General features: G+C 40.6%; 1 protein-coding gene across 2 annotated transcripts; it reads left to right on the plus strand.

Annotated features, from left to right (window-relative positions):
* Nucleotides 1-4193: 4193 nt before the first annotated feature.
* LOC124805359 (cuticle protein 19.8-like) lies at nt 4194-46954 on the plus strand. Of its 2 annotated transcripts, none has more exons than XM_047265901.1 (2): nt 4194-4211; nt 46650-46954. In XM_047265901.1, exons 1-2 carry the CDS (start codon nt 4200-4202, stop codon nt 46881-46883), a joined length of 246 nt encoding a protein of 81 aa, XP_047121857.1. In that variant the 5' UTR covers nt 4194-4199; the 3' UTR covers nt 46884-46954. The 2 variants fall into 2 exon arrangements, with proteins under 2 accessions (XP_047121857.1, XP_047121856.1); XM_047265900.1 differs by lacking the exon at nt 4194-4211 and adding an exon at nt 41500-41528.
* Nucleotides 46955-72089: the final 25135 nt, after the last annotated feature.

Here is a 72089-nt window from a genome sequence, read left to right on the forward strand (position 1 = left end):
GACATCGATGTACTGTGGAGACCTCACGCCCCACGTGTTGAGCTATTCGGCGGTACGTCCACCCGGCCTCCCGCATGCCCACTATACGCCCTCGCTCAAAGTCCGTCAACTGCACATACGGTTCACGTCCACGCTGTCACGGCATGCTACCAGTGTTAAAGACTGCGATGGAGCTCCGTATGCCACGGCAAACTGGTTGACACTGACGGCGGCGGTGCACAAATGCTGCGCAGCTAGCGCCATTCGACGGCCATCACCGTGGTTCCTGGTGTGTCCGCTGTGCCGTGCGTGTGATCATTGCTTGTACAGCCCTCTCGCAGTGTCCGGAGCAAGTATGGTGGGTCTGACACACCGGTGTCAATGTGTTCTTTTTTCCATTTCCAGGAGTGTATATCTCATTGGACGACCGAATAGCGACTTCGGGAGTCTCAGATAGCATTCCTATGACGTGGAACTCTTGATCGAACGAATAGCAACGATGAGTATGACACGGATAACGGACTGGATGACTTCCAAGAGAGATTTAAATCTTTTAACATTGAGTTTTGCCAGATTTACCGTATTTAATTTTTTAAAGTCATATGTCTCCTGACATATCTAAAGTACTGCAATTCATTTACTTATTGGCTATGCATGAAAACAAAAAACTCGCATTCAGAAAGGAACTGTTCTACACACGTCTTTGGGCACAGCGAGTATGATAAAAATTGTTACCATATACCCTGCCTGACCAACAAACTAACGTACACAGGAGACACGATTGGATCACAAGGTGTCGTCTCACAAGTACCCACCATCGGCGGAAGGTAAGCGACTAGAATTATAATCCTCCACTAGACGTAGACGACAATCACAGTGGATTTGCGTTTTCCGTGCATAGTGTTGTTATCAGTCCTGGCAGTGTAAATAAGCGGCGTGAACGGCGTCAGATGTTCAGTGATCACACCGAAGGACAGATAGATGAAGCCTACTGACGTGAGACAGCATTACCAGCACCTGACAGAGTTAGAAAGGAGACCCATTCTGGTCTCCATTTGGTATACAGATTTGTGGGGCAGTCGGAGATGACAGTGACCTGATGCCGAACTGCGTGGGAAAGTGAAGGCAGGCGTATCCGTTGTCAAGATTCCAGTGGACCATTCCTGACCGTCACTATGGGCGATTTACGTATTGTAGACCAAGTACATTGTAAGCGCTGCACAACTGCGCCTGCAGAGAGACTTGAAGTAACGGACTCCCTCAATATTATGTGTCATCCTGCAACATTCCGACTGCTAAGGTCGCAGGTTCGAATCCTGCCTCGGGCATGGATGTGTGTGATGTCCTTAGGTTAGTTAGGTTTAAGTAGTTCTAAGTTCTAGGGGACTGATGACCACAGCAGTTGAGTCCCATAGTGCTCAGAGCCGTTTGAACCATTTTTTGCAACATTGTGCGGAGACAAACAGCAGCCGGCCTAGACACTTTCCGCCCGTGTGTAACCTGCCACCAGTACCACAATACCGACGGCCGAGTTTGGACTGGAGTCGTGAGTGGGACGCATGGATTGCTGAATAATGACGTCGAATTGTGTTCAGTGATGAATCGCAGTTCTGCTCCGCCCTGGCAGACACAGTATTTCATACGTAGTGTGGCGTCCGTTGGGATTCGTTACGTCACATTCAAAGGAAATAACACACACACACATACACACACTATATATATATATATATATATATATATATATATATATATATATATATATATATATATATATTTTTAATGTATCAGCATGATTCTTTCTCTCAGGAATATTGTCTTTTCTTATCACTTTTACTTACGTGCATAAGTAAATATAAAACAGGTTCTTGAAGGGCCTCAGTTATTCATGTACCAACTTTAGATTTTGAACGTGATGACTAAAATATAGTTGCCGTTTACTGAATTGAACGTAATTTTGTTAATTTCTCTTTATTGACCGCAAAGCAAGGCTTGAGAGAATTTCGATTGTTGCCGTGGAGAGGCCAAGATAAAACTTACTGAACTCATGGAATCTGTATAGTTTAAAAACATGAACTTTAACGTAAATTATCTGTTGCTATTTACAAAGTTTCTTATAACGAAATCTCTCGCATTTACTGTTACTGTAAACACCGAAAAATAAATTAATACTTCGGCGCGTAATGGCCGACTAGAGGCTGCATCGGAAGATGAGCTTCTCGCAGCGCAAATTACTGAAAAAATGCTTATTAAAAATAACTAACCACTGCGAGCATTTGAGGTGACAACTATTACAAAGATATTCATTTTGTAATTATAACAAGTTTATTTAAGCAGAAATACGAATAACTTACATAAAATATATGTAGCCGCTCAATGGTTGCCTTCCGTATAGCGAAACAAAACAGTGTGTGTACCACAAAACACATCCTTCCTCCTAGGACGTACAATCGCGTCTGTCGATCCTTTTTTATTTTCATAGACATTAAATACAGATGCTATCGCTGCATATCAGTTGTTTCAAGAACATTAACTATATCTTTTACACTAATTACATTCATAAAATACGTAAACTACGATTTACAACCGCTAAAAATGTCAAATTAATGTGACGTACCGTCGCAGTAGGACACCCTCAACTGGAGTGGCATGATAATTAATTTTAAAAAATCCGGTTCAGTTGTACTGAACGTAATACTAAAATGAAGCGAATATGTCTAAATTAATAATCATACACCGCATGACTTGCTGATGACCGTAGTCGATGAGTACTGTAGCGATCTGGGAAGGAGTCTCAACAGTCTAATATTTCCAGTGTTTACTTCTCGCGTCATGGTGTGGGGAGCCTTCAGGTATGACTTATAGTCACATCTAGTAGTGACTGAGGGAACTCTGACGCCACATTGGAACAGATATCCTGCGTCCTCGTGTGTTACTTCTCATGCTTCAGTATCATAGCTTCGTGTTTCAACAGGACAATCCTTGTCCACTCGGGGCACACATTCGTGTAAACTGAGTGATGCTGAGGTACCCGTGGACAGCAAGGTCTCCAGATCGGTCAGTGATAGCACATAAATGAGACCAACTCGGACGTCAACCCCGCCGCTGTACACATATCCAGTGTATCAAGGATCACTTACAACAGTTGTGAGCCAGTTTACCTCAAGAGTGATACATCGACCTTATTCCATTCTTCACGATAATATCGGTGCATCCATCCTGGTCGGACGTCGTCCAACGCCATACAGGTATTTGGTCAGGTAGCCAAGTTCTTTGTAAATTTGACTCTGTTTCGGTTCAAATGGCTCTGAGCACTATGGGACTTAACATCTGAGGTCATCAGTCCCCTAGAACGAAGAACTACTTAAATTTAACTAACGTAAGGACGTCACACACATCCATGCCTGAGACAGGATTCGAACCTGCGACCGTAGCGGCAGCACGTTTCCAGACTGAAGCACCTAGAACCGCTCGGCCACTCCGGCCGGCTGACTGTTTCCTAACCACTAAAATAATTTAACATATCCTGTTACCAATGAAGTTCCCGTTCATTTCCTCCTTCCGTTTTGGGTGCTTGACTTTTTGCCGGGTAGTGTATGTCCTGGATTGGGTGTTCTATGTATGAAATTGAAAGGGGATCGTAAGAACTTAGTGCTAAGTACAAGTGGAAGTTGAGCTTTGAATGTGGAGAGTGTACTGTGCTTAGGTAGCTCAGTCTGTAGAGCAATTGCCCGCGAAAGACAAAGGTCATAGCTGGAAGTCCCTACCCGGCACACAATTCTAATCAGCCAGTAAGTTTGAAAATATCACGTACTCCGCGGCAGAGTGAAAATTCAAACGGGAAACAAGTTGCAAATCGATTACAATCACCACAATCAATCTCACGGAGGAAAGTAAGTGAGAATAGACCGTGTATTGAATCATATTCACAGTGCAAACCTTATGAGAACAGCTTTGGACAGAAGGTACCTGATAGTAACCTTAAGTATCCATCGCCATTCACCATACAACGGCTTGCGTAGTGTAGATGCAGATAGGCCAGGTGTTGCCTCTTATGCAATTGGCAGCCAAGCTCCTGGCCTCGCCACGGGCCATCGGTCGGTCGCTTCGCCTTCTGCGTCACTGAACGTGCGTTGGATACTTTCCGAGCTTACGCGCTTTGTATATAAAGGCGAGGCAGCAGGTTGCTTCTTCAGGTTACCAGAAGGTATCAAGCTAGCAACATGTACAAGCAGGTAAGCATCTACAGCATGAAGTCTCTCGATGAATCTTCGTGCTGTATCCAGGCTAGGACAGCTGCAATGCTTGGAGTTGTTTCAACTGTTCATACCCTTGACGAAAGAGATATTTTGGAAGATATAGTGTTCAAGCGATGTGTTTCTCGGAGGACATAGTGTGTTTCTTGACTCGCGGTACACGCCTCTCTTGTAACATCCCCCAATACACTTCATTGAATATTTCTGGGACGCTCTTACGCATTCCTACTTCTCCGTTAACCCTTACTGATATCTGACCTAGACCGATGAACTACATTTGAGAACTGATTCAATAATAGTGACGTAGGTGAGCATTTCTTGTGTGTATTCCTTCAATACAACCGATTCCTCACGGCAAGATTTGATTCTTGACGTTCTCCCAGGGCACTGTATGTTAGATGAGGTTTCGGGATTGTCTTCATCGTATATTAATGCTTCCTTGCACATTAAAGCTGTGTTCCGTACCGAGACTCGAGGCCTTTGCCTTGCACAGGGAAGTGCTCTACAATGCAAGCTACATCTACACGACTCACTATTCGTCCTCAACGTTTTACTTCCGCCAGTTTGTCCTTTCCTACTTAGCAAACTTCACACATCCGTGAGATTTGTCAGGACTAGAAGAAAGGATACTGCGGAGACATTGTTTATCTATAACATAGGGAACGCTTCCAAAATGAAATTTTCATTCTGCAGCTGGGTGTGCGGTGATATAAATCTTTCTGGTAGATTACGAGATAGTTCCGCCAAAAATAACTCATTTTGGAAACTCTGATAAATTTGTTTCCAATTGCAGTGAAAGATCGCAGATTACCTACTCAAACGATATCGCATCTTTCCGTGTATTTACAACGTAGCATTACACTTATATCTGTCTAGAATCACCTGGATTGTATTCACCAAGCTCTGATCATCTGCAAGTCCCACAGTATTTCGAGAAATGTTGTATTTGAATTCAGAAATATGAATGAGAATGACTAAATGAGAGAAGGACAAGGAGCTTCGAAGTTGAAACAGTATTTATAGTTCAAAAACTGTGTGACAGCCAATGGAAAACTTAACAATTTATCAATATCCTATCTCCGACTCATCACTCAGGAACCCCTCTGAAAGTTCCGCAGATGAAGTACTAAGCAGATTGTATAACTCGGGCAGCTCCTTGACGGAAGTCCTACTTGCTTGTCACTTCAAATATAGTTGGCCATATGTTCCCTCACGTGCACATTCGACAGAGAACTCTTTCACTTCTTATGTTAACCGGTCCCGCAGTTTTCAGCATCCTTCTGTAGTGCCACGTCACTGACACTCGGTTTGTTATTCTGATTCCCCATAACCAATGATTCACATCCGAGCAGGTTTAGAAATTTCGTTGTCAAATTGTCTATATCTGATTATCGAAAATTTCTTTGCATTTAGATGTTCGTTTCTTTCTTTACATTAACCTTATTCTTATGCTCTCCTTGCTTCGTCTGTCAGGCATTATCCTGTTATCTTGAAGAGAGGAAACGTAATAATGCTAGTCCAACAAGTTTTCAGGAGAATATCTGTGATGTTTAAATGCTAGGGCGCGTCCAGTGTCCGCTGGAAAAGAGAGGTGTTTCGTGCTAGCTAAGAAGATATGTGAATACTCATGGATAGAGACTTAGCTGTACTTTGTGAACAAACGACAACAAAACAGATTGCTTAAGCGTATGGTGTTCGTTCTTTCGGACATGTCCTCATCACACTGAAATAGTCGTGGCGCATAGGTTATTATTATATATTCCAGACCGTATGGATGTCATACTTCTTGTGTTGTTTGTAATAAACAAGTGACTTAACGTTACCCTACAATATAAACAGGTAATTAAATACTGAGAAAGCAGTGGTTACGTCAGCCTCCTTTTTTGCACGTCACAGGTGATCGTCGCCCTGGCCGTGGTGGCCGCCTGCCTGGCCGCCCCCGGCCCCAAGCCGGCCCCCGGCTTGCTGGCCAGCTACGTGGCCGCCGCCCCCGTCGCCTACACCGCCCCAGCCGTCGCCGCCCCCGCAGTCGCCGCCCCCGTCGCCTACACCGCAGCAGCGGCTCCTCTGGCCTACGCTGCACCATACACTGCTGCCTACAGCTACGGATCTGTCGTCCTTGGATAAGCACCAAACGGCTCTGAAATGCTACAATGACTGTTACATCCGACTGAAAAACCGCCAATAAACCTTCATTAATTAACACGATATGTTTAGTGTATTCTAGAATGTGAACATGAAATCCTCCCTTTCCTCACAATTATATCCGTTTCCGTTTTTTTTTTTTTTTTTTTCTCATTAATTTTTCCCAAGCGCTTATATTTCACAAGTTTTATCAACGATAGATCAATATCGCTATCATGTACAGTTTAATCAACCAATTCACGCAGTAGTCTGTTATTTGACATGTGCTTTACGCCACTGCAGGGTTCGCAAATGACTGCTTCGTGCGGCACTGCTATGGTAAAAATATTTACAATGTTCACCACAACAGAAAGGAGACTGCTCACGTTATCTCAACTTCCATGTATTAGCCTAGTGGTTGCTAACCTATCCCGACAATTACCCTTGAACGCAATCAGAATACAGCTAGTAACCTTTTCTGACTTATCATCTACATTAACACCTAATTAAACTCTGCTATGGAAAACAATATTATTTGAATACTTAATTTTAAAAGACGAAAGGTAAATGATATGTAGTGCCTGTAGGTATTTTATTAAACCAAAAACCACCAGTTAACGAGTCAACAAGGTAGATGAGGCACTGCTTATTTCCAGCAACATTTTTCCTTATAGAATGTTGAAGCAAGAAGACAAATTCACACTTGCAAGATGTCAGTTCCAGCAACGGATCCAGAGCGAAATTTTCGACCATGTTTCTGATAGTATGCAGTTACGATTTTCTCAGTCTACAGCTTTTAAACATTCGCACGTACAGTGTGTTTGTCGCTCACTCCACCCCGCTGCAGAAACAGGGCTAACTATTTCCATTGAGGTTAGACACTTGTTACGAATCGTGCTTCCAATGCACCACCCCTCTCCTTATGGACACACTCTGCATCCATAGTTAAAATGAAGCATGTCGAAGTGTGGCCACTATACTTATTGTTTGAAAACAACTTGATTGCTGATCTCCTTATATATGAACTGGCAGAAATTTGGTGACTTCAGGCTGTCAATGCTTTGTGCCTGACCACAACCAATGATAATGATGATGATGATGATGATGATGATAATAATAATAATAATAATAATAACCACAGCGACTGCATAGAAGCGATGGAAAAAACAGATGCCTATAAATATCTAGGATACAGACGAAAAATAGGAATAGATAAAACAAATATTAAAGAAGAACTAAAAGAAAAATATAGACGGAGACTAACAAAAATACTGAAAACAGAATTGACAGCAAGAAACAAGACAAAAGCTATAAATACTTATGCTATATCAATATTGACCTACTCATTTGGAGTAGTGAAATGGAGTAACACAGACCTAGAAGCACTCAATACACTTACACGATCACAATGCCACAAATATATAATACAGCACTTACATTCAGCAACTGAAAGATTCACATTAAGCAGAAAGGAAGGAGGAAGGGGATTTATCGACATAAAAAACCTACATTATAGACAGGTAGACAATTTAAGAAAATTCTTTCTACAACGAGCAGAAACTAGCAAAATACACAAAGCAATCACTCATATAAATACATCGGCTACACCACTGCAATTTCATAACCACTTATACAACCCTTTAGATCACATAACATCAACAGATACGAAGAAAGTAAATTGGAAAAAGAAACCACTACATGGCAAACACCCATATCATCTAACACAGCCACACATCGATCAAGACGCATCCAACACATGGCTAAGAAAAGGCAATATATACAGTGAGACGGAAGGATTCATGATTGCAATACAGGATCAAACAATAAACACCAGATATTACAGCAAGCATATTATTAAAGATCCCAATACCACAACAGATAAATGCATACTTTGCAAACAACAAATAGAAACAGTAGATCACATCACAAGTGGATGTACAATACTAGCAAATACAGAATACCCCAGAAGACATGACAATGTAACAAAAATAATACATCAACAGCTTGCCTTACAACATAAACTTATGAAACAACATGTTCCCACATACAAGTATGCACCACAAAATGTACTGGAGAACGATGAATACAAATTGTACTGGATCAGAACCATTATAACAGATAAAACAACACCACATAACAAACCTGACATCATACTCACCAATAAAAAGAAGAAATTAACACAAATAATCGAAATATCCATACCCAATACAAAAAATATACAAAAGAAAACAGGAGAAAAAATTGAAAAATACATCCAACTGGCTGAGGAAGTCAAGGACATGTGGCATCAGGATAAAGTTGACATTATACCAATTATACTATCAACTACAGGAGTCATACCACACAATATCCACCAGTACATCAATGCAATACAGCTACATCCAAACTTATATATACAACTACAGAAATCTGTAATTATTGACAGTTGTTCAATTACCCGAAAGTTCCTAAATGCAATGTAACGTATACTGTACAGTTAAACGGAAGTCACGCTTGATCAAGGTCCGCGTCACCTTCCATTTTTAACCAGACATAACGTCTGAGACAAGAAAGAAATAATAATAATAATGCGGGGTGCGACAAACTGAACTATTATAACAGTTACGTAGTTACTATTGTGTTCTGCTAACAATTAGTTTACGTATCTGTTGCGAAGTACAGTGAAATAACGTCATTATAATGGTTCCTTGTGTCTAAATGTTGTAAAGAAAGGTGGTTATATTCACAGCATGTTTTGGGACACATTCTTGCATGTAATCCAAAGTTGAATAGAAGATTTGCACTTTCATTTATTAGCAGCCATTTTGACATAATTGCCTCGAGGATGGTGTCGCTTGCAAACGAACGATGTGCAACGACCACCACATCGAAGAGAGCTTAGAAAATTTTTCTTTTTTCTAAGCAGTTTTGGTTTATAGAACAGTCTGAGAATATAATACGTTGTTAGTTGTTACATTTTTAACTAGCATGGAAGCAGCTTATGTTGCTACTGCTACCCCAGGCGAAAAGCGCAATACGCCGAAATCGCGATCATGTCATAGAAAAAAAAATTAAAATTGCTCCAGACGGCAAATATTGTCCTAATCCGTTTTATTTGTTTTTATAATTCGTCATTTCCTGGCGATATGTAACTTTCAGACAGCCAAGGCAATGGAAAATTTCGTGTTACATCTCAATAGCTACCCTCAGGTACTTGAATTTATGATTGATAAGCAGTGAGGGGAAAAGAGAATTACTGTGTGAAAAAATCTTAATTCCTTTATCAGAAGATGTACATCTGAAATATTCAAAAAGATGCACTCTTGTAGCACTGTAATTTTCACTGTAAATTAACTACTATGGTGCACATTGTAGTACACATCAGTTGGAAGCGTAAACACTGAAGACTAAACGGCTCACAGCAGCTTATGGAAAGCAACTCCAAAGGAAGCGGGCATACAAAAAAATAAAAAACAAGAAAAAAACAATAGTTATGACGAGCGCATGTTGTAAGTTCCAGCGACTGCTGAATGAAGCACCATGCTCAAAGTTCTTTCTTTTTCCTTTCATTCGGTACCAGAGGAATGGAGTAATCAGGCTGGAAACCACATTGCAAAAAACTCTTAAGTAAGGATTGTAACCATTTTGGGACATTCGACGTAATGACGTGTACAAAATTAAGTGTTCTGCATTCTTGTAGAAAATTTTACAGTGTTGAAAACTATATGGTAAATAAGCAATAAAATTCCTTTCTATTAAATACAAGCATTAAGGGGCAGAAAAGGAAACGCATCAATTTTTATTTCATTTTTTAACTAACACAGGCATTTGCTATTCTATAGAAGTGGCACACACCTCAAGTGCAGTTTCAGTTGTATTTCATGATACCAATGATTATCATCTTCATAAATCAGCTACTGTACTTCACATCCTATGTGTAATCTGTTGTCGGCCGGAGTGGCCGTGCGGTTCTAGGCGCTGCAGTCTGGAACCGAGCGACCGCTACGGTCGCAGGTTTTAATCCTGCCTCGGGCATGGATGTGTGTGATGTCCTTAGGTTAGTTAGGTTTAATTAGTTCTAAGTTCTAGGCGACTGATGACCTCAGAAGTTAAGTCGCATAGTGCTCAGAGCCATTTGTAATCTGTTCGTTTCATGTATTCTGTTTCTATATTTAAGTCCGCCTGCGTGGCCGGTCTGTATGTTCTCTGGTCTCACAGTTTTGCTGCTATCACTCAAGAATCCGAACTTTTGTGTATGCGTCCTAGTGTATTACTAAACTGTTTATGCTTTCGAAGTATCAACTTACCTTCGGGTTTTCTCATATTCATTGATTGTAATGTCGACCAACGATCGAATAATGTGAATACGCAACGACATATCACAAGTCACCTCAATGCACTAATAATTTTATTGATTTTTCTCCCCTGTAGAGTTATACAGGTAGTCTCATTAGATATTCAACCGAATTTCTGCATCAACAACCATTTTGACACAAATCATCAACAGTATCTTATGTTTTAGGATTACCGGCTCACTCATCAGTCCCTTTGTACTCACATTCTTAACGTTGGTCTAATGTTTAAGAAATCTCCCAGTCACAAAGAACTGCACTCTTCTCGTCTCGGGGAAGGTGATCTCGCTCTGCGAACGGCTAGAGTCTACCGAATGTAACGATCCCTACATTGATCAGACCACACGAACAATAGGTGAAAGTTTCGTGGTACATGACTGGCACACTCACCTTTCACGGCGTAATAATTTCGCGGATGTCCTCCATGGTTCGCACGATCACGTGACAAAACGACAGGCTGAGTTTCTCATGAGCGGTGCTTTCTAAATCCGTGCTGATTTGTGGATGGAAGCTTTTCCGTCACAACGAAATTTATTGTATTCGAACTCACAATGTGTTCAAGAAATCTGGACCAAAACGATGTTAAGATCTTCTTTTCCGTAAGAAGATGGGAAATCTACGAGTTGTACCGGTCATAGCCGTTTTGAAAGAAGTGTTTATTGCACTAATTGTTGAAGAAAATTGCTATCTCTGATGAAGGCAAAAGTCTTGTATTATTCAGGAACTTCGTACGTTCCATTCAGTGGCTGCAAGAACCCCGCCTTCGTAAGTCTGCTTGTGGAGAGATTTGATCAGATCTCCTTCGCAATCAGTTTGTCGCTATTTGCGTCCGTCAAGCTGATCAGGAAAATGTTTAGTCACCCAACAATGTACCTAATGGATTTTATCTTCATATCTACATTGTTTTCTTCAATGGCAACTGTTAGGGACAAATGTATTGGGCACTCCCTGCCACCAGTTGTGGTGAACTACTTAATGGAGCATTTCCAAAAGAAAGTTCTGAAAACACTTCACCTTGGGGGTGAAAGAAAATGACCAACTTTTAGTACTGGACGTCCTGGTAATGCGGATGTCACAATGCGACAAAATACGTTAAGGAAAGCAACCAACAGTGATTTCAACCTGCAGGTCTCCAATTGCCATCATTTCACAATCTGAGGGTGTTCCAGTTCACTGGTCCATAGGACTTGCGCAACATACGGCAAAAAAAGCCCACCAATGGATCTCAACCACATCAAACTCGAAAAAAAAAATCTATGTGGTGACAGATAAATAAGACGTGGCTTCGGGCAGAATGTACGAGACTGGCAAACAGAACACAATGAGAAAAATAAGACAGTGCTCTATCAATCGTAAGCCACCGAAGTATCAAATGAATTCGGTAAAATTCTACGTCGCCGTGACATTAAATGCGTTTCCCATCCCGCTGACGACGTGAACTGCAGTTGCTCAGTAATAGTTATGAATGCTGGTGCGCGTAATTTAGGATACTATGAAGCTACGACGGCATAGCTTCAGCTGCAAAGCCTCCCGTCTTTTCACTAATCTACCTTCACCCTTCGCTTCTTTGAGATTGTGGAAGTCACTAGAATTATTGGTAATGTGTAATTCACTTTACCTATGGAGAGTACATACAGGGTGTTACAAATAGGTATGGCCAAACTTTCAGAAAACATTCATCACACACAAATAAAGAAAATATGTTATGTGGACATGTGTCCGGAAACGCTTACTTTTCGTGTTAGAGCTCATTTTATTACTTCTCTTCAAATCACATTAATCATGGAATGGAGACACACAGCAACAGAACGTACCAGCGTGACTTCAAACACTTTGTTACAGGAAATGTTCAAAATGTCCTTCGTTAGCGAGGATACATGCATCCACCCTCCGTCGCATGGAATTCCTGATGCGCTGATGCAGCCCTGGAGAATGGCGTATTGTATCACAGCCGTCCACAATACGAGCACGAAGAGTCTCTACATTTGGTACCGGGGTTGCGTAGACAAGAGCTTTCAAATGCCCCCATAAATGAAATTAAAGAAGGTTGAGGTAAGGAGAGCGTGGAGGCCATGGAATTGATCCGCCTCTTCCAATCCATCGGTCACCGAATCTGTTGTTGAGAAGCGTACGAACACTTCGACTGAAATGTGCAGGAGCTCCTTCGTGCATGAACCACGTGTTGTGTCGTACTTGTAAAGGCACATATTCTAGCAGCACAGGTAGAGTATCCCGTATGAAATCATGATAACGTGCTCCATTGAGCGTAGGTGGAAGGTTGTACAGTACATACTGACGAAACTAAAATGAGCTCTAACATGGGAATTAAGCGTTTCCGGACACATGTCCACAAAATATCTTTTCTTTATTTGTGTGTGAGGAATGTTTCCTGAAAGTTTGACAGTACCTTTTTGTAACACCCTGTATAAAAGTTGCAGGACGGTGGGTGGTGGCGGGGGGCGGGTGAAGGAGGGGGGGGGGGGGGGGAAATTCAACGCAATATCCCAGACTGCAGTTATACTGCATGGGAGTGAATATTAATACCAATGATATAGTAAACGGTCGCCAGCAATATATAGTCTTATTTCATCTTTGCAAACGTTCAGGTCACTCATGGCTTATGTGCAAACACCCTCAATTGTGGGACCTCCCTGTTGTAACACCCCAAGAAACCCGAAAACCCAAATGAGGATGTCATGATAATTTGAAGTAGGTAACAGTGTTATCCTGACAGGTACGGCAACTTTGAGAATAATGTAACACCCTAAAGTTTTGATGAACACCAATGCCAATAATTACTTAGTATGTCATAATATAGAGGTAGAAAGAAAGAAAGGTTATTTTTAATTAGCTATCAAACATCTCAGTGATAACTGCAAATAAATACAACGAAAGTTAAGTCCAAAGTAATATGTCAGTCAGAGATAACATTTTTTGTGAAAGAGAGTTGTAAACGCGGCAAAAAGGATATTCGATGCGTCTACAATGCTCGATCATGGAAATGTTAGTCACTTGCTAGTTTGCTTGCTATCAAGTCGCGAGAGAACACCGTTTGTTATAGTATTACAAACGGAACGCTACGAGATTGTTTCTATTAAAACAAAGTACTATTGTTTGATAAAGAGGCCAGGACTTTGTTCTCAGTTATTCTGACTTGAGAACTTGAACTGAAGTGAATTCTGATAGTGTACGACGAGTTAATGAACCTCAGTTATTGGAGATATTATCGTTGGACTCAACCTTCATCAAAGTGAACAGTTAGAACGAAGAATGGACGTAGTATCGAAGACTGCAGTACCTGATTAGCCTTGAGTAGGAAACATTAATACGACCACACGAAGATAATATAAATACGCAGATTGTAAAAGTTTACGTAAATGTCACGATCAACGAACTGAAAAGAATCGTAATTGATCTGATTCATCGGTGTGCGTGTGGTGTGATGGTTATAAACTAACTGCTATCAAATAACAATAAAAATTGATCGTCAGTAATGGAAATCTCACTTGTTGGCTCCATCTTTAATGGAACTGTGTGATAGCTGATGATCAAAATTAATTAACTGTGAAAATTTTAACTGAAAAGTGACTTGATGAACACTGAGCATTGAAAGGAGTGTTTTGCCGTCATAATACTACGACGCACGAAACCAAGATAGCATTATAGATTATCTCTGAATCTCCGTCATGCCGTAGTGAACAATTCTGCCTAGGAACATAACAACTGCTGATTCCGAACCACAAATGAATTTTTCCTCGCTTCAGGTGATAAATGATTCACTCAATACTGCAATAACTAACTAACCGGGCATATCAAATCATCATAAAACCATAACAGACAATTAAATTCAGCAGTTCGCATCGCTGAGAAGACTGCGCTGACTCGCAAACGGACTTTCATACATTACGCGAGGAACAATTTTCTTTAGAGGTTTCCAGGTGCTGTTCCACGTTACCCGACTCGGACAGCCATCACTGCCCTTCGCGTCTCGATTCCACCGACCGAGCTGTAGCAGTAGCGGCTCAACAACAACAGCGACAACAAAAGGGGAGAGAAATACCATCCAAATGCAATTCCCTACAATATACAATCAAAACACCATAAATAATTAATAATTCTCCTGAAAAGGTAAACATATGCCGAATATTACACGTATCATGGGCAAATAACTGATTTATTTACGAATTAACACTAAAAAAGTCTTTGCTAATACAGAAGACGCATTAATTAATTTCAAGTTCTTGTTCTGGCTTAGAAAACAATATATCTCACAACAGCAGCAAATATATTTTGAAAATTAAGTGTATAGTATGTTACGAGGGTTAGCAGCATTAGCTACTTTTGATCACTGCACAAGTAAAAAAATGTGTTTGAACTACAATTTGTGTAACAGTTTGGAAAGTGAGGGTCTATTCTGTTCTTGTAAAACTGAGTTATAGTTCACATTAGTATCCAGTTCGCTTTAAAATCAATTTTCACTTACTTGAGGTTCACATTTGGCTATCTTCCAGCCTAAAAATACATTAATTATTTAACATGGACTCCTAAGGCTCGTTTACGCTGGGGCAACATCTTGCAGCATTGTGGCATGCTAGGGAAATGTGGCATGCGTCATCTTGTAGTCTGCACCAAAAGGCAACACCTTGCGGCCTATGTTGCATGCGGCAGGTTAATTTATATTAAAGCGACAGAATTTCTGTGACACTGAGTCGGTCTTGCAGGAGAATGGGTGACAAAGCGATTGCGGCGGTGCTTACTTGGTCATCGCTCATGCAGCTAACAATGGAAATGAAAATAAACGGAAAAGTAAACGATAGTGGAAGAGAAGAATATTTATAGAAGACCCAAGAACGAGTATACTGGGATATCTAGCAGCAGATGATGGTGCATTATTTCGTAATTTTTGGATAAGTCCAGTGACGACTTCAGTTAATTACTGCAGTTAACTACACCTATTATTCTAAAGAAAGATACCAATTGCCACGACAGTATTTCACCAAGAATTCGACTGGCCATCGCATTGCGATTTTTAGCCACTGGGCACTCGTACAAGTCACTAATGTACTTATTAAAAGTATCATATTCTGCTATTTCCTTCATAATTCCAGAAGTATTTAAAGCTATTTCATCAGTGTTGAAGAATTACACTCAATACTCACTTTACTTAAATTATTTTTCATTTTCATTTTTAAGTAAGTTATAATCGAAACTAAATAACTGGTATAAAATATATCGATTATTTTTTAAATTGCAAAAACTGATGGAGTTCTTCCGATGTACCTGGTACGTGAATGAATTCTTCACTCTCACCAGTATCATTGTCAGTTAACTTCTAGACAGCTTATTTCTACACTGTTTTCCGGTACGACAACCGGTAATGACGTGATGTTGGGAGTTCACTTCTCATACTCCCCCCAACGCTCCTTTGAATATCACAGTTCCAGTGATGTGCTTCACGTATGTTTGTGTTGCCGGGGAAATTTTCTCATTTCATTGGCGATGAACTCTCCACACACACTCCACTCATTCTGTTGTTAACAGTTTTTAAAATCGGGTGAGCTTCCTCAACCTGAGCATCTCTCTCCATTTCCTGAGCTGTTCTCTTTTGTGTTTAGTAATTTTCTTTCTTTGTGTTTCCCCATGAGACGTAATTGGTGTCAGAGGCACATTGTCTCCAGATGGCTGACTTGCATCTCCATCTTTTGTATCTGTGTCCTCTGTGTCGTCATTCTGAAAAAAGTATGAAAAGTAATGACAATGATTTACTTTTCAGATTCCAAAGGATAGCGAAGAATGTTGCTAAAAATTATTCGAAGTTGAACTTCATTCACTGCGTAGGGGCCACACATGGCAAACATGTGCAAATTATGTGTCCTGCCAATACTGAAAGTGAATATATTAACTACTAAAAAGATTTAGCATTGTCCTTAGGCGATTGCAGACGCTTATTACTGCTTTCAATGTATACAATTTGGCTGACAGGGCCGCATATCAGATGGAGGCGTTTTTAAGAACACTTCGTTTCATAAAGCGTTAACGGGAAACAAATTAAACATTCCTCCCCAGAATCTCTTCCAGGAAGACATCATTTGACACCATATGTTTTAGTAGCGGACGTGGCATATCCATTGATCCCACTTATAATGAAACCAAATGCTGGGCAGTTACCAAGGTCGGAGGAAAGAATATTAATTACCAACTTTTTTAAAACTACAGTTTACATCTACCGATTACATACTCATTCGAAAGCATTTGGTAGAAGGTACTACATGTAGTCTATTCATCACAGCAATTAAAAAAAATGGGGCTTTCTAAGAACACAATAAAATTTCCTATTTTACAAATATACTTATTGAAAATTTTGTTGCCGTGGTTGATTGACTGATTGATTAATTGAGAGGGGTTATGGGACCAATTTGTTGACATGGTTTAGTATATTACAGTACTCAATTAATAAATATGAATAGTTGTTGAAATCGAGATACTTACAGTTCAGCTGTCCATTCTAAGATGAATTTCAATGATTCATATGCGAACCATTTTCTTTCCGTATTATCCGCTGAGCCACTTTTTTCATTCGTCACACGCATGTGTTCGCGAGAAAATGCACTCCTCAGGTTTTTAATCTTCTTCCTCATAGCATTCTCATCGATTTCATATTTTGAAGCGAGATTTCGTGTCTCTTTTCACTACATTTTTTTTAATAATTACTTTCACATGCGTTCCACAAAACCTCAGTTTGTCAGAAGTCCTCTATGAATGCTTCTTGTTGGACCACTCCATGTTTTCGAATTTACCGCTGTCGCACAGAAAATGTCGCACACGAACCCACTCAGCTCGGGGGTTAGCTGCGGCACATTGCGACATGACGCACGGGGTTGTCTATGCCGCATGAATCATACGACAACGTGCGTCTTGTAGCATGCGGCACTGTTGCATGCCACAATTTTGCAAGATGTTGCCCCAGCGTAAACGAAGCTTTAGAGGTTCTGTAGCAAAGACTTTGTTATGTATAATAACATTTGCTCATTTAACTCCTCACGGAAAGCTGAGAAAGTGAAACATTAGTACGAGGATACTACATTATTTGGTGTTCATTTCTCATCACAAAATTTTATTACGCCGTACCTGATTATTATTCCACGAGAGAAGTCAATAGCGTTATCTGCTTTAAACGTTTTAATCAGCTTTGGAGAAAGTTGGATATTCTTAGAACTTAAGTTCACTTACGTTGGTAAAGCTGCATACCAAAACCGTTTCACTTTATGGATGTAGTTATTATCTTGAAGTGTGGCTTAACAAATCTTCACGGCCTCCTATCGACTTAATGTTAAACACGAAGAATATTTGCCACCTCTGGCACAGAGAGGTCACGGTTTCAGCATCATTCCGTCGTTGCGATGCACCTGGTAGCTATTCTGCTTACCCACCGTTTTTAAACATTATCCTCTCACAATCTTGTCTTTTAGTGGCAAATGTTTGTCGCAATAACTCCACATAAGTTGGCTAGCACCGTCTTACTTCACTTCACATTAATTCACAATATGCACTTAAACTTGAGCTCACCACACACTGTCTTGTAAACTATCGCTCGCCACATACTCTCTTAAGTATTTCAAAACTTCAGGCGCCCCAAAATTCAGTCTCAAATTTATATTTTCCCTTTATTGTTTTTGGATGTCTTGTCAGAAGTATGTAAACAGGGTATTATTATATTTACATAATTAGAGTCTTACTTAAACTCTTTCTGTCTGTCTGTCTCTCTCTCTAGCATTACACATTATGATACAATTAATACTGTTTTTGCAAACTGTTCTTCAATAACACACCACGAAATTTATTGAATACATTTGACACGAATATACAATATCTCAACTACATATATTTGATAAATACCATTCTTTCTTGTTACTCCCTAATATACAATGCCACCTAGTCGTGGTTGGCGGTAAATAACTTCTTCATTCTATTCAGCATAAAAGCACAATTCTAGGCATTAGTGGAGGTGTTCCCTTTACTCACGCACGTCTACATGTTGCGAGGTGCAGGGTACAGATGGCGCGATAGTGAATTTGCATAGCTTAATGCGGTTTAGACCCCTGAAAATGAGATGGGTGACTCGTTTTATTGAAAGCTAAGACACTGACTTGAGGCTAGCAATAATACGACAAATTACTGAGAGGCGCTTCATGTGTTAAAAATTGTCTACCAAATGTAATGAGGACAGACACTGCTTCATGTGACTGTAAGATGCGCCGCTGCGCCGCCCCCTCCCTCCCTATCCCCCCCTCTTCCCCCCCCCCCCCCCCGCAGGAGCTTCGGGTCCTCCCTCGGGCATGGGCGTGTGTATTCTTCTTTCCACAAATTAGTTTAAGTAGAGTGTAGATCTATGGAGTGATGACGTCAGAAGTTCGGCCCCTTAGGAATTCACAAACATTTGAACACATGGTTGTAAGACCATATGCGAGAGAGAGATTAAGTATCGCCTGGTGACGTTGCGGGCACGTGACAAGGTAAGGAATGTATGTAAACGGGGTAAAGACGAATGGGGAATCATTCTAGCGGCGATATCTGCTGCAAACGGGGAAATCTACCCAAATAAGCGACTGCCATGGCCCGACGTCTGGAATCGAACGCTTCGGTAACGGAGAAATTCGTCGGCTATTGGTGTGATACCATCCTCATAATGAATGGAAATTCCTCAAGGACGTTGAAACAGAGCAGGCGACAGGTTTTTGGTCGTCTACGACTCTTCACAGTACATGGAGGTAGAGCACTTGTCCAGTATGTAGAGTAGGATTGTCGACTATGTGGCAGATTAGAGGACAGAGTACAGTGCAGTTATCGATATGTCACGGACGGCATCACTCAATGTGGTAGTGGTAAGTTCCTGTGGGACCTAACTGCTTAGGCCATCGGTCCCTAGGCTTACACACTACTTCATGTAACTTAAACTAACTTACGCTAAGGACACCACACACACCCATGCCCGAGGGAGGACTCGAACTTCCGACGGAGGGAGCTGCGCGAACGTGGCAAGACGCCCAAGACCGCGCGGCTACCCCGCGTGGCGGCATCACTCAATACAGATTGTTTAACACGGGAGTCTGCTTCATAAGACCCCTATGCTCTACCATATTAGCCGAATGATAACGTCAGTTACCATTACAGAAGGCACACAAACACGGGGATTTGAACATGGATCAATGAAAACGCGTCGCTTACTCGCATATATGTACCACTCCTTAGACGCCGGCCAGTGAGGCAGTGTTACTCTACGGGGGACATTTACCAACGCATCCATGAGACATGTGGCAGTAATCCGAGGCACAAAGACAGTTGTGGACGAGTTGAACATAATTGCTGACTACTTACATCGCCTCATGCATTATGATACTTGCCAGCACCATGACTGTAGTGTAACATGGTGAGAGCGTGCTACAGTGTTGGAACGAACTCACTTTGATGGCGTGGCTACCAAATTCACTTGACCTGAACGCGATGGGGTACACCTGGGACGCTATCGTGCGCCCGTTCCTCGCTCGCAAGCCATTGGTCCGTGATTTACGTGAAATGTGTAAACATGTGGTCTGCCTACCGTAACCTACCCAGGACTCGACGATTCGATACCGCTTAGAATCACTTAACGTATTAGAATGCATATAAAGGACACTGATGTTCGTTCACGTAGTTATCTTTATAAAACTAGTGCAAACCACACACATTTTTGTCATGGACAAGAATGTAAGTAAAGTTCCTATCCCTCTAAAGGGAATGGTTACCCTGAAAGGTGAAATTAAATTTTGTTAGGGTTAAAAAATGTGTAGTTGTCTTTCGATCAGGTTGTAACCTCCCCACAGATAAATAATATGTCTAATAACCTCCCAACAGTAAAATAATATAAGTATATAATTCACATTCAGCGTAACCTTCCAACAGATACACTCCAAAACCTCCCAACAGTAAAATTTCGTAACCTCCCAATAATAAAATATAATTATTTATGTTATTCACATTCAGCGTAATCACCCAATAAACAAATTCTGTAACCTACCAATAAGACAATGTGACTAACCTCCAGATAAAAGAATGTGACTCATAGATAACCTTTCAATAATTGACTGTGAATTTAAACTGGTGAATTTTGGACGTCAACAGCGCTGCGTCATGGCCCTGAAAGATCATTCTGAATAAATTGAAAATTCTTACCTCAATATGGTCGCCGGATAACGTGTATATATCTGCTACTGTAAGAAATTTTTCTGGCACAGCCCTGTGCAATGCTAGCCGATAGATTTGTCATGTATAAAAAAAAACTGATTTTCCTTTACAATAATCAGGATAACCATGGATTGGAGAAATTAGTAAATTCTTTAAATTGAAATGAATGATTGTCAAAAGTTACTTCTTATGAGAAAGATTATTATTAAGAGATTTCTTTAAACATTTACATATACGCGAGGCTGCTTTTACCTTACACTACAACGCTCAGGCTCCGCCATCGCTCCACCTCGACCAGCCCAGCCAACACGATACACCAGACCGCTCGCTAGCAACTACTTACTCCAACTGCTACACAGTTCCTACTGCAGTCAACACTGCTCTTTGGTCTGAGATTCTCTTATAGCTTACATATCGCAGGCAGCACGTGAGCAATCCATCGAAATTACATCTGCTCGAGTGCGCTAGTAAGAAATTCCTTAACCATGGACCTCTTACAAGGTGACTAAACTGTTTTTAAAAGATTGTTACTACTAGTACTATTTGCTGTTGTACTGATTACACAAGTGACCAATAGTTACATTCTTATCGCAAAGAGTGGCATTAACGCCTGACACAGTGCGTTACAGTTTGTGAAACAAAATATGAACATCGTCCTCCCCGCATTGTCCATCCACTACATACTTTGTACTTTGAACCACGTGTCTATGATAGTGAGACATGTACGTCACATATGCAAACGGATCTCATGGAAATGTTGTGTTCTCAGAGTTTGAGGAAGCTCCTGCAATAAACCAGATTTCTTCGTTAATGACTTCATAACAATGTATGAATTAATTGACCGTTCAACACAACACTAGTATAACGATTACTATTGGACGCAACTTCCTAGAGTGGAAGACGCCACGTAAAGATGGTTCATTTTCCATTCTTCTTGTTATTCTGGTTCTTTTTATTTGCCCACCAGTTTTTCATTGTTTGCGAGAATTTAGCTCTTCTTTCTTCCCTCCATTTTGTTCAGGATATTGCAGCTTTTGTCTCTGGCTTCACCTCCCATTTCTCTACTTTTATTCTATGGTTCCTTACGTATATTTCTTCTTTGCTGATTTTTGGCTAATTCCAAGTCTTTATTAACATTTTGGATTCATTCTCCTCCATTACCGAGGGAATATACGTATTTAACTATTCATTTTGTTAGTTTGTGTTCGGTAAACCTCATTACGTGGCCATTGAATTTGAGATCTCTTTCCCTCGTGTCCGTCTCTATATTAGAATATTCTTCAATTTTGGACGTTTTCTGTAGTCTACATCCATTCTCGGTCCATCTTGGTCCCAAAATGTTCGTCATTATTTTTCTTTTTTCTTTCTTTAGATTTTCTTTATCAGTTTTCAGTGGACCTCTTACATAACCCTCCACTGGGGGGGGGGGGGGGGGGGGGGCAAAAATTTTGCAGCGATGGTGAGTCAATTGGACTTGCCACGAGCAACAAATTTTTTCCAAATTAAATTTAGTATACTAAGGCTACAGTCACAGAGTATATACATAATTGTTAAGAATGAAATAGAGTGCACACGCACTGAGTTCAGAACCTATTGAGAAATGACAAAATGTATACGCAATGAGTACAAAATATATTAACAAATGACATAAAGTGCACATGAACTGCATAATTCTTCACCATTTTACAATAATTTAAACATATTGAGAATTGAAATAAAGTGCACACACACTATAAAAGTCTTTACCATTTTACAAGAATTGAAACATATTGAGAAATGAAATAAAGTGCACACGCACTGTAAAAGTCTTTAGCATTCTTTTACAAGAACTAAATACATTAAGAAGTAACATAAAGTGCACACACACTGTTAAAGTCTTTATCATTTTTACAAGAACTAGGAAAGGAATTGGAAGGATAGCATCATGGATGTAGAACAGTAGGTAGCACGCAGCTGCACTGAAAGTCCATATCTTTCTACAGAAGCACAACACCAAGTGAGACAATCTGAAGTTCTCTTTCCTGAAGTATTTATCAGTGTAGCCAAGACACTGAAATGTTGCATTAATATTGTATGTTATCATTTTGGTAGTACATTAGGTACACCAAACAGTAGGTCCACAATAGCATCTCCATCATTCAAGGTGGTGGACAGCTTGATATGTCAGCACCATATTCTTGTAGAATCCATTCTCTTACATCAACCTAGAATTAGTGCAAAAACCAAATATAGTGTTCCATGATCATGAGGATGGACAAGGCATATGGATATTGCAGTAATTGCTGGTAATTAGGTCAGAAGGTGAAGGATATATTAGGTCTTATGCTAGTCATCGTTCAGAATTACACTAATGTACCAACTGATCTGAATAATTATTGGCACTCATTGACTATTTACACAGCATTTAAATAGTATATATAAAGTAGTACAGAACATTATTCATAAGTCATATCAATACAGTAGTTATTGGCACTCATTGGCCAGTTACAAAGCATTTTTGATGCATTATTCACAAGTCAACATTCAAAATGAGTTAATTATTGGCATAGCATTTATGCATGTCATCTAATTATAGTAATCATTAGCATCATAAGTCATCTCATTATAGTTTACAGTAATCATTGGCATTGCATTTATGCATAAGTCATCTCGTTACAGTAATCATTGGCATCTTAAGAAATCTCATTACAGTAATTAATACATAACATTATTCATTAAGTCATCTGCTTACATTAATTAATGGCATAGCATATTCATGACTCCTCTCATTACAGTAATTATTGGCATCATGTCATATCATTACAGTTTACAGTAATCATTGACATTGCATTTATGCATAAGTCATCTCGTTACAGTAATCAGTGGCATTCATTGGCCAGTTACTAAACATGTAGCAAGTACTGAGTATTACAAAACACTATTCATAACTAATCTGATTGCAGTAATTATTGGCACTCATTGGCCATTTACAAAGTATTCATATAGTATTACAAAACATTATTCAGTATTATTCACAAGTCATCATTCAAAACATGAGCTATTGAGTGTAGCATCAAGCTACTGGTGTTTATATATGATATCATGCAAGTGACATAAGACATATTTAAAATGTAAGACATTTGAACTATTACTCAAGGTCGGTAGTCCAATAATACATAGACATAATGGAATCAATACACAGATTAATTTGCATTATCTTTAGGACTAAAATTATATCTTAACCTGGTAGCACTTTTTTGTTTTTTTTTTTTTTTTTTTTTTTTTTTTGCTAGCAATGCATTGCGTTGGGATCGATAGTTGCTGGGGCACGAAAATATTTGTTTTTGACTTATTGCTGGAAATAAGGATTAATAACGTCATTTGTCGTGAGTCAGCTGTAGCAAGGTTATGAAACAAGTACAGTATATGTGATCACATTTATAAAAGATAGACACAACTGGGTAAAAATGCAAGTACTAGAACAGATTTAATAATTAAGTGCTTATAGCATATCAGTATCATGAAAAGCTTCTCCTGGAAGAAATACAAAGTACATTATTGAGCTGAAAGAAGAAATGTATTCATATTATGCTGAAAAGAAGTAAACTTCGAATTAACAGGTAATGAAACGTGTACTTAATACGTATGTACTCTAGCTGTCTTTCCCAAAACATTCAGTCATTATACTATGTGACATAAGGCATACTGTCAAAAGGAACTGTAACAAATACTTAAATAACTACATAGTATCTCTTAACTAATACAAAATACATAATCTCCATCATCATCATCTTCTGCAAAGAAAAACTTCATTGTTCATATTACTATAACTTCATCATTACCATCATCTGCAAAGAAAAACTTCATTATTCGTATTACCATATTCTTCAAATAACTGTTCATCATCATTAATTATCATCTGCAAAAAATAGACACTTCATGATTGATATTCATATTACCATTTACTTCATACAACTGTTCATAGTACAGAGTTTCTTACTTCTGGCATATTCATCACTAAAATTAACATGTGTAGTTCTGTCTGACAGCATGCATCAATTGCCTCGTATTCTGAAAGAAAAATAATTAGTTAAGACTGCTATTATACAGTGTGTATACTATATTCTTGTTAATGCTTGTCAATTATTATCCATTTACTGTTCATGACAAGGTATTGCCTTTTTTTTCGTACCCATGGTAAAATTTGCATTCCATAGTAAACCACTGTAGATCTGGGAATCGGAGCAAAAATGTCTACAGCGGCCATGTGTCTCAATTTAACGGGTACAATGGGATGTAACGGAGGAATAAGTGAAGTCGTGTCTGATTTTGCTTTCTGGCAGATTTTACATGACGCTAAAACTCAACGTTTCTCCATGTTGGCAAAATAACAGTTCTGTCTCAGTATAAGAAAACATTTTCTGGCTCCATAATGTGCGTAACTTAAATGAGTATACCAAATTAATTTGTTAACAAGCTCGTCAGGAATACATAATAACCAGCTGTTGCTGTCAGGGTGAGAGCGGCGAAATAGAATATTATTGCGCACAGTATAATGGTTTCTAATGGTAACATTATTCCTATCTTGCCAAAGGCGTTTAATTTCTTTCCACACCTTGTCTTTGCTCTGCTCCTGTGCTATGTCTCGTAATGACGATGAAATGAAATTTTCAAATGCGACTTGTTGGATATACATGACGTTAGAATTTGCTTGGCAGAAGTTTGTTGCGATGTCTTACTGATCGTTGCTAATAGAACGGGATAGTGCGTCTGCTACAATATTTGTGTACCGGGAATGTGAACAATTGTAAAATTAAATTCCTGTAAATAAAGTTTCCGTCTGCTTAAGCTGTCGTGTGCAAATTTTGCGGAAAGTAAAAACTGTATACCTCTACGATCTGTGCAAACGGTCGTATGTCTTCCATAAAGAAAATGCCTAAATCTCGTAAATGCCCATACAACATATAATGTTTCAAGTTCTGTGACAGAATAATTCCGTTCAGCAGGTGATAGAATGCGACTTGCAAAGGCGATGTTTTTAATTTCTGTAGTACCGTCTTCTTCAATTTTCTGAAAAATTTGTACGCCTAAAGCGGTGTTAGAACTGTCGGTGGCAATGGAAAAATTCTAGTAAGATCTGGGTGTGATAAAAGAGGTGAATTCAACAAGGCATGTTTCCAATTAACACATTCAGAATGTGGTTGGCTATCCCAGGGCCAAATAGTGTTTTTACCCGTCAATTGGCATAATCTAGGGGTGTCTAAGGCAGAGTAATGAATAAATTTACGGAAAAAGATTATTAATCCCAGAAAACTGCGTAATTGTTTCTTTGTCGCTGGAACGGTAATGTCACGTAAAGCTTGAAGTTTTTCCGGGTCAGGCGCAATGCCTTCTGCTGAAATTATATGTCCAAGAAATTTTATGGAAGTTTTGCCAAAGTGCGATTTGTTAAGATTAACTGTGAGTCCTTGCGCACGAAAAGTTTGCATCAGTTGTTCCAGAATCTGAATATGTTCAGACCAGTTAGCTTCTGCAATAAGAATGTCGTCTACATACCATGTGATTCGGTCTGTAAGTTCCGTAGGAACTTCAAACCTCGAATAGATGCAGCTGAAGAAATTGATAGACCGAACGGTAATTTGCAGAATTGATAACAATCACCAAAACAGAGAAAAGCTGTGTACTTTCTGCAGTTCCGTTGACGCTAAATTTGCCAACATCCCGATTTCAAATCTAACGTGGAATAAATAGCAGTACCATGAAACTTCTGTAAAAGTTCTTCTAGTGTCTGTGGGCGATCTGTTTCATTAATAATAATGTCGTTGACATGACGCGAATCAAGTACCAGGCGAAGTGATCCATCCTTTTTCTTAACAATATGGAGCGGGTTTATGAACGGACTAACTGCCGGTTCAGTAATTCCTTGGTCTAGCATAGCTTGTAATTCTTTCTTAACTTGCTCTCTGTGAATATATGGACTGGGATAATGTTTGGCTTTAAACGTATCGTGCTGTTTAACTTGAAATTCATACATGAAGCCGGACATAGAACCAGGGACGTTGTCAAAAACTGGAGCTTCCTGTAAAAGAATATTGCGTAGCTGAGTACGTTCGTAGTCTGTATTTGCACTGCTTTGTTTAACTTTATCAGAAATCATTTGCATAACTTTATAGTCGGCTTCGTCTGGTGTATTATAGTTTTGTACGTACATAACTGTGAACAATGTGGAATGGCAGTCCGTGTTACGCGATGTAGAAAATACCTGTGTTCGGTTAATTGCCTGTTCATCTGCAGATAAAGCGTGCTGAAATTCTAATGCATGTTGTACGTTCTCATCCTTTAACATTATACAGGAATTTTGAAAGTCAATAATTGCGTCATGTTGTACCAGAAAATTCGTACCTAAAATAACGTCTGTTGTCAATATGGGAGCAATCCAAAAAATTGAGTGGAACGTATGACCTGCAATACAAAATGATAAGTGTGTCGGTAATTTTACATCTACTCCTTTACCAGATACTGCTCCTTTTACTTTAGTTTTGCGTAATGGTAACGTAGGATAAATATTCTCTTAGTTACAGTCATTGAAGGTTTCTTCATTTATGACTGACATAGGTGATCCAGAATCGATTACTGCTGAAAATGTGGATGATCCAATATTTACTTCAATGACAGGGTGGGAAATTGTTTTTTGAATTACTGGTTTTTCATGCAAAAGTGTGTCTCGGATGTCGTCAAAAGTAATAACATTTTCGTGAACAAGATTCTGTGTGTCAAAAGTATTGCTTACGTTGCTAGAAGATGCAACCTGTACTATATCTAGTCAAATTCTTTCTGTCGTGCTGTTATTTTCGGGAGGATGCTGTGGCATTTCAAATATTGGTACTGTTCCGTTATTTCTTCCTGACGTGTTAGGTTCGGGATGATATCGACTGTCTGGTTCGTTCATGATAATTTGTTATTGCGGATGATTCTGCTGCTGGAAAGACCTACTGTTATTAAATGTACGCTGAAATCGGTGCTCGTTACTTTTACGTCTGTCTTGATAGTCATTGCTATACGGCGCGTTGCGATAGGAATTGAAATGATGTGTTTTCTGTACGTACTGATTTCCTTGTTGCGGTGCGTTACTATTTGGTGGAGCCGACGCTATACGTGTAGGCGGTGAAACAATAAAGCTTGGTTGACCTTGCACATTACATTGTTGGTTAGGTATGCTAACCGGCTGGTTTTGTTGTTGTTGTGGGGAAAATCTTCTATTGTTACCAAAATGAGTTTCCTGTGGCTGAGCCGGCCGGAGTGGCCGTGCGGTTCTAAGCACTACAGTATGGAACCGAGCGACCACTACGGTCGCAGGTTCGAATCCTGCCTCGGGCATGAATGTGTGTGATGTCCTCTTGTTAGTTAGGTTTAATTAGTTCGAAGTTCTAGGCGACTGATGACCTCAGAAGTTAAGTCGCATAGTGCTCAGAACCATTTGAACCATTTTTGAACCTGTGGCAGATAATTTTGACGATACTGATAATTAAAATTTTGTCTGTTATTAAAGTTCTGGTGGTTGTCATTCCTGGAGCGTCTATCACCTTTGCTATTAAAATAGCGTGGCTGGTCGTAATTACTGTATGCTTGTCGGCCTTGGTTATGATGAGAAAAATTTTTGTTTATGAAAGAATAGTCTGATTGCTGAACTTCCAAAAGCTATAGCAGATCTCTAAATGCCAAAATATTTTCTTTCTGCTGTCCTGTTAAAAGTGATACCATTAACGAGCGTGGTAATTTAGAAATACATAACTGGATAAGTGCTGATTCACTGTATGGCTCACTTAAGTATTGGTTTTGTTGTACCATATGTTCAAAAAATTGCGTGACAGTGAGAAAATTTGAGGTCTCATAATTCGGTAAACTAATTAATTGATCCTTGATTCCGCGCTGAGTCGTTTTCGACCAATACGCTGACAGAAAAGCATTCTGAAATTCTTCTACCGAGTAGCATTGTCTCGCGATCGGTCTCATACGACTTACCGGTTCGCCTTCCAAAAAACTACAAATAAATTCGAGTTTGTGTGTTACGGGCCAAGTTGGTGGAAAAGCAAAACTAAATTGTTGTATCGAATCTAAGGGGTGAATTTGTGTTCTGTCATTCTTAAATACCTTAAATTTTCTCAATGCTTATAATCAAAATGATCGTCTCTGTATGTCTGAACAGGTTCAGGATTGTATGATAATCTGTTTGTCTGAGACTGTTCGGAATCTAAGTCATGTACTTTCTGTAAATTACCTAAATTATACTGGCTGTGTGAGTGTGAGAAATGTTCGGAATGTGGCGTATGCTGTGCCCTGTTAGAGGCTGAAATATTTTTCATCTCTGTCACTTCTAGCTGTAAAGACGACACTTTTCTACACAAAATATTATTAGATGAACTCATCTCACTGATTGTCTGCTGTAAATTTTGGAGTTCGGGTGCCTGATTGAACGAAATTGGTGACGTATCGTCTGAATTAGTGTCATTGTTATTTTCGATAACCTAAATACGACTGGCCAATTCATCAAATTTTTCAGTCAATGCTTTAACCTGATCATCAATTTTAGTGTCACAAGCATTAATTTGTTTTTGGATTTTACGTGTGGTTTTGTTTAATTTCTTAACGTCTGCTTTAATAGCATCGGGATCCTGAATTAATTCCAACTGTTCAAGTCTGCTGGTCATTGTCTGAAAGTCTACTGTGTAAGTATCAGCTTGTTGTTGTTGTTGTGGTCTTCAGTCCTGAGACTTGTTTGATGCAGCTCTCCATGCTACTCTATCCTGTGCAAGCTTTTTCATCTCCCAGTACCTACTGCAACCTACATCCTTCTGAATCTGCTTAGTGTATTCATCTCTTGGTGTGTCAGCTTTTGTTTTAAGAATGGAGATTCCATCATGCGATTCAGTGTTTAACTGTTTGATAGTGTTAATTTCGTCTGATACTGTCGCAATGTTGGTGTCTACGTATGTTTTTGCTTTCGTAAATAACTTACGCTTATCGTCCAGTCTCTGTGCCGTAATTGTTTCCATGACTTGTTTCTTTACTTTATTCTGTTCCTGTATAAATTTACGGTAACGCGTTTCACTGTTTTGTAGGCGGTGATTAAAACGTTCGTCAATTTGGTTGTTCTGCTGTTCGAATTTCTTGTCCACTTTCGCATCCAGTGTGGGTGAAAGTTCTGCTGACATTAATTTAAACTCGTCGCGTAACCGTGTTGCGTTTTCTAAACATTGTTTCGCAACTGCACCAATTTCATCTCTAAGTAATTTTGTTGTAGCTGCATGTGTATTACATATTTCTTGTGCAACGGATCTAATTTCTTCACTACTATTGCTTGCACTAGCCTTAATTTCCTCACGTAACTGTTTTTTAGTTTCGTTACATTGCTCGGCAGCGGCTGTAATCTGTTCAGTAAGCTGTTCAGTAGAGGTGTCAAGTTTTTCATTAATCTGTTTTAGATTTTCATTAAGTTGTTTGTAATTGTTGTCTTGTTTTTCATTCGACTGTTTGAGATATTCATTAAGTTATTTGTAATTGTTGTCTTGTTTTTGATTCGACTGTTTGAGATTTTCATTAAGTTGTTGTTTGAGATTTTCATTAAGTTGTAGCAATAATGCCATAACTTGACCCATGCTAAAATTAGCTGCTATATTCTCTGTGCTGTGTGATGGTGTATCTGCGTTTGTTACGTTATGTGTAACCATTTGGTCATTGTCAGATTCACAAAAAGGTTTGCCAATCGGATGTGCACTGTAGGTCACTACATCGGAATCAAATAAATCTGACATATTTTGAGTACATTGTTGACCTTCGTTAGAAACAATTATCTGTTCGCTACGTAAATTTCACAAATCAGGCGTGTCAAACTGGACAGCGTTCATTGTAACGGAACGTGACGCGTCATCAATTGTTACATTTACGGTGGACATAATTGAATTTGTTTGCTCATGATTAGGATCAAAATCATTACTAGCGATCGGCACGCACTGATTATCTGTAGTTAGTGGATTATCACTATTACACTGCGCGTCGCTAGTATTATGGGTCAAATTATTCGAGTCGACTTTTTCACTCATGGCACATCGCGATGTACTGTTAGCAGTACTTCGCGGCATTTTCACAAGTCAACGATAAGCACAAAATCAAACAAAGACAAAGCAAAAATGGAACAAATACAGTGACAACAAAGAGCAATAAAATGCCGATGATCTGTGAAAGAAAGGGTGACAAATCAGTAAATGCGTTGCGCCAGATGCAAACTACATTTAACAATAGTGTAAATAAGAGCAGATATATGACTACTTCTCATAAATTCGCAAAGAAAATACGATCCTGGCCGGTTGTCGACAAGTTTAAACCCCCACAGATAAATAATATGTCTAATAACCTCCCAACAGTAAAATAATATAAGTATATAATTCAGATTCAGCGTAACCTTCCAACAGATACACTCCAAATCCTCCCAACAGTAAAATTTCGTAACCTCCCAATAATAAAATTCAATTATTTATATCACTCATATTCAGCGTAATCTCCCAATAAACAAATTTTGTAACCTACCAATAAGACAATGTGACTAACCTCCAGATAAAAGAATGTGACTCATAGATAACCTTTCAGTAATTGACTGTGAATTTAAACTGGTGAATTCTGGACGTCAGCAGCGCTGCGTCATGGCCCTGAAAGATAATTCTGAATAAACTGATAATTCTTACCTCAATATGGTCGCCGGATAACGCGTATATATCCGCTCTTATAATAATTTTTTCTGGCACAGCAATGTGCAATGCTAGCCGATAGATTACTCATGTATAAAAAGAAACAACTGATTCTTCTTTACAATAATCAGGATGACCATGGATGGGATAAATTAGTAAATTCTTTAAATTGAAATGAATGATTGTCAAAAGTTACTTCTTATGGGAAAGATCATTATTAAGAGATTTTTTTTAAACATTTACATGGGACGTAATATAACAATACTACACATGCGCGAGGCTGCTTTTACCTTACACTACAACGCTCAGGCTCCGCCATCGCTCTACCACGACCGGCCTAGCCAACACGATACACCAGACTGTTCGCTTGCAACTACCTACTCCAACTGCTACAGAGTTTCTACTGCAGTCAACACTGCTCTTTGGTCTGAGATTCTCTTATAGCTTACATATCGCAGGCAGCGCGTGAGCAATCTATCGAAATTACATCTGCTCGAGTGCACTAGTAAGAAATTCCTTAATCGTGGACCTCTTACAAGGTGACTAAACTGTTTTTAAAAGATTGTTACTACTAGTACTATTTCCTGTTGTACTAATTACACAAGTGACCAATAGTTACTTTCTTTTCTCAAACAGTGGCATTAACGCCTGACACAGTGCGTTACAGTTTGTGAAACAAAATATGAACATCGTCCTCCCCGCATTGTCCATCCACTACATACTTTGTACTTTGAACCACGTGTCTATGATAGTGAGACATGTACGTCACATATGCAAACGGATCTCATGGAAATGTGTTCTCAGAGTTTGAGAAAGCTCCCGAAATAAACCAGATTTCTTCGTTAATGACTTCATAACAATGTATGAATTAATTGACCGTTCAACTCAACACTAGTATAACGATTACTATTGGACGCAACTTCCTAGAGAGGAAGACGCCACGTAAAGATGGTTCATTTTCCATTCTTCTTGTTATTCTGGTTCTTTTTATTTGCCCACCAGTTTTTCATTGTTTGCGAGAATTTAGCTCTTCTTTCTTCCCTCCATTTTGTTCAGGATATTGCAGCTTTTGTCTCTGGCCTAACCTCCCATTTTTCTACTTTTATTCCAATGTTCCTTTGGTATATTTCTTCTTTGGTGATTTTTGGCTAATTACAAGTGTTTATTAAAATTTTGGATTCATTCTCCTCCATCACCGAGGGAATATATGTATTTTACTATTCTTTTTGTTAGTTTGTGTTCGGGAAACCTCATTACGTGGCCATAGAATTTGAGATTTCTTTCCCTCAAGTCTGTCTCTATGTTAGAATATTCTTCAATTTTGGACGTTTTCTGTAGTCTACATCCATTCTAGGTCCATCTTGGTCCCAAAATTTTCGTCATTATTTTTATTTCTTCTTTCTTCAGATTTTCTTTATCAGATTTCCTGTATAGTGCCAAGGTTCCGCTGGCATATAACATTGATGGTTTAATAAGTATTTTGTAATGTCTAATTTTGGTATTTTAACATAAGCATTTTTTTGTTATAGAGGTTTTAGACTAATCTTAAACCTTTACGAGCGTTTTGTATTCCTTCTTGTTGTGCATACTTTTCAGAGATAATTTCTCTTAGGTATTTAAAGTGTAACAGTGTGATTGGTTATTTCTCCATATTTGGTTTGTAATTTGAAAATTTCCGAATTTGTTGCTGTAATCACTGTCTTTTCAAATGATATCTGCAGTCTGACTTTCTACACTCATTCTTTTAGAGGTTCTATCAGTTTTATAGCCATGTCACAAGAATCTGGCATTATTGTGAGATCACCCGTGAAGGCTAAGTAGGGGATTCGTAGGTCACTTTTTTTGGTTCCTAACTACTATTATTATTATTATCATGTTTTAGTGCCTGGTGTTAGACACAAAGCGCTGGCAGGCCGAAGTCTTCCATGTTCCGCCATATCAGAAGTAAGGAGCCCAGCAATAGAGTGATTTACAATCAAAAGGCCTAAGTTTATAGCACATATTTTAAACTGGTTAATTTGCAGTTCGTGTGCCAGATGTCGGTCATGCCAGTATTACTAGGGCGAAGAGTAGTCAGGAGAGGCACATTTCGTAATTGTGTGTAGTTAGTTTTTGGTTCCGAGAAGGAGTTCTATGTATCCTTCACGATGAATTGAGAATCGCTTCATTATTCTATGACAATGCTTGCTAGAAATACGCAGTACAACTGTGTCATTGGTTCATAAGCTCGTGTGTTAACAGAACATCTACGAAAACAAAGTATCATTAACCTTTTGTTATTTAAAACAAAAATGTCCGCAAAATTCTTATCTACACAGAAATTTTTTAGTATTACAAATTTTCACTAAATGAACATCAATTTTCATCATACAATTGAAGTACGATAACTGGTTCGGGTTGCTTTCTACACTCATCTTCAGATCGTGCAGAGTGTAAAAAAGCAGTGAATATGCATTGTAGAAAATAATCGCAAGTCGTAATCATGGAATGACAACACATTCGTATTCCGGACCAACAAAACTATGACACTATGCAGAAGTAAATTTCAATGGCCGAGCGGTTCTGGAACTGCGCTGCGGCGGTGTGGTCCTTTCCGTCCCTTTACGACGGACCTGCACCTACCTGTGAACATTGTCTCAGCAGATCATCAGTAGTAAAGAAGAGTGAAACCTACTGTACTTCGACGTGAACCAGGCTGCAATCAAAGTCACTAATCTACGTTTCGGAAGAAAGTTTTTTCACTAAATGAAAGGTTGGAAATTTTGTTGTCAACTAATATATTCTGAAACTTAGGTAAACAAATATCACAGCCAAGCCCGTGGTGATCTTAACACAGTCACTCATAATCCCTTTCACTCATGGTGTTGCATTTCCCGAAAACTTAATAGCTACAAAAATACTGATTGTTTTTGATTGAGAATGCTCGCCAAATATTAAGTCTATTGGTACCAAATGCAGTCACATTTTTTTGCCACCGACCTGCTAAATAGGCCACGTGGAATATATGTCTTTTCTCGTCACAAAATTCACTTAAATATTCCGAAATTTCTACACACACATCGAAATAACTATGCCGTCACTTTCCAACACTTTTGATGTATGAAACACTGCTAGATCCGGCAACGTATCGTTTCCATCGGAACTACTACTACACACCTTAGATCTGTTTCATGGCTGGGCTTCGACTCCTCTCTAGAATACTCTTTCTCTACCAGCAGAGAAAGGCGCGCGAAAAATATCGCTTTACCATTGGTCAGTTTACTTAACAGCCAATAGCAAAACGACATTCTCCCGCCTCATTCCGCGCTTTTCAACAATAACCAATCGCAAAATAGTAAACCTAACGCCTGCACTTTTTACCGACGTAATTATCTATTATGCTGAAGTTTTGCTTATGTATAAAGTTATTTTCTATTGCTATTTATACCTGAATTAACTTTATTTTTCAAATGGTTCAAATGGCTCTGAGCACTATGGGACTTAACATCTATGGTCATCAGTCCCCTAGAACTTAGAACTACTTAAACCTAACTAACCTAAGGACAGCACACAACACCCAGCCGTCACGACGCAGAGAAAATCCCTGACACCGCCGGGAATCGAACCCGGGAACCCGGGCGTGGGAAGCGAGAACGCTACCGCACGACCACGAGATGCGGGCACTTTATTTTTACCATAAACTTACTTTACAAATCTATTCAACAAAAATCCCGTTTGTCCACATCCATACTTCTTCGAATTGTTCCCACACTATATCCTACTACATAACTCGTTAAACAATTATCTTCATATTAACCTTAAACCACACTCACGCATCATTCTTACTGCTAAAACACATTTATAACATTTTACATACACAAACAGAAATAATAACACTTTATGAAAATACTAGAACAGTTTATGAAAAACCTTCTATTACTTTAGTGCACCCTAGTGGGCACCATCGAATCTAACATCACAGCCCCCCTATCCAACATTGTCCTCTATCGGCCGATACATAAACTACGTGTGCGTCCAGTCTCGCGTCACCATCTGTCATTATCCAGCTCTGAGACACATCTCCCACTTAACCGCCTCCAAGGCAGGATCGTTATACGGCGCTACGCCTCAGCGCGACCGCTACGGTCGCAGGTTCGAATCCCGCCTCGGGCATGGATGTGTGTGATGTCCTGTCCTTAGGTTAGTTAGGTTTAAGTAGTTCTAAGTTCTATGGGACTGATGACCTCAGAAGTTACGTCCCGTGGTGCTCGGAGCCATTTGAACCATTTTTTTTTTTTTTTTTTTTGTAAATTTCAAGGTAAGTGACACAGTTGTAAACCAAAATCTCCCAGGATGACGGTAATATAAAAGTAAATTGGCCGGTTGAATTGGTAAAAACTGCATCTAAACTTCTTTTGCTTTCTAAAGTTAAGATAGCCATTAATGTAGACGGGGTTAGTAGCTGTGGGAGGGCGGTGGGGGGGGGGGGGGGGGGGAGAGAGCGGTTGTTTGAGGGTACTGTGTGTTACTGTGCTGCTGTGGTAATAGTCTGAATATGATCAGGAACAACTGCTCTAGAGGAAATCGGAAATTAAAGCGGTAAGTGGAAGATCCTAGAAACACTAATTTCATCAATTTTATTGTGATCTTCCACCTTATCCTTATTTATAACGAGATAGCAAAAGTACGAAACGTCGTCAAATCTGCATGTAAGTTTGACCCATCAGTAAACTGACTGCCAGCTGTTAATGTTTGTAATTTATTTCGATTACTTTGTTTTGCTCGTCATCGTGAATGCAACAATAAATGGCAAGTTTGTCATAGGCGCTACCGATTAGACCTCCAGTTCTATTTCCCAAATGATTGTTTGGGTATAGCGTGTGCTGCGATTATACAAATATTATTAAATGCTACAATTAAACAACTATCATTAAATACTTCTGTCTGACCAAAGACATGTTTAAGTCAGCACTAACTCTGTTTCGTTTGTATGAGGTACTCCATCTCTCTGGCATCCAGCAACTTGGGAAACAAGCATTTGAGTGTAATGTGTCGACGTCCTTTGTTGATTGAAATTTGGTGCTAAGACGGTATACTGTAATGATGATCAGTCGTTGATCCCAATTTCACAAAAATTACAAAACGATTTAGGATTGATAATTTAGTTTGGAATATTACTTGCACCTTGGACCAAAGGCACACGTAATATTCCAAACTAAATTATGTGTCTTAAGTCGTTTTGTAATTTTTGTGAAATTGGGATCAACGACTGATAGTCATTACAGTGTACAGAATTTTAATAAAATATTGGTTTATTCAATTACCTGATTTCACTTTTACGTTAGGTAAGCAATTATTTTTCAATAAACGGCAGCAAAATTAAACCACTTTCACACATTATTTGGGCATTACATTTTTTCATGTTGTTTCAGTATTAAATTTAACTGTTTTATGTGAATGTCTCTATTGTGATCTGCAGTTTACGCTAAAGAGCTATCCTGATTGCTATACTGCCAGAAAAATTGCAATTTGGTTTTGTTTGGTTAAATACATACTGTTTTCAGACTAGTCTTGTCGTGATTCGTTTCGGTTTAATAGCAGCTGTTCCCGAATCTTCGATTCTAATTTTACATATTATTGGCGATGTTCAGACGACTGTACTCTTCAACGCTATTTCACTTACGCGTTGTGAGGGAAACCAGAGGAGCTATGTGAGACGTTATCCAGACGAATTTATTGTAGATTGGCCGAAAAAGTAGTTTTAAGAAAATGGTTCTGAGAACTATGCGACTTAACATCTTAGGTCATCAGTCCCCTAGAACTTAGAACTACTTAAACCTAACTATCCTAAGGGCATCACACACACCCATGCCTGAAGCAGGATTCGAACCTGCGACCGTAGCAGTGGCGCGGTTCCGGACTGAAGCGCCTAGGACCGCTCGGCCACCGCGACCGGCGAAGTAGTTTCGCTGGATTAAAAGCGATACGCGTAACCGATGTCATTGTCAAAGAGAGGGCGTGTTGGTGAAAGTAGACAACATGCGGGAGCAGGAAATAATACTATAATCAATGGGAGTGCCTGAAAGATGCCTATATCAAATATTGGATGACAAGTAGCAGAAAGTGATGTCTACAAGATTCAGCTTAAGCGTGATATTAAGTCTGAGGAGCAGCCATATAAGATTGTATTTGTGAGTTTGAAGCTGGAGGAAATTAATGATCTCGGCGCACCTTACAGAGTTCTGGGTTAATAAAGGACTTTTTTCAATGTCTCGCATACAGATGTTGAATCATTTACTTGTTTTATAGTTTCAATGTTACCTATAAATATTCACACTGTTAACTTCAGACCTAAAGAACCGTTTCTTTCGTTTTGGGAACTATTAAAATTGTCATTTTCGTTTCGGACCCTCTATCCAATATTATCTCTGTTTCATTATAAGTAATTTTATGTTGTATTCTCGATATAATTAATACTGGTCACGAATGTATAATGAAATAAAAGTTTCGTTTCACCAGGCAGCAAGCCATCTGCTTACAAAAATTGTCTAATCGCCGCGTTAGGCATATTCTGAGAGACTCGTTCAAAAATTAATAATTTCTTTTCTTGTTACGCCGTGTGTTGGATGTTGAAAGCAGTTGGCGACTTACGGTTTCTTCTCATTTTTCTATTTGTCAGTGTATCACTATGTTTCCTCAAAACTTCTCCAGACGTAAGACATAATACGCACGTATTTATGAAAAACATTTGAACTCACATGTACAAAACTCTGTACTGGATCAGACTCCTTTCTTTACTAAGATTAAAAGATATGGCTGTTTACCATATAAAAAACTTCGATATCTCCTAATTAGACACGTGTTCCTTTGTTATTTCGCTGGTTTTCAAAACAAACTGTTCGATAGTACAGCCGGCGCTACCAGAGGCGCGGACTCGTCTTCACTCATCACGGTACATTTTTTTCTTTTTCCCTTCTAAGCTTTGTGTAAGAACTTCTGCAAGAACTTTAAAGGCATTATCAAAACAGCTTTTACATCCATTGTCACAGAGTTTTGCATCAGAAAACTGAGGACAAAGTTTCTAACGTTTTTCACTCTTATATTTCATACACCTTCCCCTGTATACTGATGAAGCAGAGTAATAATTCCTGAGGCCATTGTTCATAAAACTTATTACCTTTTACGTATTCCTTAATTCCTTGTTTTATTATTTCTTTCCCTTTGTTCCAATACATCTGCCGCATATTACACGTATTGGAAGATTCTCTGTCACTGCCGCACATGATGAATTCAAAAGTAATTAATTAAGGCGAAGATGTGAGGTATGTTCTATAGTATCTAATATTTTACCGAGCAGGGTAGCGCAATGGTGAGCACGATGGAGTCACGTTCGGAAGGACTGCGGCTCTCGCCCGTGTACGGTCATCCCGATTTAGGTTTTCCGTGATCTTCCTAAATCGCTTAATGCAAATGGCGGGATCCTTCTTTTGAAAGGGCACGGTCGCTTTCCTTCTCCATCCTTTGCTAATCCGAGCTTGTGTTCTGTCTCTATTGACCTCGTTGTCGACGGGACGTTAAACACTAATCTCCTTCTCCTAACGGAATACTTGACGCGATAGTTTAGTAAGCACTTTATAATAGTTTCTTGTTAGAAAATGTCACAACAACTGCACAATGAACCTGTCATGGGTGTGTTTCGTCGAATTCATGCGAGTAGATTTTTTTTGTGTATAGTGATGTAGCTTTGCCACTATTATTATGCGGTAAGACATGAAGTAAATATAGATCATAGGAACCATATGTTCAACACTCAAATAATTATGGCGAAGTCTCTTTCCGGCTGTAACTATTTCATATATTTTGACGTTTCACAGTACTTTAACCACCATCATAATATTGATTCGGAGAAGGTAAGCTTGCGTAAGTTAAGGGGAGTAAGAGCGGTAAACTGGTTTTTCACATTTTCGGATTTTTATCTCAATATATATGTGGTGTTACCGCCAGACACCACACTTGCTAGGTGGTAGATTAAATCGGCCGCGGTCCAGTTAGTACATGTCGGACCCGCGTGTCGCCACTGTGTGATCGCAGACCTAGTGCCACCACAAGGCAGGTCTCGTGATACGAACAAGCACTCGCCCCAGTTGTACGACGACATTGCTAGCGACAGACGGACGAAGCCTTCCTCTCATTTGCCGAGAGACAGTTAGAATAGCCTTCTGCTAAGTCCATGGCTACCATCTAGCAAGTGTGGTGTCTGGCGGTGACACCACAATATAACTTGCAATTTTCTGAATAAATTGATTCATATATCATTAGAAACTCACATGGGAAGTATTTTATTTTATTATTTGAAATATAATCTACACCGTTGCGAAATGTTAAAATAATTACATGCGTTGATTCAAGATATAAAATCGGTAATTTTTTATGTAGGAGACTGTGGATTGCTGTGCTATAAAGATTAAATGTGTTTCTATTGGTAGCACTGTTAAAAACGGTACCGTATAGTTTCGGAGTATAAAGTCGCGTTGTATGTCGAAGTCCTAAGGTTTCTCGGATGAAAAGTGACGAATAGATTGATAAATCTCTAAAAAGTAAGGAATGACGCCAAGGCTAGTAATGATGAGGATTTGTTGAAAATGGAGCAGGCAGTATGGGCTACCTTCTTCCACAGGCTGTCAACTGATGAAAAACCAGTACACCACCTTTGCCCTTCTGGACCTGATTCATGGTGCAATTACCACAATGCCCAGTACTCAAACAGTTTATACAGCCATAAACATTCCATCCCAGCAGCAGTCATGGGTATCATAAAACCAGTTTACAGAAACCAGGCAAATCCTGAATTACAGAAAACGTGTCTGCTTGTTTTTGTTGGAATGAAGACAGTAAAGTGGGGATCATTGATGGTGCCATTACTTTTAATGATGGCAACACTGATAGAGTGAAAGTGCCACAGCAAATGGGAATTAATCCTGGTGAATTCGTCAGAGAACTTGAATGGATGGACAGGGTTCGCACTGATACAGCAGACTTGTCAGCACAGTTCAGAAAGAAGAAAAAGAAAATGGAAAAAGGTCAAGAGGATGATATATAGTCTGGTACAGGGCTCTTCTGAGTGAGTAAAAATAAAAAATATTAAGCATGTATTAAGTGATTTACAGTCTTTTGAAACAATAGAAGAAGTTGCTGAATATTTACATTTACTGTAAAATTTTTCTCTAAATCTCAGAAACTACTTCGAGTAGAGCATTAAAATTTTCAGAGAGTAATAACATGCATGTCGTGAGTCTTTGTAGTTCAGTAGAATCAGAACATACAGTTTAATGTCCTGTAAAAGTTGCATGTTAATGGTTACAGTGGTTCCCAAAATACTGGGAAGTCAGTTCACTAAATTTTACATTGCCCGGATATGGCGTTCAAACTCCCCTTAACACTTAAGAATCAAGCTTGTGTGACACGATATAAGAGTAATACGACACCTGATTTGAATGTCCAACAAGCATGGAACATTTTTGCTCGCTAGCAATAGACTGTAAGTTCGTAAAGTGTTGTGTTGTGCAATGTGTATTTCAAAACACCTTATTTTTTTCGATATTTTTATGAACACGAACACACAGAAACAACTAAAATGGTTCTAACGAAACTGACTCTGTCATAATTAGCTAAACTATTTAGCATGCTGTTCGTCACACACATGAAATATTAGATGCCAATCCCATGAATCTATTATGGCGAGTTCTTTCATTGGCCGCCCGTCGCTTGGCCAAGACACGCTGCCTTCGACTCGGCCATTCAGCGCCACAAGACGTGACTTGGATGCGTGCCGGGCCTACACGAGTGGTATATAAGCGCGAGACAACGGGCTGTAGCCACAGGTTACCAGTAGCCAACAAGACAGCAACATGTACAAGCAGGTGAGTGGCGACGCCGTTCGCTTGTCATTGAGTTCGTAGGAACAACATATCCGTGGTGTCTTCTACCAACGCCTATCTCAGGACTCTGAAATTGAAGCCTTTAGGGAAACGCGTTTGATATGTATTCTACAGGGTATGGGTTCTCGAATGTGCGGGCTTCTCAGCTAAAAGGGGAGGTGTTTAATATTTTTAGTCTGCGTTGTAGATTATACAAATACCGAATAAGTCAGATGTCCACTATAAGACAAAAAAAAGCTTTACGAAGATATAATCCAACTGGACCGGAAATTTGGAGATGTGATGTACATTTAAAGTTCAATTTAAAAAAAAAAATGGACGGACTATTCGTGAGGAAAAGCTTTACCAACTGTGCAAGGCAATAACGTGTTGATCCACGTCTGCCCGTTATGGAGACAGCTATTCGGCTTGCACTGATTGATAGAGTTGGATCTCCTGAAGCATATAGTGCCAGATTCTGTACAATTTGCGCATTAGATCATCAGAATCCCGAGATGGTTGGAGGGCCCTGCCCATAAGGCTCCAGATTTCTCAATTTGTGAGAGATCCGGCGACCTTGCTGACGAACGTAGGGTTTTCCAAGCACGCAGACAAGTTATTGAAACGCTCGCGGTGTGCGGACGGGCACGATCTCACTGAAATGTAAGCTCGCGGTGGATTGGTATGAAGGACAACAAAACGGGACGCAGATTATCTTCGCCCTCCCAATCAGCTGTAAGGATGCAGGGATTCGGCTATGAATTGAAATGGCACCACATACCATGTCCTGGTTCTCGGGCCGTATGGCGGGTGGCAGTCAGGTTGGTACGCCCCGCTGTCCGAGTAGTCTCCAGGCACGTTTCTCTGTTCATCGAGGCTCAGTTAGTAGCAGAACTTTTCACTGAAGACAATTCTACAACAGTCAATGTCATTTCTGGCCAAAGACGAACCACTGTGAACTCGGGCTCCGACTCTAGTGACGTCATAGTCTACTGGAGACTGTCGTAATCTCACTTTCCTCCACTTCACGCCTTCGTTGCCCTAAACGCGATGCTGATGTTAACAGCTTGGAAATGCCAGGTTGTTTATAGCGATGCAGTTACACTCCTCATGTGCATAGTGGCCGGGAACAAATTCATAAACGCTACACAGTATCCCACCGAATGGGGTAAGTGATTATTAAGGAACTATGTCCCCTTATGTGACATGTGATCCATGTCACACAAAACGACGTTAATATAATTTTCCTACATCGTGGCTTTGAGATGAGTGGTGAACCGCTGTTATCACACATGTAGAGAGTGACTTTTCTATTTTCCGTGCTGTAGTATCGGTGGTGCTTTGTGAATGGCCCAAGGTAGTTCCGTGGTGTCATCATCTGCCTGTCAGTCAGTCTAACTAAATAAAATGTGTAGCCTGTAATGTTATAAGCTTTAGCGTTTATAATTTTTCACTTAAAATTGAAATATCTTATTAAATTCCAAATCCAAATATGTACACTACTGGCAATTTTTACTGTAACTCCACGAAAAACTGCAAGAATAACACACTTTTAGATATTGTGCTATAATTTCTAGGATTTATATACGAGTTAATTTGTACGAAATTTGGCAGTGTGCGAAATTCAGTACACAGAGCCGCCAACATTAATACGCATGACGCCTTCAGTCTGGCTGGAAATGTATCTGAAATGGTTCTGGATGACAGGTACTGGTACATCATTTCGTCCAGGTGCAACCGTATGCCAGACCCCATCAGTCGTAGTGGTTGGCGAGTTTCCTTTGTGTTAGGGGTCTGGAAAACTTGCTAGCCATGGCTAACAATCGAAAGATCTCCTGTTGTCTGAACAGTACTGAACACATGCTCTCTTTCGTTATCTTGTTGAAAGATAACTTGAAGGATGGCTTCAGTGCAGGGCACAGCCACCGTATCGGCTGCTACACGGATCATCGGCTATTCGAAACAGGGGTTGTCGAGTTGTTATCCCAGTGGCACCCCAACCACCACGCCATGTGCTGGGAACGTTTGACGGTGATGAATGCTTCCTCTCAATGATGGTGATTCTCTGACCCTCCACACACGGATACGTCCATTATCATACTGTGCGCAAAAACGGAAGTCGTCTAAAAGACCGAGTGCTGCCACTTCCTCACCCAGTATCGTCGATGGACAGGCGACTCTCTGCGCTCGTTTTCCTGCTGAGACTTCCTGGGATGACAGAACTGTTTTCGCAATGCTGACATTACCTGGTGCAGAGTCGTTGCGTCGCATCTCGCACGGACATTGTCTAGCTGCACACAGTAACATTTTCAGACTCACCGAATGTGACTTGAGTGTATGATACCCTACGGTCGGTCAAATAACTCATCCCTTACAGTTTTAACCGCTAACAGTTTATTGTCTGTAGAGAGAAGTGTACGGAGAAAAGTTCGGTGAATCGTCAAGTACGGGTCATCAGTATTTTCAGCGAGTGATTGTTTTCACAAGCGAAGGAGGTACTGTATCGCACAGTAGAGAGGAAGCTCGGACTAACAACATAGCTGAATGAATGTACCTTATCATGGAAGTTTTCAGGATGTGGTGCGGTGTTATACTGTATATGCGTATCAGCGATGACGATGATTTGGCCATAGCTACAATGGCCTTCTTAAACCACAACCCTACGCAATTATATAGGATGTTCCATACTATGCTGATTGTAAGTAATCATGGCCCTGGACTAGACAAAAAGAGTTACTCCAGAGATATGCCAATCATAATTTTTACATACATGGCCCTTATTAAAATGGACGTGACACGGCGGCTGGTCATAAACTTGTAGAAATGAGGAGTAAGAATAGCCGTTCTTTTTACAAAATACACTAATTACTTGACAAGTATTAGTGGTATCCTCAGGCCCGTATGCAAACTGAACAGTGACAACAAACCATCGGTGCATTGGGAGAGGTACGGTGTACATTCATTGGTATCATGGATTTCTATTTACACGATGTGTGCTCTCCAGTCATCTAACAATAACTGTCGCAGTTTTTTTTTTTTTTTTTTTTTTGGATAGCTACAGTGCACACACCGTGTAAAGAGAAATCCATGGGACCAGTTAATATACATGGTACGTGTGATAGTGCATTCCGTTTGCATAGGGCCCTACAGATGCCAATAATATAGCGTCGAAACTCATCGAGTAATTAATATATTTTAGGAGAAGAACAGCTGTTACTCCCTATTTCTACCAGTTGTATGTCGGGGACAAATGCGGGATCTTGGAAAGAGAAACGTTCACAGCACGTTTTAACTTTTCAACTGCAGATAAGATATTACGAAATTATTTAGAATAACGCGTTGTAAATCAAAATGTGCAAAAAATTGATTTTAGTGGCCAATGTTTTATTTTATATTTTCTGGAAAAGCGTTACTGTGAATTTCTTTGTGGAACACTGTTATGTGAATATTTTAGGGGGCTATACCGTACATTTTTACGGTTTCTTGCTGTCCGACTGGCAACATAACACGTACTGATAGCCTAGGCAGCAGCTGTTAGTTGCTAGAATTAATCACAGGTAATTATGCACAGTAGACTGGTTTTAAGAGGAAACAGGATAAGTACGCGGCGCTGCGCTGTAATTTATTATAATTTAGACCCACAAATAATGGCCACAGCTATGAACATTACGAACGAAGTGGATGTGTATATTTTAACGCAGTCATTTTCTTTTTCGTCATGTATTCGGCAACAAAAACGCTTATTTGCAGTTATCCGGAATATTCCATAGCATTCCTCTCTTTTTATTTTCAGTTACGAATCATCCGTATGGACGTCAAAAACGCGTACATAGCCATTGCAATCCACTTCTTTTAGTGAAAATGACAGCTCGTAAATTTATTCCCAGGGCAAATATCTCTATTTCCTGATATGAAAAGCGTCCTATTTATTAATTTTCTGTCACGCGTACATTTAAGATTCTGTTACTTTTCTTCTGATTTTAAAAATTCTTTCGTTACACAATGTACCATTTTGAGAATATTTACGTTTAAACAAAATTTATGTTTCTTTAGGTTATTCTTTAGTAACTCCACTTATTCAAAAGGCATTTTCGGTAAATACACTGAAAATACATTGAAAGACAATGACACGATGCACCATATAGGAATTATTCGAATGGAACTGAAATCTCTAGATATGATTTACATGTAAAGCCAAACAAATGATTACGATTTCAGGAAAAAATCGAAAATTTATACAAGAAGCAGAAAAAAACATATCGAGTGAATTAGGAGTTTCTTCAGCTCTGCTCCTTACGCAGGCAGTTATTGGGATTGCAATCGATTGATGCGTTGTTGGATGTCCTCCAGAGCGACATCCTTGCAAATTCTGTCCCACCATGGTGTTAGATTGTCAAAGTTCCGAGATGGTTGGTAGGCCTTGCCCATAATACTGCTAAAGTTCTCAACTCGAAGGAGATCTGGCGACCTTTCTGGCCAAGGCGAGGTTTGGCATCCACAGAGACAAGCTGTAGCAACTCCCGTCTTGGGCAGGCGGGCATTATCTCGCTGTAATGTAAGCCCGGGATAGCTGGCCGTAAGGACTAACAAAACGCGACAATTAATATCTTTGGCATAACGCTGTTCTGTGAGGGTTACGTGGATGTCAGCCAAAGAGTTTCTACCATGAAAAGAGATGGCACCCAGACCATCACTCCTGGTAGGCGGGCGGTATGGTATCCCACCCCTATCGTGGCTTCTCCAGACACATCAGTTCGAAGCGGAACCCATCACTAAAGACAATTCTATTCCAGTCAATGAGATTCCAAGCCGAATTGATTACCGTTTAATTGGATACTTCTACCCAATTTAAGACGTAATGAGTTCACTTTGACTACCCAGTAGCCGGCCGGTGTGGCCGTGCGGTTCTAGGCACTTCAGACTGGAATCGTGTGACCGCTACGGTCGCAGGTTCGAATGTTGCCTCGGGCATGGATGAATGTGATGTCCTTAGGTTAGTTAGGTTTAAGTAATTTTAAGTTCTATGGGACTGATGACCTCAGATGTTAAGTCCCATAGTGCTCAGAGCTATTTGTACCATTTTTTGACTACCCAATACTGAATATTGTGTGCCGTTAATCGCAGGTGATCGTCGTCCTGGCCGTGGTGGCCGCCTGCCTGGCCGCCCCCGGACCCAAGCCGGCCCCCGGCCTGCTGGCCAGCTACGTGGCCGCCGCCCCCGTCGCCTACACCGCCCACGCAGTCGCCGCCCCCGTCGCCTACACCGCTGCCGCAGCTCCAGTGGCTTACGCCGCCCCATACTCTGCTGCCTACGTCGCCCCATACACTGCTGCCTACAGGGCCGCCATCTTAGGATGAACGACAGTCCTATCGGACTGCTCCACCTTTGTTGATTTAATCACCGTGAATAAATCTTCTTTCATGTGATACTGAACTTTTTATTTTTTTAATCTTTCTCTAGACCTCTTAATTTGGTATATCTCATTCCTGGCCGATTTACTCAGCTCTATACTGTCAGACCCTTACCTAATTCTTTCCACGGCTACGTCCTTGGACACTCATGTGATTCCTAGTTGATATACTCAATGCAATCTTCCTGTGATGACGCATGGCTGCGAGACATGGACACTGAACTCATTTACAAAAGGGAAACTTAGGACAGCACCGAGAGCCATGGAGAGATCAATGATATGCTATATAAGAAAGGATGAGAAAAGGGCAGATGACATCCAGTCTGTGACGAAGGTTAACGACATCTTAGAGACAGTAGGTTACCTGAAATGGCAGTAGGCTGGAAACGTCGCAAGAAGAAAAGACAACAGACGGACGAAGCTAGTACTGGAGTCCGAGAGAGCACTGGAGGCCTAGAGGAAGACCACCAGACAGATGGGACAAAGACATCAAGAAGATCGCTGGTAACACCTGGCAGGGAACTGCCCAAGACCGTCCCACTTGGAGAAGACTGCTGAAAGCCTACCTGAATCCACGACTCGAAGAGGCCACAACATTTAATGATTGAATTGGCTGATGATGATGATGATGATACTCAGTTTCATACAGCCAGAACCACACCGAGCTCTTTTCACAGCTACATTGATGAACGGTGCACCACAATCCAACCCACACTTGCAGGACTCCAACTACACAAGCGGTCATGAGGCCTGAAGACTGTACTTCGAGAGTCGATAGACAGAGATGTATGTTCAGTACTTTATTAACATAAACTACTCGCACTGCATTGCAGCTTACGCTCACGGTCCCCTTTTAAACTGACGGCCGCCTTTATAAAAACGTATATTGCTAAGCTGTTGGCTGATAGAGATGAGCCCTTAGTTCAAAATCATTTAGTCCATGCCCGGTACACGCTGTTTATGATAAAATTTTTCATATTTAACATCAATTACACTGGGAGTATGGATCATAACGTCTTCAGACACGAAACAGTTCCAATTTAATTAATATATGCAACGCATTTTAGACCCTGAGAGTCCACCTTCAGGTGCAAACTGTTTAATTGATCACTTACGACCACTGTTGATCGAGTCAGACAACGGAAAACCTGAGAGAAAACCGTTCAAACATTTTCAAAAGATCCTGGAAGAATTTTTTAGCGCTGTAACATCAATAAACGTCGATTTAATAATGACTTTTATATTCTGTAACTGCACGTCACGTAAATCAAGAAGAATTTGGAAAACTGTACAAACAGTCAAAAGGATTTGGGAAGTATTTTTTAACTTTGTAATATCAGCAAATTGTTTTATTGTCTTATATATTCCTTAACTGCGCATCACGTCACTCAACGCACGCATTTGTTTTTACACTACAAAATGGTTCAAATGGCTCTGAGCACTATGGGACTTAACATCTGAGGTCATAAGTCCCCTAGAACTTAGAACTACTTAAACCTAACTAACCTAAGGACATCACACACATCCATGCCCGAGGCAGGATTCGAACCCGCGACCGTAGCGGTCATGCGGTTCCAGACTGAAGCGCCTAGAACCGCTCGGCCTCCCCGGGCGGCTATACACTACAGAACCCTTCCCAGGTACCGTATAAAGTGATACGATCAGAGATGTATTTAATCTTTAAGTGACAGGTATCAGAGTCCTAAAACAATTTGGCATATGAAAGTTACCAAATTTTAAATAAGTCTTTAAAATCGCTAAAATATCTACGGCTAGCATGTGCATGTGCGTAGTGTTCTATGTTACTGCTAATGTATTTAGTTTAGAACGAATCGCATCCATTGGCTGATTTTTTTTAAGCGGTTGGAGTTGAAAGCGTTTGTGAGTTTTTCAAAAGAGGTTTTGAAACTTTGACACTTCTGCTGGTGTTCGATATGTGACTGTTATTTCATTCTTTCTCGATACACTATTGCAGTTTCGGCTCTTTAGCTATTGAGTAGTGATCGGTTGTTGTCCTTTCGAAAAGAGTAACACTGCATGTCTTTCATCTGAAAAACATCACACAGAGATCGTCATAATAAGAAAAATGTCGAGTTTAATAGAAAAGTTTAGTGCCTTTAAACGAATCTCCACTTATAAAGTCAAAAACCGTTTTATGAAATTTATGTACGCGGTTACTTCACGAGTACCTTTGGAGGAGATTTTTTTTCTTTCTACGGCAATAAATTTCTTTTAGATCGGTTGATACCCATTGCCGAACGTTACTTCCGTGCGTTCCTTCCGCCAAATGCCCGAACCACGTATTCCATAGTTGTTTTCAAGTTCCTGCAACTAATAATGTCCACATAAAGCCGGGACACAGGTAGATTCAAGAATAGGCTCGTCATTGGCCTCTGTATCTCTATGTTTAAAGTTCACGACAATTAAATTATTGCCGAACGCATTTGCTTCTTTTGAAAAACACCACTTTCAAATACCACAGTCACCCGCAGTGTTGATTGGCTATCTCATAGTCTCTGTAATAAAATATCGTGCCATTTTTTCTTTGTCTCAGACAAGTTAGAATTCTCTGTCAGTATCACAATTTACACTTAATGCTCCTGGGCCACAGTCACTCTTGTATTCCATGTCTGCAGGATTTGAGTTCATTGATGTATGTCAGCAGCACCTCGTATTCGTAGATGCGAACAATGTTTCCCAATATATGAAAAAATTACTAATACTTAATTTTTTAACAATGTACAATCTATATTTTTTTATTCAAAACTGCGGCGCAAGCCACGCAGCATGAAATCTTGTCAACTTTTCATTTTAGTAACTGGGTCCGGAACTGCGGTTTCAGAGTCGTGTTTCTGTAATTCCGTTTCCGGTGACATCTGTTTTTATACTCACCCGTGGGTCAATGATCACACTTTCCAACCGTTGCGTTTTAAAATGATGAGATCTGAAAAATTTCGAACTCACAGGCAAATGTCTAATAGCCATGTTACAAAAACTAAACAGCAATTCACTGCTGGCCTCTCTTTTCAATTGAGTTACAGCATGATTCGCGTGACAATGCAGTTCACAATTAATTGTTCTTCTGTAGCCATCCACATTGTTTCAGTCACTAAAACTCCAAGACAACTGTTCAGTAAACTAAAGATTTTCCACTGAAATACCTATCCATAATGGCGTAACATTATACCAGCTCTTAGGGCAGTGATCTTTTGAATTTTGCTGTGACATTTCGGCTATCTAGTACATTGCTCAAAGATGCAAGAAATAAAATGTGTTTTACGGATGTGGATCCAGAAACGCTGTAAATCCTTGTTAAAGTTTATTTTCTGCTCTTCCTCATAGTAATATTACTGAAGTGAAACAAACAGATACAGAACATACCAGGATTACATGAAACCTTTCTTTACATGGACTGCTTAAAATTCTTTTCAGGGTTACGTTTAATTAGAACGTGCAGTGATACACTAGCAGAAGTTTGAGCATGGAGCAGGTTTGCTTGGATACTGAGATCGTAGGTGGTAAGCCAATGAAACTTTATTTACAAAATTATATCTGTGGACCAAATAACTGCAATACAAGTTTTGTATACTTTTGTACATGAGCATATACTTCGTTTCATTGCAGAATTAATCACTTCAAACAGGGCGAGAGACATAATAAGTGCCCGAAACCCGTTCAGGAGACAAATCGGAGAGGCATTGAGCTCGGCCTCCCAGGAAGTCTTCCATTGCCTGCCAGACTTTGGTCCTCCTACTGGACCACAGGAGACGGATCATCCTCATCGCGGCCAGTACCCGGGGCCGACACAGTAGTGTGTCGATAGGGTGACATATGAGACATTCGCGTCCTCACGTGCGTCCCCCCCCCCCCCCCACCGCCGCCCCCACACCACACACAGTGATGACCATTGGCAGCAGCATCACACTGTCTGACCGACGCCAATACCGTCTGGAACTATGCTCGTATCAGAACACAGTAATGACAGTCCCTATCCACACCAAAGATAAAACTACGCTACATGTTTATCAGAACGCTAGAATGTGCCTAGCAAGCATACAAACACACATGTAAAACAATCTGGCTACCAGTGCTAATGAACTATTGGCATTCGTTCACAAAAGCTGTATGGCAGTGAACCTATAATAGAAGCCTAGAAATTGAGCCGTATAATTAAACTAGATATGCTGAAATGGAACTTTCAAAACAATAACACCACTAATCAAGACAATTGCATGCGACATGTGTACTGCCAATAACTTTTACACAGACTAGCTAACACAAAACACGAGTTATGCTGCTCAAACCGGGGCGTGCTCAGTTTCACTGAACTGGTGTCAACATTTTCAAGCTGCCGGTGGCACTAACCACCAGTGCGGCCACTCCGTGGACTATATAATCTATAGAGTATTAATGACCAGCGGGCTTCAAAAACTGACAGAGAAGTATAATCAGATCATACATGAAGGCAGACACACGATTCCCGAATGACTTCTGAAAATATGCATGAGCCAGTAACCAGAAAAATGGCTTAAATTGTAATAATTAAGAAATCTCCCTTCCTTTTTACATCCAGTAAACATCACTTGAAACGATTTTCTAGATCATGTTAATCAGAGCGCAGACTACAGCTAACACTTCCAACAAAAGCAACGTTTTGTCCCCACTAGATTTCTAATCCATGACACAGTAAAATAAAACACAACTTCACGGCACTGAAGGAAAATATACATCTAGGTGGAGTCTGGCGAATGCCACAGATGATTGAGTAGCAGGACAAAAAACACAGCTTCGGCACATCACGGCGTCAGCCCTCCATGCCATGACCAGTAGGCCAGAAAAATCACCAGCCGTTCCCTGTTCATCCCCCCCCCCCACCTCCCACTCTTTCACTCTCTGTCTTTCATCGTACGCTGCGTTCGGCGGTGACTTCAAGACACTACACCCAGTGCCTAGCGTTATCGTGCGTGGATACTCACATGACTCAGACACGAGAAAACTCCCGGCTTACTCCCCGACGAAGAGAAAGTCAAATTCTATCTCTGTCTTTCGTTCCGCGCTTCCCCCTGCTTAACATCCTTCCTATTGCCGCGGCTAGCACTGTCTTGCTTAGAAGCGCCAGAACTCAACATCAGCTAGGGATCGATAGGTATTTATCAGTAGAGCGTAATTCTTACGTTAGCCACCTGTGCTGCTGTTGCAATGAAATGAAGATAATGTTGGCATGTGACTCACTTCATTGCTTGAATTTAAAACTTTAACGAATACGCGGGAACGGTTGGAGGATTTCCCCTTATTGTTGTAAATCAATTGCCGCTATTGCAATGGAAACGTGTAACTTACTTTTTTGCCGCGTTTCAATTACATCGACCCGAGGCACATTTGGCAAATAACGATCAAGCATTGTATCACTTGTAGTGGTATATCAATAGGGAACCACGAAAACCGCACATTTACCACAGCTCTTAAGGTGGACATTTGGTCTCGATAAATAGGATTAAATTATGTTCGCAAATATTGTGAAATCTCTTTAAAACAAACTGTAGGTCACTGATATCTGGTATATTCATTACAGAATACACACAGTGCTTAGTTCGCACTGCTCTGTTTGTGTATCCTGAAATCTACAGTCCGGAACCGTGCGACCGCTACTGTCGCAGGTTCGAATCCTGCCACGGGCATGGATGTGTGTGATGGTTCAAATGGTTCAAATGGCTCTGAGCTCTATGCGACTTAACATCTGAGGTCATCAGTCACCTAGAACTTAGAACTATTTGAACCTAACTAACCTAAGGACATCACACACATCCATGCCCGAGGCAGGATTCGAACCTGCGACCGTAGCAGTCGCGTGGTTCCGGACTGAAGGGCCTAGAACCGCTCAGCCACCGCGGCTGGCCTGAGTTGACAGACGACTATTCTCAGTACGGGTTAGCAGATAACAGTGTCCTTGGATCCTGATATTTGTATCGGGGGAGATTTCCAGAACGACAGTGCAATGGCAGGAAGACGTTCACGCCATTGTTCGTCGTCTTAGGGAGCATAGTAAGTTCAGGCCTACTACCGTCAAGTAGGAGATGCCTTGAAGGACGAAGATGCCTTCAGTGGAAGAGGAACTTCTTGTGGTTGACGACACTCGTTGTGTCAGCGTAAGACCGTTAGCCGCGATAAGTATGGTTGACCGCATGGCTGTCTGAAGAGCGCTTCATGAGAACGTGCAACATCCGTAGCGTATACAGCGTCTCGCGCCACTATCGGCAGCAGATATTCCCGCACGGGTACATTTCTTTGCACAGTTTATTCAACAGTGTGGCAACCCTCACATTAGTAAAAATGTGCTATTCGTGGATGAGGCTTCGCTTGAAAATAAACGATTAATGTGTTGAATAGTTTGTAGAAACTGAGCTGTAACACGGAAATAGGGAATTTCCGGACCCATCTCAATGTAGCTTATTTTCTTTCTCTACGTGTGACGAATGTTTCCTGAAAGATTGGCCAGAACTTCTGTGTTACATCCTGTATATTTCATGATAGCTGAGCAAAAAAAATGATCATGAAGTAGGTGCTGATTGGTCCCACTGAATTAAAACCTCATAATAATAAGAAATCGCAGAAAACTTTTGATGCACAATATAAAAATCATACAGTGCACTATGAACACTAGTGTTACCATCAACGATCAGCCATCTATCTCCACTTATAATGTATTTGCCAAATAAGGTCTCCCCACATACATTCAAGAAAACTCAACCCAGAGATTTCTCCAACTTCCTAAACATTTCCGATGCACGAAGAAGTTACTGTGCACAATGCAGCACATTTCCGTAACACGTTATGTTGATAGTGAGTAGTTTTAAGTTTACCACTAAGAAGATGTCTTTAAGGGCTTCACTAAATCCGTTTCAGGTTATGATCAGACAAAATTCTCGTATTACCTGTTCTACAGTTTTTCTAACAAAAACTTTATGGCTACAGGTGTTTAATTTACTTCATGTCATTTCGCCAAGCTATTCATGTGTTTTAGTGTTCTGTGGGTACTAAATGACTTTAAAATACAATGTCACACTCCTTTTTTTGTTTCCAGGAAGAAGCTGGGACAATGTTCCTCGTCTAGGAAGAAGACAATACTTGTGTAATTTACAGAATGCGTGTCAAAAAGCCTTGAAAAAAAGGGAAACCTGTGGCGTACACACATCTAAAAGCGACAGAGAAATAATAGCTCATAGCCACTCCAGAGGATTCTTGTTCGAATTGAATGTATGGTACAAAAATGCCTTTGAGTTTATAATCCTGAATATGGTCTTTATTGCTACTGTTCTGGGTTTTGCCAGAAGCCTATTAAAAAACTGAACTTCCCTAACAGTGCAGAACTCTCTATATCCCGTAAACTGAAGAATCACAGAAGTTTCCCTTGTCTTTCTTCTGCTGAAGAACTCAGGTTGCTATAGACAAACCCTAGGAACTGTCATACGTGTACACCATACATTTTCAATATATATAGTTTTTCAATATATATGGTTCGCATCGACTGCGTGTCGAAAAAGGGACGAGACGCCAGCTTTAATGTATACTTTTCCTCTTGATGATATAAATTCCCAACTGGAGAAGAAATTTAAATTGACACACTGTGTTACATAGACTAATACCATCACTCACCTTGCTTCTAATTATCTCCCTGCGCCCAGTGCGGGCTTAACACTTTCGTCCTGTTCAGACAGAACAGTATACAGAGTGCATGACCTGCGTCATGTTTCCGTTTTACAAGCCCAAGCTTCATTAATGGCAGGATACTGAAAAGATGTCGAAAAATGTGAGGGATCGTATTTAGGGTAATGGAGGAAACATATGTTGTGTGAAATTACAGCATATCATATTGGACAGACCAGGATGGTTATTTTCCCGGTGGCCAATAATTTTACACGCTTAAACACGAATATGAGTGATCACTATGAACTTGTGCGTACCCGGTAGCTGACTGAATATGATTCCTCATTCTTTGAATGCTGTAATTTATTACTGCCATTATCTGTCGTCTTATTTATGTCATTTCATTCTAGCCATTTTTGTTACTTTTTTGTGGAATAAAAAAAAGTGGTCAGTGCGACAGAATGTCAATCCTAAGGACCCTGATTCGATTCCCGGCTTGGTCGGAGATATTCTCCGCTCAGGGACTGGGTGTTGTTTTGTCCTAATCCTCATCATTTCACCCCGTTGACTCGCAAGTCGCCGAAGTGGCGTCAAATGGAAAGACTTGCATCCGGCGGAAGATCCACCCTACGGGAGGCCTAGCCAAACTATGAAGTTTATAGTACTCATTCTTATTTCTGAAGTTTTAGATGAAGAGGTGAGTTGTATCATCGAATCAATACGGCATCGATTTGAAAACCAGAGAAATTGCTGTGTCGTATGAATCACACAAATCAGTTTATTAACAAATCGAAGAATTAATATATTACACCATTAAAATCAATTTTCTGTGGCTAACGTACGTCCACACGGCCTTTCTAAATTCCAAATGATTATCGTATCCCACACAGCTTCAGCAGACGTAATGAGTAAACTACCATCAACCGTTAAGATTCAAGAAAGCAAACTTGTTACTTTGTATGACGAATATGACAGCAGCAAAGCACATGTAAACCGAGACTATCACCAGTAAATATTCATGAAAGCAGACAGACTACTTTGTCCTTTTTGCAAAGCACATGGAATACAAGATTTGTCACACTGTACCATCCTGAAGTCAAAATAAATCTCATAATTCATCTTACCTCTATGATATATATCAAAAACCAAATTAAAATCTAGTGAAAACTACAACACTAAACCATGCCTCACCATTACAATATTTGCCAATTTCACCATGCAGATGCTGCAAATTTCGCGAGAAACCAGAGTCAACAGGTAAGTCACGCAACATTTCTTTACACCCAGTAGAAACTCATAACTTTGTCCCTGATATTTGCGAACACAAGGACTATCCTAAAATGGAAAATTAATACACACACACACACATTTTTCCATAAACAGCTAACAAGTATGGAGAAATTGTACAAATATTATAAAAATTTCTTCATTTTCAAGGTAGAAAATTACAACACAAGAACAACAGTAACTTTACACTTTACATACACCATACTACCAATGGATCAGAGTACACCTATCTCACAGAACTGACGCCTCTTTTCACCTCAGTGAACAAAGTGCTGCGTTTATACCTTACATTTCTCCAACTGGGTTTAACTGTTAGCACTTGGAATTTCACAATGTTAAACCATGATGTAGGGCACTTCAAAAATAATTCATTCGCAAATAGGCATCGCACAATGTACATTCAGTAAATTATGATATAAGACACTTGGAAAATTATTATTCTTCAAATCACTTAACAAAGTCACTGCAAAAGCACTGCTCTCAGCACAACCACTTAAAGTAGTGTCAGTTTTGGCAAACCCATCGAGATCGAGAAACATAGAAGCTTCATCAGTGTTCTGACCTGTTTTGAAACTCCGACCTTGTCAGGTACTTCCTAATCAGAAATACATACAATATTTAATGACAACTGAATAACAGTGGTTGAAAATGTATCAGTCCTTTCTGGAATTCCTTTCACTTTCCCCTTATTTCTATCTAATTTATTTTTAGCACTAAATTTTAGACGTTTAATGCCGTTCTTCTAAATTTTGTACAGCTGACCAATGGCCTACTAATTGTTTTGACAATTTGCATAAATCTTCGACAGATTCAACTTCATTTATTCTAATTAAAAATTTCTCCTCCTCATTTTCCTGGCTCTCTTTTTATGCGTTTGAATCTTCTACTACTTACTCATCTTTATCAAGACATTCCTGCTTTACGTTGTTTTATTCACCTTCATGTACATTAAGTCGTTGGTGATTATACTGAGCCGGCCGTAGTGGCCGTGCGGTTCTAGGCGCTACAGTCTGGAGCCGAGCGGCCGCTACGGTCGCAGGTTCGAATCCTGTGTCGGGCATGGATGTGTGTGATGTCCTTAGGTTAGTTAGGTTTAATTAGTTCTAAGTTCTAGGCGACTGATGACCTCAGAAGTTAAGTCGCATAGTGCTGAGAGCGATTTTTGATTATACTGAAATCTGGCTCATATGTACAAGGTCGAGAGATAGGAATGATTAAGTTAGTTAAAATGTGAAGGAATACTGGGAGCCGGAAGTCATATGTCCGTCAGGTTCGATTGCGCAGTTCAGCGCTACGATACCATGATGTAATTGGGTTGGTAGAGTTCCGAAATCAGCACCTTGAAGCAGAACGCTGTGTCAACAGCTAGCTAGCCGCACATCAGAAGATGTGACAACAAGCACCTCGCCGCACGCCAGGGTGTCGATAGGAATGGCGGTAACCGGGAAAATTACACAAGCCGAGCTACACCGCAATATTCCACCACCTTACTGGGGAAGAAGAACGGCAGATATCAGCGACAGAAATCCATATTTAAGGAAAGTGCTTCAGCTTGTCAACAATGTGCGCCGTGAGGTGTTGAAGTGACGCACAGCCTGTGTGCCCCAGCACTAGCACCAATTCGGAGTCGTCACTGACATCACAGTCATCGTAATAGTCACCGTCATAATGCAAGTCGTCTCCAACGAGGCACCAGAGTCACACCGGCGCCGTCAGACGCCGGCAACAGACTGCTGCCTGACATGGAGGTCATCGCTTGGGGTGCTTTGTGGCAATGCACTGTGGCCGTCGTCCTCGGACGCTGCCACTAGGAAGGCCGTGACTGGGGAAGGAGCAGGGGTCACTGTCCCGCCGACGCCAGACAACAGCCGCATGATATGACCGCTGAGACGGGGCACTGACCTGCCCCACTGCCATACCCACGCGGAGGTCATCACAACAGGCCCGTGCCGTGCGGTTCCAGTTGTCGCAGAAGTACCTGCAAGGAGCGCTGCTGTCCCGGCAGCATATTTGAGTTACGCCAGAGCAGCTTTAGACGCATATGTGAATGTCAGCCTATCGACTCCGACGCCGCCAAGAAGATTACGAGTGGACGCAAGCCTCGCCCAGAGGCCCCACAAACAATGTATTGCTGTTGATCAGTAAATGTTGGTATTCTGTCATAAGGGGTCATCCGTAGACACACTCTCGCCATCCTCTTCCTCATACCCGGCAGAAAACACTCATTCGATTCTGGAAACTGGCACTGGAGTCCCGTGCCTGTTAAAATGATGCTTTTACACTGGTATCACGTGACCCACCAACCATTCTGAGGGATACACGCGGAATCGCTGCTGAGGAGTGGGACAATCCGGACCAACAGTGTCTCGATGAACTTGTGGATAGTTCACATGTTCACCACTCAACACTTGCGCCTCATTTGTATATCTTGGTCTTCAAGTTTAGTTAAAAATGTTCAAATGTGTGTGAAATCTTATGGGACTTAACTGCTAAGGTCATCAGTCCCCAAGCTTACACACTACTTAACCTAAATTATCCTAAGGACAAACACACACACCCATGCTCGAGGGAGGATCCGAACCTCCGCCAGGATCAGCTGCTCAGTCAATGACTGCAGCGCCCTAGACCGCTCGGCTAATCCTGCGCGGCTCAAGTTTAGCCACACGTTCTTAAAAAGAATAAAAGTAAATAAAAGAAACTACCTCTGTAGCTGACTTCTAAACTCTTATGAACTTCCTCCAATACACAAACATTAAGCTTCTCTTGTCTTCTTAAAACATTCTTATTGCTAACAAAATATTCATTATATACACATCAAAAAAACTTTTTCAACATCTCGGGTCTGAGAGTTCCGGAAATTGTACAGAAAACTGGAATAGAGATCAGCATAAACAATAATTCCGCACTTTCTATTGCTCATAAAAACCACACATTGCACGTAGTACCACAACACAGCGAGACCTTCAGAGGTGATGGCCCAGACTGCTGTACACACTGGTACCTCTAATACCCAGTAGCACGTCCTCTTGCATTGATGCATGCCTGTATTCGTCGTAGCATACCATCCACAAGTTCATCGAGACACTGTTGGTCCGGATTGTCCCACTCCTCAACAGCGATTCCGCGTGTATCCCTCAGAGTGGTTGGTGGGTCACGTCGTCCGTAAACAGCCCTTTTCAATCTATCTCAGGTATGTTCGATGGGGTTCATGTCTGAAGAACATGCTGGCCACTCTAGTCGAGCGACGTCGTTGTTCTGAAGGCAGTCATTCATGAGATGTGCAAGATGGGGGCGCAAATTGTCGTTCATGAAGTTGAACTCCTCGCAAATATGCTATCGATAAGGTTGCACTATCTTTCGGAGGATGGCATTCATGTATCGTACAGCCGTTACGGTGCATTCCATGACCACCTGCTTCACACAATGTCACCTCAAAACAGCCGGAAACCTCGACCTTGCTGCACTCGCTGACAATTGCGTCTAAGGCGTTCAACCGGACCAGTTTCCCTCCAAACACGTCTCCGACGAATGTCTGGTTGAAGACATATGCGACACTCATCGGTGAAGAGAACGTGATGTTAATTCCTAGTGGTCCATTCGGCATGTTGTTGGGCCCATCTGCACTGCGCTGCATGGTGTCGTGGTTGCAAAGATGGACCTCGCTATTGACGTCGGGGGTGAAACTGCGCATCATTGAGCCTACTGCGCACAGTCTGAGTCGTAACACGACGTCCTGTGTCTGCACGAAAAGCATTATTCAACATGGTGGCATGGTTGACAGGCTTCCTCCGATCCATAATCCGTAGGTAGCAGTCATCCACTGAAGTGGTAGCCGTTGGGCGGCCTGAGCGAGCCATGCAATCGACAGTTCCTGTCTCTCTGCATCTCCTCCATGTCCGAACAACATCGCTTTGGTTCACTCCGAGACGCCTAGACACTTCCCTTGCTGAGAACCCTTCCTAGCACAAAATAACAATGCAGACGTGATCGAACCACGGTACTGACCGTCTAGGCATGGTTAAACTACAGATAACAATTGCCGTGTACCTCTTTCCTGGTGGAATGACAGAAAATGATTGGCTGTCGGACTCACTCATTCTAATAGTCGCTGCTCATGCATGGTTGTTTACATCTTTGGACGGATTCAGTGACATCTCTGAGCAGTCAAAGAGACTGTGACAGACAACGTCTATCTTCAGCAGTTATCGGAACTGTGGTGATGGAATACTTTTTCCGTGTATGTATGTAGAAAAAACATAATGTCAGCATCCCAGATCGTAACCAGCATTTTGTACGTAATATCAGGAGTAAATAAAACACTGTAGTCTTCGCTGAGGATCCTGAAACACCATTCATAGGGTCACTTTAGACAGATTGTTCAGAATCATCAATCTGTCAATAATTTAAAAAATAACTAAAACTACTAAATGTTATTAAATTGACGTCTATCGCAATCACAAAATATTCTAGCCGGTTGTTTACTTAAAAGCGTCGAAGAATAGACAAACTACATCTCGCCTACATGGCAGCGGCTCAACTGCAATACCACAAGAGAAGTCGATCATACTTATACTGTTCCAAACAATCAGTACAAATTTTTACACTGAAATACGCTACTCCACCAAGCTTCCCAGTCTTTCCGGCGACTATACTTTATTTTGCTCTGTCACCTGACCTAGGTTTACTGTCATTTTTTTCGGCATTCAACTAGGTACTGACAGCGCTGCAGGAGAACCTTATACCTCAGGTACATGTATAGCTATGTTAACTAAGATTCCTGCCTGTCTGCCCATATGAGATGTGTGTTCTGAAACTCAGACTTCCCCTGTTGAATGTATCCGATTCACTACATATACGTTGATGAATAAGGACCTTTAAACGAAACAATTTCTAACTGACACTGAGTTTACAAATCGGTATTTCATGAGTACGTTTCCCATAGTCATACGAGTTAAGCAATTTACGATCAAACCTAGGATTAGTATGATCATAATTGAGGAGCCATAAATTTCAGAAATCCTCACTTTATTTTAAAGGCCGGATTACAAGTAATGATCAAGCAATATTCAAGCATATGTCAAAATTAAATTCTGATCCCTCTTGAATAAAGGGAAATGGCTGCCACCAGCCCCCTTACGAAGATAATGCCAACAGCAGCAGCCTCCAGGCACGTAGCCTAAAATACACTTTCAAAACAGCAGGTTTTCTAAAACAAAGGAGACCTCTTATTACACTACAGAACAATAATTTTCCTTCAAAGCCCCAATGCTTGAGCCAGCATTATTAATTCAAACAAAATCCTCTTGCAAATTGCTAAAAGATAAAAACCTTAAAAAAGAACGTAAATAATCGAAAAGGATTTAACTAAATGCTACAAGAAAAATAGCAGCAACATGGTTTAAATCATCACAAGAACTAGTGTGCATTAGAAGATAACTTAAGCATTACCATGAAATTTCTGAATATTACCTAAGTAGTGAGAATCGGTTTCACCCACTAGATATTAAGAAGGGAAACAATTATTTACTACTATAGTTATTAATGGAGAAAAACCTTAAAACAGAATTATTCACGTAGAACTTAACACAGTTTGCTCACAAAAAAAGGCTGCTACAAGAGACCCTCCTTCAGTGTTGCTGGAACGCGCAAACATCACACTTTTAGTTCTATAAGACTGCTATGGGTGAAGCTTACCGTCAATAATCCAGCCACGTAATATAGCTTATAAGACTCTGACATCAACAGAAGCCTTGGTGAAATCGAAGCAGAATACAACCGTGCGCCGCCTCTGTCTTCAGGCTGACACTGGTAGATACCCGCAAGGTGGCAAAGCAAACTCGGCGAAATAGAATGCTTACCTACGCGCAAAGCCAAGAGCTCCGGCACGGATCCTGGGCCGGCCGACGCGAGTGATTTGCTAACCGCACAACATCGCCTGCAGCGCCTCACCTGGGCTTGTGACAATATTAATTGGATCATTGGCGGTTGGAGAATCATAGCTTCGTCAGATGAGACCCGATTTCAGTTGGTAAAAGCTGGAGGTTGGGTTCGTGTGTAGTGCAGAACCCACGAAGACAAGGACCCAGATTTTCAACAAGGTACTGTGAATCCCGGTGGTGACTCAATATGGTGTGCACTGTGTTAGACACACATCAAAGAAGTATTGCATCAGCCCGGTTACCATAACTCCTGAAGATAGACGTTGACCGTGGATATTGTATCACAGAGACAGTCCTTTGATTGTTCAGAGACTTCACTAAAAATGACCAAAGATTTAAACAAGCATGCATGAGTAGCGCCTATTAGATAGACGGAGTCCGACTGACGAACAGTTCCAGTCATTCCCCCAGGAAGGAAGCACACGGCTCGTGTAGTCTGTAGTTCAACCATGCCTAGACAGTCAATACCGCGGTTCGACCTCGTCCGCATTGTTACTTTGAGCCGGGAAGGGAAGTGTCCAGGCGTCTCGGAGTGAACCAAAGCGATGTTGGTCGGACATGGAGGAGATACAGAGGGACAGGAACTGTCGATGAAATGCCTCGCTCAGGCCGTCCAACGGCTCCTATAGCAGTGGATGACCGCTACCTGCAGATTATGGTTCGGAGGAACCCTGACAGTGGCGATACCATGTCGAATAATGCTTTTCGTGAAGACACAGGACGTCATGTTACGACTCAAACAGAGCGCAATAGACTGCATGATGCGCAATTTCACTCCCGACGTCAATGGCGAGTTCAATCTTTGCAACTACGATATCATGCAGTGCGATACAAGTGGGCCAAACAACATGGCGAATGGACCGCTCAGGTTTGGCATCATGTTCTCTTCACCGACGAGTGTCGCATATGTCTTCAACCAGACATTCGTTGGAGACGTGTTTGGTGGCAACTCGGTCCGGCAGAGCGCCTTGGACGCACTGTTCAGTGAGTGCAGCAAGGTTGAGGTTACCTACTGTTTTGGGGTGGCATTATGTGGGACCGAAACGCCGCTGTTGGTGATGGAAGCTGCAGTAACGGCTGTACGATACACGAGTGCCATCCACCGACAGATAGTGCAACCATATCGGCTGCATACTGGCGAGGTATTAGTCTTCATGGACGACAATCCGCGCCCTCATTGTGCACATCTTGTGAATGACTTCCTTCAGGATAACGACACGCTCGACTAGAGTGGCCAGCATGTTCTTCAGACATGAACCCCATCGAACATACCTGAGAAAGATTGAAAAGGGCTGTTTACGGACGACGTGACCCACCAACCACTGTGAGGGATCTACGCGGAATCGCGGTTGAGGAATGGGACAATCCGGACCAACAGTGCCTTGATGAACTTGTGGGTAATATGCCATGACGAATACAGTCATGCATCAGTGCAAGAGGACGTGCTACTGGATATTAAATGTACCGGGGTGTACAGCAATCTGGAATACCACCTCTGAAGGTCTCGCTGTGCGGTGGTATATCACGTAATGTGTGGTTTTCATGAGCAATGAAATGGGAGGAAATAACGTTTATGTTGATCTCTATTCCAATTTTCTGTACAGGTTCCGAAGCTCTCGGAACCCAGGTGACGCAAATCTTATTTTGATGTGCGTGTAATAATTAAATTTTAGAGTCACAATACAATTGAGCTCTGGAAGGCTTGCCATCAAATAAAACAGTAGGCATAACTCTCCATTAGACTACCTAAAATTGTTGTGGGGAAATGGCAACTAAACGGCTAGTAAGAATAGTCTGCAGAATCTATAGTTTCATAATGCTACTTACCGAAGAACTGGCGGAAAATTGTTATTCACAAGTTTCCAAACAAAGCAAGAGCATGTACGAGTGAAAACTATCGTATAAAACATATATACGGAATAACGTAATATACAGGATAACTAAAAAGGATATTGCGGATCGGTTGAATGCCGATCAGTTTGGCTTTAGGAGACTTAAAAACATCAGTGAGATAGTTCGGACTAAATAGGTGACGCTAAACTGAAGATGAATTGACATACATAGCATTTGTCGTGTGAAATGGCGCTAGATGATCGAAATTCTGGGATAATTGAAAGTGAGCTACAGGGAATTATGGGTAGTATACAACATCTACAAGAACCAAGAAGGAACTATTAGAATGGAAGACTTGAACGAAGTGTTCGAATTAAAAAGGGTGTTGGATCTGGATGCAGTCTATCGCCCCCTAATGTTCAGTTTATTCGTCTAAGAAGCAATAGCAATAATTATAAAAAAGTTTCAAGAGGGGGGATTAATATTCACGTTGAAAGGATGTTAATGATATGATTCGCTAAAGGCATAGCTATTCTCAGTGAAGAGGATTTACGGGATCTGTTAAATGGAGCGAACAGTGTAGTGAGTGCAGAACATGCACTGGGAGCATAGATTAAGAGAACCTGAAAAAGACGAATGTCATGAGGAGTTTCAGAAATGAAAACAGCGAGAGACTTGACATTGGTGTTGATGAAGAAGAGGAAGTTAAAGAATTCTTCTGTCTTCGAAGCAAAACAAGGCGTGACGGAGGAAGAAACGAGGATATAAAAAGCGGCCTTTCCTAGCCAAGGTAAGGCTACAGTGCCAAACACAGGCCCTAATTGGAGTACTGCTTTGTATGGTAGTGCATCGTGGATAATTGGATATTGGGAACAGTAGAATATCGAAGCGCTTTAGATATGGTGCAACAAAGGAATGTTGAAAATCAGGTGGACTCAAAAGGAATTACGAGGTTCTCGGTGGAATCGGCGAAGAAAGTAACACGTGGATAACACTGATGAAATGAAGGGATAGAGTGTCAGGACATGTGTTAACGCTTTAGGGAATATTCTCAGCGGTACTAGAGGGAACAGTAGACAGCAAAATATGTAGGAGAAACATAGATTCGAATACAACTACCAAATAACTTTCAGATAGAGTGCAAGTGCTCTTCTGGAAAGAAGAGATTGACGCAGGAGTGGAACCAAACCTGTCTCTCCCGAGCAAGCGCATACAACCTTATTTTCTTTACAGCTATATCTAGTATTCAATGTTTTCATTCACCCTCTACAAAAGTTCATCGTGACCTAGTAACGAGAATTATACGTATAAAAATTTTTTTTCTTTATGAATTTAGATAAATTAATAATAGCAATGTGTTGAGTTTCTTTTTCGATTCTTTTCGTGTCATGTTAAAGAAACTGTGAGCAACTTTTGAAACGAATATTATTATTTATGTTAGATTTCAAATAATGTGGTAATCAAAGGAAAGTGTATTTAATGTTAAAACTATTGTAAGATGTGAAAATTGTAATTTATACACTTGGTCCATACGTAGGTAATGCATTAGGATATGTGTAGTAGAAAACCTGTGGTGAATACCCTACCTGTAGGGGAGCGGGAAAAGGTGGAGGCAGGCGAGGCGGGAAAACGCACACGGGCGCGGTTCGGCACAACGGGCTCAGTAACACAGTCGGAGGCGAGCAACAGTCGGAAGTACACGTATTGTACCGAGGAGGCTACCCAGGAAAAGTGGATTCCATTGAGCCTCGGATGGACCGATTCCGACGACTACTTGGCATGGCTATATTCTGAGGCACAAAATTGGAAAGATTACGACGCTACGAAGATGGAAAGTGCCGATATTGTGTGAGCCTTAGCCGTGCTTGTATGTGTGCCGTGCTGCCCGCTATCTCGCTGCCCGCCATCCGCCGCACCGACTTGCACAGGTCAAACATTTATTTCATCTTTAGAAGTGTATCTGTGTGGACCAGTGTCGAAACTGTTTCTAATGGTTCAATAATAACGTGACTTTTACCAGAATTGCTTTAGCCATGACTTATCCTGATCACTGACCTAGACAGGATCCTTACCTCGTATTGTGCAACCCGAGTATCCTAAACTGAAAGTTTAATGTTAGTGTTAATGAAAATTATCAGCAGATTAATCTATGCCATAAAGGGATCTAAAGTTCTGTGTGTTGTTGCAAATGTTGGTAAAGAACAAAAGAGTTTTTTTTTTTAATTGAGTTAGCGATGTTATTTAATTAATTTGAGACAGAAATAATGACAAATTATTCAGAAGTGAGACAAAAGAGTAGTTATCCAGAGATTGATAAATTTTGTGTGTTAATTTGCCTTCAGTACTTAACAGTTTCAGTATAACCACTATAACAGTTTCAGGCCCCCCCCCCCCCTTTCTCTTGTCCATTCTTTCAAACCTTGAAATGTGTTGATCAGATTTGACCAGTAAAGCTAAATTCTATATTAATCCTAAATGTATTAGTGTTTTTCCATCATTAATAGTGATATTGTGTGTGTACTTTCAAGATTGTCGACGCTAGGGCGATCTATGCCCGATTTCAGTCTGCTCAACATACAAAATGCAGTTAGTAGTAATCATTACTGTGCGGTGTTGTGTAAATGTAGTTCGTCCAAATTAGTACAAAATGAGAAAACTTTAGTTCAGTGGATTTTTCGGGTTCCAAACTTTGCCATATAACGCATCATTACTACGTGTTACTATGCTTGTACATGCACCCACTTGTACAAGGAAAAACTCACTAATTGCCTAAGTAGGCTGGCGACCGAATTGTTAATTATAGGTGGCATCTACTGTGTGTACTTCTTGTCCATGCGAAAGAGTAATTATACTGTACATTTGCTTGATGCATCACTGTGGTTATTGACTGAATATAAGTCCGATCTTGCTTCTATTAGGTACACGCGGTCAACTAATGTACTAAAAATCCTTATTTATAAGGTGAAGCCCGTGAACTTATTACAGTACAGGCTTTATAGAGCTAACCTACGTCCGAACAGGGCGGAAGTGTTACAAGTGGCTTCCCGGTGACAGGACATCCAGTTGTTGTCGGTTACAAATTAACGTGAAGATTGAACAGTGGATGTTCAGTGGCACGAATAGCAATAAAGTTTAGCAAAATAAACTGCAGTGTGAGTCAAGTATAATAGTGTGGTATAGTTGGCATTCAATATGGACAGGAACGTAGGCAGGGTAGATGCGCCAAGTGAAATGGAGAATGCGGCTGGCAGTAGCCGGAGTTTACGCGGCCAGATAACAGATGGCGTTAGCGAAAGACAGTTGGCGTACATACAATACCACGAACATGTCAATGAACAGATTGAAAGGTTGAGATCGCCTCGAACACAACAAGGGACAAAACAGGAAGCAGAGGGTGACTTTGTAGATGGTAGTGGGTATGTGAACGAATCCACTGACATATTTGATTCACCACAGATAAAGAAAGAACCGAAAGAAACTTCTGAAGTAGAATCGGAAGGCATCGATCCTGTAGAACAAAACAGTATAAAAATTTTAAGTATGAACGACTTATTTGAACAATTAACCAAACAAATTGCAGGACAGAATGAGCAACTTCAAAATCAAGTCGGCAATCAGGTTAATCAGCTTAAAACACATGTTGATCAGCAGCTCAAAACACAGGGACACCAGCTCAAAACGCAAAATGAGCAGCTTAAAACACACGTTGACGAGCAGTTCAAAACACAGAATGAACAGCTCAAAACACACGTTAACGAGCAACTCAAAACACAGGTGGATCAAATTAAAGCACAGGTCGAAGGACAGGGAATTAAAATTAGTAAACAGATAGAACAGGTAGAACAAAAAGTGGGTGATTTAAGTTCTGTGGTAAATACTCTGAAATTTGAAATTGATACCATTAACAAAAATATGGATACTATGCAGGAGGAAATTGGAAACATTAATAGTAGATTTGATGTTGAAATTCTCAACATCCAAGAGAAAGTAGAACCTCTGGTTGAAACTAAGGTAGACGAAAAAGTTTTCGGTATTAAAACTGAGATCGTAAACAAATGTCAACACGGGATATCGCAATTGAAAAAGGTAGTTTTGGACACTGAAAGTGATTTAAGTAAAAAAGTAACCGAATGTGTTCACAATTGTGAGCAAAATACTACGAAAATTCAGGGCAAAATTTTCGATCTGGAGAGCAAAATTAAAGATAGGCCTGGTGTTGTCTGTAATGGCACACCAATTACGAAGCTGTTAGAAGGCGAGGAACGCTTCGATCCAGCCAAGAAACATAACGGGTGGCATCCGTTAGATTTTATCAAAAATTGCGAGAGAGTATTTCCTGAACACTTTTCTGATCAGGAAAAGATAAACGTAGTAATTAGCGCCTTAGCAGGTGACGCTAAGCGCTGGGGAATAAATTTAAATACCGAACGAATGACGTTCGAAGAATTCAGGCAAAGATTTACGGAAGAATATTGGTCTGAACAAAAGCAGGACCATTTATGGCGCGAGTTTATCATGGCCAAACAGCATGATAACAGGGGCAGAAATTCTTTGAAAGATTTCTGTGAGTATTGGTACCGAAAATTGACACACTTAAGAGGTAGAAGATCAGATTCGGAAATTATCTGGGAGCTATATAAAAAGCTTCCGGAGGATTCAAAAAGGTATGTAGGAAGCAATCATCGCAGCTTCCAAGCATTTCTCGAAAGAGTCGAAGACGAAGATCGTTGGCGCGAAAGTCGTGCCAATTATCAAAATTTTGGTAACCATAATAACCGACGTAATGACGAACGAAATGACGGCGATGGATTTCGCGTCAATATAATACAAAGAGGAAGAGGTAGAGGAAGAGGTAGAGGAAATAATTCAGGTCGCGGTAGAGGGTATACCGCGCAAAACAATAACGACGCGGGAAACTAATTTCCGCGAACGTTGCGGGCCAAACGGAAGCGGACAATACATACCGGCCCCGATTCAAGAAAAGATACCGGACCGACCGTAATGTATTGAGACAGGCTAGGGACGAGCATGGAACGCCGCGACGTGTTGTGGCGAAACAAGCGTCAGGTGCGAGCCAGAATGAATCATCGCTGCCGCACAGAGCGCTACATGTTAACAGGCGAGTGTAGCATCAGAGGGCAACGGCCCAGCCCAGCCGAACATCTGTTCTGAAAGAAGCCGCTAGCAATACGGCAGCAGTAGGTACGAACGTAGCAGTCAGAGCTAATGAAAATTTTACGAGTGATAATTCCGTGGCAAAGGAAACAATAAATGAGACTGTGAGTACACAGAGAGGTGCGGTTAGCAGTGTTTGCAATGAGGTAAAAGGCGATAATGAATTAGCAGAAGTTACTGATTGGCGTGTGCAGATCGACGATCTGTACAAGGGCCTAAAGCAATGTGAGTGGGAGGATTTTAAAAGGGAGTATGAGGCGAAGAAATTAGTTGGTGGAAAGAGAGATAGTAGGGACGTCCATAAAGTGACGTGGCCCAAAATTGAAGAGGGGAGAATAAATAGCGCCGCGCAAAGTACGCGTGCCGCCAATAGGATAAAGGTTAATGATAGGAAGGATTTGGAGGATGAAATCCTCAGCATTGACGAAGAAATAACTTCTGCTAACAGTCCGCCAATAGTACAAGCTGCTACCGAGAGGCACCGTGTAGAAGGGGTAGATGATTACCTGAAAGTAATTAAAGTCCACGAGGATTACACCGAATATGAAGTCACAGTGGATGTGAATAAAGCTGAGGATGAGGCCGTTTTGCCAAAAGAGGAGATTGAATTAAAATCTAAACCTGACGACAATACAGAGGAAGAACTTAGTGCCTGTCTCAGAAAAGCTTTTATGTTAGAACCTGAAAGCGATCCGGAATGGTCGGATTCCGACGATAGTCCAGATGATGAAAGGTACGCAAATGCAAACAAAATTGAATATTCTAACTCTCCCTATTGTGGAAAAGTAGCGTACTTAAGTGAATCTGATGTAGAGGAAGAGAGTAGTGATGACTCTAGTGAAGATGAATTTTCAGGTGTAAAGGAAAAGGAATATACTTTTACTGAAAGAGGGTATGAGAAAATCAGTGAAAATAATAGGGATGCAGTTAATTGCGGTATTGTACCTAATGAGGAAGAAACTTCAAAGCAAAATCCAGACGTTGAGACCGAACAAAGAAAGAAAGAACCACCAGATGACTCAGGGTTTATTTCGCAAAGAGTTCAGGTAATTAATGACTTTGAACTCCCGGAACCCAAGAAACCGCCAGATATATGTGAAGTGAATGTTAAAAGCATGTCTTGGGACGATGTTATTGTCGACCCGGATTTGCTCAAGGAAGACCACGCTAACGAAAAACATTCGACGGTTAAACAAACTATAATACCAATTGAAATTTATAACGTGGAATTGCAAGTACTTCTTGATACTGGGTCTCAGATAAGTGCAATTTCTCAGTCATTTTTCGAACATATTTGTGATAAGCCTGGGCTAGTAATTATGTCAGTGACAGGTGTAAAAATTGTTGGTGCAACTGGTAAGGCTAGCAAGCCGATAAAGAACCAGATTTTGGTTGAATTTAGTATAAAAGGACAAAACTTTGAACATGATTTCTTGGTTGTGCCAGACTTGAGTACTGCAATGATTTTGGGGATAGATTGGTTGGATAAAGAAAAGGTTATTATTGACTGTAGCCAGGGAATGATAAAAATAAATAGTACATTTAGGAATTTGGAATTAAATTTTGAGGAAAGTGGGAAAGTGTTTGATTCAGAAATCGATTCTTTGTTGTTGGAGATCGACCAAGGGAATGATGGGTTGACAAACAAGTACGAGGTGTACCATGTCCAGAGAATATTAAATGAGAGTGACGAGCAGGGGCAGGAATTTAAGGGAATGGTGGAAAATTTAGAGGGAATATCTCCCGAACAGAAAGCAGAATTACTTGAAATTTTAGATAGTAACCGCCCCGTATTTTCGGACAAACCTGGCCTAGTTAAGAATTTTGAATACCAGATTGAGACCATAGAGCATAAACCTTTCTTCGTAAGACCGTTTTCGATACCCATATCAAAGAGGCAGGCTGTTCAAGTGGAAATAGATAAAATGATAGAGTGGGGGGTAATCGAACGAAGTAGCAGCGAGTATAATAGTCCCCTTATCATAGTGAACAAAAGGGATGGGGGAGTGAGAGTGGTTATCGACGCCAGGACTTTGAACAAAATTGTAAAGAAGGAAATAGACAGAACTGAAAATCTGGACGAAATGCTCCAAAAATTTTATAACGTGAAGTATTTAACCAGTCTGGATATGACAGCCGGATACTGGCAAATCCCATTAAGTAAAGAATCCCGTAAATATACCGCTATTCTATTTGCCGGGAAATGCTATCAGTATAAAGTAGTGCCGTTTGGGCTTAGCACTTCTGTGGCAGTATTTATTAGGGCACTGGACTTTGTGTTAGGGAGAGAACTGAGTTCCCGGCTAACCATTTATGTAGACGATTTACTAATTGCTACAGAAGCATGGCAAGAGCATTGCGAGTTGTTGCGGAAAGTTTTTGTTGCTCTACAAGCAGGGGGCATGACGCTTAAGTGGAAGAAATGTGAATTTGTGAAATCGGAAATAAAGTTTCTGGGGCACATTATTACCACAAGCGGCATTGGCAAGGATCCGGAAAAGTTAAGTGCAATATCAGGATGTCCGGCTCCTAGAAATAGAAAACAGTTGAAAGCCTTTTTAGGTTTATGTGGGTTCTATAGAAAGTTCGTCAAGGGGCAAGTTTTTAATAGTCCTCATCTGAATAATTTACTTAAGAAAAATAGTGCTTTTGTGTGGACTGAAGGGTGCATGAGAGATTTTGAAAAATTGAAGAACGAACTTTTGAATGACAATATTTTGCATCACCCCATACTATCAGAACCTTTCCATATGAGTACTGACAGCAGTGCCTATGGAATTGGTATAGAAGTTTTCCAAGAAATCTGTAATGACAAAGAAATCGAACACAGGACTATCGCATTTGCAAGTAGAACTCTAACAAAATACGAGAGGAACTACACTATATCGGAAAAGGAAGCTTTAGCCATTATATGGGGGCTAAAGAAATTTAGAAATTATCTGTGGGGCCATAAGCTCATCATACATACTGACCACAAAGCTTTAACTTTTCTTAAAGATTGCCGGTTACTTAATGGTAGGCTGACTCGTTGGGCTTTGTACCTACAACAATTTGATTACAATATTTGCTATGTTAAAGGTACTGAGAATTATGTGGCAGATGCTTTATCTCGATTGCCTAATGGTATGAGTGAAGTGCCAAATGAAAATGGTGAAGAGGGTAGTTTTCAGATAAGGTATATGAAAGAGGTTTCAGGAAAGAGGAAAATTGAGCAGATATGTAAAAATATGAGATACCATCAGAATGAGGATTCAACCTGGAAATCAGTGAAGGTA

Source organism: Schistocerca piceifrons, chromosome 7 (assembly GCF_021461385.2).
Source record: "Schistocerca piceifrons isolate TAMUIC-IGC-003096 chromosome 7, iqSchPice1.1, whole genome shotgun sequence".
Classification (NCBI taxonomy): domain Eukaryota; kingdom Metazoa; phylum Arthropoda; class Insecta; order Orthoptera; family Acrididae; genus Schistocerca; species Schistocerca piceifrons.